General features: G+C 41.3%; 2 protein-coding genes across 2 annotated transcripts; both read left to right on the top strand.

The window, feature by feature from the left end:
- Positions 1 to 17,857: 17,857 nt before the first annotated feature.
- Positions 17,858 to 20,813, top strand: LOC147627551 (uncharacterized). The gene is made up of 6 exons (XM_086814247.1): positions 17,858 to 17,932; positions 18,193 to 18,507; positions 18,658 to 18,732; positions 18,781 to 19,689; positions 19,911 to 20,027; positions 20,367 to 20,813. The coding sequence occupies exons 1-6, from the start codon at positions 17,858 to 17,860 to the stop codon at positions 20,811 to 20,813; spliced, it is 1,938 nt and encodes a 645-aa protein (XP_086670373.1).
- A 10,565-nt stretch (positions 20,814 to 31,378) lies between these two features.
- On the top strand, positions 31,379 to 56,699 carry LOC147627550 (uncharacterized). The gene is made up of 2 exons (XM_086814467.1): positions 31,379 to 31,777; positions 56,156 to 56,699. The coding sequence occupies exons 1-2, from the start codon at positions 31,509 to 31,511 to the stop codon at positions 56,442 to 56,444; spliced, it is 558 nt and encodes a 185-aa protein (XP_086670593.1). The 5' UTR covers positions 31,379 to 31,508; the 3' UTR covers positions 56,445 to 56,699.
- The last annotated feature ends 15,390 nt before the right edge of the window (positions 56,700 to 72,089 follow it).

Here is a 72,089-nt window from a genome sequence, read left to right as displayed (position 1 = left end):
GGTGTACTTATGGCATCATTGGCAACCAGAACGCTCACCACCTGTTCACTCAGGGGCCTTTTCCATAGTTCCTAACTCATAGTAACCGGCAATATATTCACATAATAGAATGGAATCTCCATGGAAGATCAACAAGATCAACCATCAGATCCATATAAAAGATCAACCATCAGATCAACCATCAGATCCATATAAAAGAGCCATGGACTCATCCGTTGAGGACCAGCAAGGTCAATCAACCAGATCCATGCCCGGTTTCAGAAAACAACTCTTATTCCTTGTTCCAATATCTTCCATGACGCACGTGTGGGTATCTTCGGCGACCCAGAGCCCGAGCACCGTATGGTCAGCACCCTCTAGGATCCTTCGCAGGTGACCTAGCGCTTCACTCATAGGCCGCTTCCTTGGTCCCTCATCCACCGTACCGAAAGCTCACCATTTAAATCGAACCGAGGCTGGTCAAGACCTCGACCGACCTTGCTACGCGAGACGTCCTCCATTGACTCTCCGTCCCAGCAGTTGCAACTTTATCAGTTAGGTCTCCATGACTTTAATCCACAAGATGATCAAAATGCTTCCCCAGCATTCTTGACATAAAACAATCATTTACAAACAGTCACAAAATACAGTTTCTATATCGAACTCTCGTCTTTCCACATTATCCTTCCTCAGTCCACATTACTTATTCCACATTCCATTCAATGTGTACTCATTCTCATCCATTCCCTCATATCGACGACACATTAATTCACATACACATTCACATTCATTATTCTACATACACATCCATGTTCGTACATCCACATCATACGTCCAATCCCATATCCGCATGTATACATCCACATCCACATTCTCATTCACATCCATACATCTACATCTTCTCATTCACATCCATACATCTACATCTACATCTTCTCATTCACATCCATACATCTACATCTACATGCATACATCCACATCTCCATGTATACATCCACATCCACATTCACATTCACATCCATACATCTACATCTACATGCAAACATCCACATCTCCATGTATACATCCACATCTACATTCTCATTCACATCCATACATCTACATCTACATGCATACATCCACATCTACCTCTACATCTACATGCATACATCCACATCTCCATGTATACATCCACATCTACATTCTCATTCACATCCATACATCTACATCTACATGCATACATCCACATTTCCATGTATACATCCACATTTACATTCTCATTCACATCCATACATCTACATCTACATGCATACATCCACATTTCCATGTATACATTCACATCCACATTCACATCCATACATCTACATTTACATGCATACATCCACATCTCCATGTATACATCCATATCTACTTTCTCATTCACATCCATACATCTATATCTACATGCATACATCCATATTTCCATGTATACATCCACATCTACATTCTCATTCACATCCATACATCTACATCTACATGCATACATCCACATTTCCATGTATACATCCACATCTATATTCTCATTCACATCCATACATCTACATCTACATGCATACATCTACATTTCCATGTATACATCCACATCCACATCCACATTCACATCCATACATCTACATTTACATGCATACATCCACATCTCCATGTATACATCCATATCTACTTTCTCATTCACATCCATACATCTACATCTACATGCATACATCCATATCTCCATGCATACATCCATACATACTCATCCATATCCACATTCACATCTACATGCATACATCCATATCTACATGTATACATCCATATCTACATGTATACATCCATACATACTCATCCACATCCACATTCACATCTACATGCATACATCCATACATACACATCCACATTCACATCTATACATCCACATCCACATTCATACATCCATACATACCCATCCACTTTCACATCCATACATCCATACTCATGCATCCACATCTACATGCATACATCCATACATACACATCCATATTCACATTCGTACATCCACATCCACATCCACATTTCACATCCATACATCCACATCCACATTCATACATCCACATTTACATGCATACATCCACATTCACATTCATACATCCACATTTACATGCATACATCCATACATACACATCCACATTAACATCCATGCATCCACATCCACATTCATACATCCATACATACCCATCCACATTCACATCCATACATCCATACTCATGCATCCACATCCACATCCATATTCTCAACCTATCACAACCCATATACATCTTATCCCATCACATACACTTCTTACCTCATCCCATACACATCTTATCACTTCTTAACTCATCTTATCACATCCTAACTCATCTCATATGCATCTTATCACATCTTATCATTTCCCATATCTATTTATAGAATACAAGAGAATTCTCATATTTGATATAAGATTTCTTTACGCATCTATTTATGCATAAATTTCGTTTAAGGATGACTAATATTTTCGAATAAAATCAATCTTTTATGCATCTTCCTATGCATAAATTTATTTTAAATGAGAATGACACTTTGAATTAAAATTCAATCTTTTATGCATCTTCCTATGCATAAATTCAATTTAGATGAGAAAGATACTTTTGAATTAAAAATCAATCTTTTATGCATCTTCCTATGCATAAATTCAATTTAGTAGGAATTACACTTTTAGAATAAAATATTCATCTTTTATGCATACCTCTATGCATGAAATTCAATTATGCTAAAAGTAACACTTTTATAATAAAATAATCATCTTTTATGCATACCTCTATGCATGAATTTCAATTATGCTAAAAATAACACTTTTATAATAAAATAATCATCTTTTATGCATACCTCTATGTATGAATTTCAATTATGCTAAAAATAACACTTTTATAATAAAATAATCATCTTTTATGCATGCCTCTATGCATGAATTTCAATTATGCTAAAAATAACACTTTTATAATAAAATAATCATCTTTTATGCATGCCTCTATGCATGAATTTCAATTATACTAAAAATAACACTTTTATAATAAAATAATCATCTTTTATGCATACCTCTATGCATGTCATTCAATTATGCTAAAAATAACACTTTTATAATAAAATAATCATCTTTTATGCATACCTCTATGCATGAAATTCAATTATGCTAAAAATAACACTTTTATAATAAAATAATCATCTTTTATGCATACCTTTATGCATGAATTTCAATTATGCTAAAAATAACACTTTTATAATAAAATAGTCATCTTTTATGCATACCTCTATGCATGTCATTCAATTATGCTAAAAATAACACTTTTATAATAAAATAATCATCTTTTATGCATACCTCTATGCATGAATTTCAATTACGCTAAAAATAACACTTTTATAATAAAATAATCATCTTTTATGTATACCTCTATGCATGAAATTCAATTATGCTAAAAATAACACTTTTATAATAAAATAATCATCTTTTATGCATACCTCTATGCATGAAATTCAATTATGCTAAAAATAACACTTTTATAATAAAATAATCATCTTTTATGCTACCTCTATGCATGTCATTCAATTATGCTAAAAATAACACTTTTATAATAAAATAATCATTACTAAAAAAACTTGACATTAATCAATTAACCATTCACCTAGGATAGAGAATGGTTGGTTTTGTTAAAGAAGAGAGGGGAATGCCTTTTTGTAATGAGGCATAACATTCTTAGAGAAGACATAAAGCATAAAAACCATTTAAATCATAAAAAGAGAATCACCAACTTACTAAAGACCTTGATAGCTTTCCTTTGGCTTGATGGTTTGAGGGTTCAACTCTTGTTTGAACAAGAGTGGCCACCAATCTTTGGAAGAGGAAAATGTCAAGAACTAATGAATTATTAATTAAATTCATAGTTCTTGGCTTGGGTGGAGTAGAGTAACAATGCATTAAACATTATTGTTTTTCAACAAAGGGGAGGCTTCTATTTATAGGAAAAATTGGGCTCCTAACTAAACAAACTGATTCTAGAATTTTCCAAATTAGTTTGGTCAATTTTTTACCATCTTTAGGTCAGTTGAGCTAACTTTTTACAACTAGACTTGAATTAGGAGAGAGGAGAGATAAAATATCTCATTATTTATGAGCTTAAAACTCATTCAAGCATGTGAAATATGCACCTCCTTTAATGGACTCCCCTTTCTTACATATGTGTCAAAATGGAATCATTATACCCACAATATCTCATATTTTTAATATCACTCATAGTTTTTTACTAATAAACCTTGTACATTTTCAACTCTTCATCTTATGTGAGCATTTACTCATTTTTGGATACCTAAAATATCTCATATTTTTGATATTACTCATAGTTTTTTACTAATAAACCTTGTACATTTTCAACTCTTCATCTTATGTGAGCATTTACTCATTTTTGGATACCCAAATATCTCATATTTTTGATATTACTCATAGTTTCTTATTAATAAACCTTGTACATAGTCAACTCTTCATCTTATGTGAGCATTTACTCATTTTTGGATATCATCTTTTACAAAATTGGATTTATCTCCTCCCCACACATGGATTGATCTTATTGGCCCATAGGAATCTTAATTGGACCATAATCCAAAAATTTCTGAAAATCTAGACCCTTAGGCTAAGGTCCTTTATACCCATTTCCAATTAATTCCAATTGCACATTGGAAAGTTCTTTTTGAATTTCTGTTTCAGGGGAACTTATTTTAATAAGATGAGATATTTTTCTATCCAAAAATATTTAAAATCTGAATATTCTCTCTCTAGAATATTTTCTCTCTCTATGTCAAAACAGGTAGAGACAAGATCTCTTATATTTCTGAAGAGGGGATTGATTACAAGGGAAGATGCTGGATATCTTGAGAGGCTGGGGAGGAATCTTGCATCAAGCACTTACTTCCCTAGCATGCACACAAACCTTGAAGCTTAATGGAACTTGAAATAAACATGCATTCTCATTCACTACTCAAGCAATGCCTTGCCCATGAATAAGCTACAAGCTATGGAGAAGCTTAAGCTTGAATCCATTACCACACAAAGCCTAATAGAGAATCCACAAGCATCAACAAAGAAGCATGCACACTAGAGAATAGAGATGAGAAGAGAGAAAAACATCATCTCATTGCATTGAATTAGAAGAGCATTGCTCATACAATAGTGTAGATGGGGAGAGAGAAGAGCTTGCACCTCTATGAACAAGAGGTAGAGCTAGTCTCAAGAGAGCTCAAGCATGAGTTTAGCCCAATGTGTCCATAAGCTCTCAAATGAGCCGCTATTTATACTAAAACTCCTAAAACTCCCAAAACTTCCCATGTGGGATTATTCCCAAGCCCACTCCCACACTCACCTACAACTTGGAACTCTTTACAAGAGCCCTAAATAAGAATGTCAAGTCTCTTGTTTTCCTGCTTCCATCTTTGTGTTACATCCTTGCCTTGATCACCACGCGTCATGCAACATTCCCCCCTTCCTATTTTGCGCACGTCCTCGAGCGTGTAGATGCCAAGGAAGAGTAGAATCTCCAGTGTGTATCTGCAAGCAAAATGATAGGTGGTTTGTGTGTTTTTTTTTCTTTTTTTTAAAAAGCAAAAAGTACTGACAGACAATAACGAAACAAGAAATTTTACTAAATAAGACATGGCAATAAACGTCCAATTAGCTAGAGGAAGGAAACATTGAAGCAATGTAGAGATTGAATAGGTTAGTTCAAGTCTTAATAATTACTACCTCTAGCTAACTAAAGTAAAGAATGTTTTATGCCAAATGTATTGTTCTTTTCCTAGAAGACAAAAGACAACAGTTAATCGAGGGACTATCAAGTAGTATACTGAGCCTATGCTAAGTCAAAGATGTCGGTTCAACATTAATAAATCTAACATAATTATGTAGTGGCAGACTCTTGATATTGCTTAGTGTTAAGGTTTAATATTTTAAGCACAACGGCGACCATCCTGGATTAGACAAGCATTTCTCTTGGTGCCTTTCTGTCCTTCTTTCTTTTCTTTTTTTTTTTTTTTTGGGACAGGGCTCTCTTCAAGAGTATGTTTGCGCACCCGCGGTATGGCTATTCCTTGCTACACAAGGCATTGGTCTGGGAAGGTATAGACCTCCCTCGCCTACCATGAATAACAAGGCAATAGGCCACAAACATATACACTTTTCTTTTATTTTTGTCATGCCAATTTTTGTTATGGAAGGTTTATTAGATTGTCCCTAAGCAATGTCCTAGTAAGGGCAAGATGTCCACTGACGGTCCTATGATTATTTTAGTCTCTTTGTCCTAGGTCTGGAACTCTACCTTTAGCACAAAACACTAATTACTTTGTATTGCTAAACGGGTAAAAACAATTACAATCAAACTTACACTATCAAGTCTAAAGCTACTAAAATGCTATCCCTACTCTAGACCAAAGGAGATGCATATTGCCATGCTTAGTAAAGTGAAATTTATAAACAATCAAGCAACAAGAAAAATACAGAAAACCCTAGAGATTGGCATGAGTTCACCTATTTTTGTTAAAGCGCTGGTTGGTGAAGAATTGTTTGCACTTGATTGTATGACTGTCAGTTGCGGTACTGAAGCGGAAGATGTAGTTTGGTGCTTGTATCTGTTTTATTCCAACAAAACAAACTAAACAGAAAGAAAATTAAAAAGATAAAAAATAAAAAACATTGGTGCTAAACACCGGATTTGGCCGCCCGAGGGGAAAAACCCAATGGGAAAAAGTGCCCTAGCTTCTAGTTCTTATTAAGAGAGTACAAGTGCTAGTCTTGCACTGGGGTTGGATGTATGTCTGTATTCTCAGGTGGGTGGACATCAATAGCTTCAAGATGTAATGATAACCCAGAACGTAATCCTACCCATGGAGAATATGGCAAGGGAAGAAGTGCATCTTCACTAATATATGGTATGGGCACAGTAGGAAGGCTAAAGAGGCACCTATGGTTTTGAAACCGTTCTAAAGACTCTCACATTGAGCCAAAACTGACATGAAGATTCATGGGGAAGAAGAACCTGCAAAATGGGAGGGGTTAGCAAACAAAGGGTGTCTTCGCGCCAAGTTTGAGCTCTTTCCTCTTCCGGGAGTCTTTGTTGGTTGGGTCCACGTTGTGACATCATTATTGCCCAGAGATTATGTCGTTGAGGTGTGACCCCCATGATTTGCTGCATCATACCAGTGCCATAGAGACGGAAGTATGTGCGACATTGCCAACATATATGGGAAGCATTCCCCAATACCATACGAGCACAGTCGCGGCAGTGTGGAAACGGATGATGTTGCTGGTAGTATAACTCCACAAATTGTCTTCCACAGCAATCCTCACCCACTGGGGCATAAAAATATTGGGAGTGCATCTGAAAAGGTGCAATGCTGTAGCTCCCTTGATGGTCAGGGTGAGTGCTATCTAGGTCCAAAGATGGACTGCATGTGTCCAGCCAAGTCTCCATTTGGTTATTCTACACAACACATAAGGAAGAGTTCAGATTTTTTTATTAATGCAAGTTGAACGAAGAATACTAGTATGTACAGGCATGACAGAAATATAGCTAATAGATTCGATAGATGAATTGCCAAAAAGTATCTTTTGTGGCATGACAGCTCTTTCAAGAATGAGTTTGTTTTGGATGTAACATTATGCAAATTGTTTTTGGGGTGTTGACGTATGGCACAGGTTCCTTTTTGTTGGACTCTTTTTGGTACCCCTTTCAGAGTACTTGCAAGAGATTGAAGTTTAGTTAGAGGTGAGATTTTAGCGATAGGCATAAGAAATGCATTGGGACAAATAGGAGGAGGTGTGAATGGAGATGTTTGAACACTTCTGAGCTTTGGCAACCATATGGCAGCTGTGTTCTTGCCATCCCATTGGGCTTTCAAAATTTTCTTGGGTCTTCAGAGTGCCCAACTCTAACACCTATGCCTGTAGACTTATGGCTGGTAATGTAATTTGATTAGGGAAAGAGTAGAATACCGACGACATTCCAAATAGTTGGAGTTGTAGGAAGAACGCTCTTTCCTTGATAGTCAGGGAGTCTACTTGTGTAGGAGCCTGATTGAAAGTTGTCGGCTTTGTAAGACAAACTTTGACATTGCTTGTGTTTTGAGGAATAGACTCTGAACTTGATTCGGTTGCAATATCCTCCTTTTGATGTGTTGCCTCTGAGATAGAAGTGAGTAAAGGTACCCACTTGCCTTTTTCTTCCCATGTCAGTTTGGAGTATCCCTTCCTGTTCGAGACCTTCGAGACCTTCTGATGATGTCCGATTGACGCGTCAGCTTGTGTTTCCACTTGGACTCTTTCAGGCTTGGTAAGGCATGGTTTCCAGTATTGATTTGGTTTCTGTAAGTGAGGTGGTATTGACTGCTTTTGTTCTTGAGTAGATTCAGGAACATAATTATGTTTTGCTGTAGTAGTCCTTGCATTCTTTTTTGGTAGCCACAAGGTAGTAGCACCCTCGTAGTAGCCTTGTGCTTGCAGAACCTTCTTTGGGATCCACCGTTGTTGAGTGGTCTTGTTGGAGGTGGAACTATTGGTTTTGGTGAACCTCCTCTTTAGCTTTGTATTCCTTGGATGTTCCTTGGCAGCATTGGGTCTTGGCTTGCGAGCTGCTTTAGGTAACCAGATTTGAATTCTAAGTGCTTCCCCCCTTCCGTAGCCTTGTGCATATAAGAGAGATGTTGGCACATGCCATCCTTGTGTATTGTCATTGTCATTATTCACCCAAATCATTGGTTCTTTTGAGGTTGCCTCTATCACAGTGGTGATGGCCTCCACCTTTTGAAAAGATGGGAGTGCCGAAGCACTTGATCCTGTAAGGTGAGTAGAATTTACCAATAAGGTGTATTGTCGTGAGTTCCAGTCTATACCGCATCTGGTGGTTCTAATCCATGATCTGCCTAGAACAACATCCACCATTGCTTGGCTCTTGTTAGCAACATAAAAGGTCACGTGCATCGATTGATCCTGAATGGACATATTAATACCGCACTTGCCTAGGGCTGGGGTTTCATCACCAGAGAAACTCTGGAAGTTCAATGATGCATTGGTGAGCAAAGGTTGGCCTAATGATGTCCACGCTTCATAAGACAAAACATTGCAATCGGCTCCCGAATCTATAAGTGTAGACACTGCAAAGATTGCTCTTTGAGTAGGGATCCTTACATCAATATGAAAGGGATCTACAAAGTCTTCATCATCATTCAAGTGGATGGCCATGATAGCTGCCTTGCGGCGCTCTCGTGCTAGTGCTACTCTAGCCTTAGCTTCTTCTTTTGCTTGACTTTGTAACAAAGCTTGAGCTTTTTTACGTGTCTGACTAGCATGTATGCTGTTAGAGGTTCTTCATAGCGCTTCAAGCGGCTACCATTGATGAAGTTAGTCATTGGCTCTCCATCTAAGGTTTCCAACCTTACTGCACCACTCGCACTAAGTTTGTTGATCACAAATGGACCAAGTCCTCGCATTTTCAGCTTGCGTTTTTGTTTCTTCAATGTGTAAAGCAACACTAGATCACCTCTCCTGAAGCGACCTTTCTTCACATGCGTATCATGCCAACGCTTTTGGCGTTGTTTTTCAGCATACATGCCAATGACTGCCAATAGCCTGTCTTCATCTAGCCTCTCCAATTCATCGATTCGTGTAGAGAATTCATGATCCGTCCACTCAAGTTGTTTTGCAACTCGAAGTGTAGGTACAATAAATTCTATCGGAAGGATAGCATCCAATCCAAAAACTAGATAGAAAGGTGTCGTGCCTATGGACGTTTTGTAAGCAATTCGGTAAGCCCATAGAACTGAGTGAAGTTTTTGTTCCCAATCTGTTCTATGTCCCTCAACAATCTTTGTAAGCACAGTGCAAAGAGTCTTGTTTGTGCTCTCAGCTTGACCATTTGCTTGTGGGTGATAAGGCGCTGACCTCTTATGGATGACCATAAAGTCTTCCAAAAGAAAGGTAATGACTTCATTGATAAAATGCACACCTTGGTCACTCACAATCTCAATAGGTAAACCGTAGCGTGTAAACACATGTTCGTATAATGGGGGTTAAGCAGGAAGAGTCAGAATCAAGTAATAGGAAGCCTCATTGTGATATTTGTGACATTGATGGTCATAAAACAACTAATTGTTGGTACAATCCTAATTTTAGGAGACCCATTCCGAAGCACATTCAGTAAAGGATTCAGTAAAATTTGGCACAAGCAAGTGGAGTATTTCCGAATGCTGCAGGACAGTGAGGACATTTAATAATTCGGGTTGGCGTGGACAACAACAGCAATGGGAGGCCACCTTTTTTAATCAAAATAGGTCATACAGAGGCATTTTTAATCAGGGTTACCGACCCCGATATGGCGGTTATCCAAATTTCAGGCCTAGGGGAGGAAATTGGCAGCAAACAGAGGAGGGATGGCAACAATCCCCAAATTGGAGTCAGCCAAATTGGAATCCGTAGGCATGGGATCAACCGTCACCAACAAATACGCAGTTACCACAGTTACCTGCACCATCTGTACAGTAGGGGGAGGCAGAGAAACACCTCATAGTAATTTCATTGATGTTGAAGTTTCGGAAGATTAAGAGACAAATCAAGTGTCAGCGGAGTGTTCTCTGGAATGTGATTGTTCGCAACAATGTAAGTCCAGTGAGCCTGAGCCTTAAACCACCGTTGGATTGGAAAGCACAGAACGAAGTTCGAGATGAGGTAGCGGATGAAGTGGACCAGTCCAAAAAGGAAGAAATGACATCTGGACAGAAGCAAAAGCAACTCAAGATAGTGGGGAATTCAGAATTAGCATCAGGGGCATTGTTTGAGGATTTACTGAATACTCTTATGCAGTTTACATTGGATTAGTTGCTTTCATTGGTTTCGATTTTTAGGGACAGACTTTATTCATAACAAGAAAGTCAACCATTCCTGACATTTCGAGTGCATTAAAGGAGAGTGTTGGGACTTATCAGATTAGTCCAGATGATGTGGATTTTACTATCCCAACTATGAAGCTCGAATTTGATGGTCGTATGTTTTCTGATGTTCTATTAGATGGGGGATCTGGTGTGAATATTTTGTCTAAAGCTGAATTTTCAAGGATGGCGGATGATAAGCTTGAGCCTGCACCATTCCAAGTGCGGATGGCGGATCAGCAGGCCATTTCAAGCAAATTTTGTTGTTTTGAAGATACAGGATGCAGGGAATGCTTATTTAATGCTATTAGGGAGACCGTGGTTAAAGTCCGCAAAGCTTAAACAGGATTGGGAAAGGAATGAAGTGATTTTGAAGAAAGGTAAACATTCTGTAAGGATTCCAATGAATGCAAAGAGGAAATTGTCAATGTCAGTAAAGCCAATGATGGCTCAGACAATTAATTTGGCTGATGAAGTTGAAGATGATGAAGAAGCATGTTTTGTGGAGGCAAATCCTACTGTCGTTCTAGTATTTGAAGTTGATGTGGAAAGGATTGTGGAAAAGTGTGTTTTTTAGGAGGATTCTGCAAAGTTTGACAGGAAATCTGTTAAGTCAGGTGAAGTGGATACAGGTCAAGGATCAATTCAGGAATTAGGAGTCAGTTCTGTCTCCTCCAAGATGAAAGAGGATTTGGAGTATTTAGATGATGAAGTGCCACCCAAAGAGGCAATAACCAGAGCTGAGTTTCTATATGACAAGTTGATGGAAAAGGTGTCAAAATCCTCTTATTAAGATCTCTATCTTGAAAAACACATAACCGATTATTGAAGTACAAGCATTCACCTCTAACGTGAATCCTCCATGAATTTTCTTTACTTCTAGGGTTGCCTTTACTTTTGTGGTTAAGTAATATGATAAAAGGGATAAAGAACTTATCTAATCCAATCTCTTCCTTAATCTCAATGTGCAAGTAAGGAGGCCTTCCTACCTAATATATGATAAAAGGGATAAAAGAACTTATCTAATCCAATCTCTTCCTTAATCTCAATGTGCAAGTAAGGAGGCCTTCCTACCTAATATATCTGTGACCGCATTCTCCTTGTCTAACCTATACATACTTGATTTTAAAACCAAACTCTCAAAGTATTTGTATTTATCTTCCTTGCGTGATGTTAACATCATTCTAGTTGAAAATCTGCTTTAAAATTTTATGATCTGTAACCCAAGAAGACAAGTGACTCTATGTCATCACTCGCGAGACATCACTGTTCCTCTCGTGAGATCTTAGCCATAGCACCAGCGGATTAGTCAAGCAACCCCTCAGCTTATCAAAGTTACTTTGGCACATCGCAGACCATTAGAATGGAATGTCCTTCTTGAGAAGTGCCATCAAAGGAGAAACAATCTTGGCATATGAACATCAGATACCATATTATCAATCCCAAGAATCATTTGACTTCCTATATCGTCTTTGGTTCTGGCCAATCGATAGTCGCTTTTGCACCTTGGCGGGATTAGCTAATATACTATCTCTTGACATTGTGATCCCGGATATTCAATTTGATGGTAAAGAAGGTACATGCACCCTTCTTAGAGAAAAGTCTGTGCTTCTGGAGGATTTCCAGGACTTTGAAGAGACACATACTTCACATGCAATCGGTTACATTCTTCGAGCAAACTAGAATTTTATCAATGAAGACCGAGATGAAATCATGCGGATGTTCTCTGAAGGTTTCTTTTCTTTTTCTTTTTGCATTGAACAATCATAGCTAGTAGGGGAATTATTTAATCCCAATAGCATTATCGTGAACTCGTAATGTGCATACCATGTATTAAAATCTATCTTAGGAATATTATAATATGATAACATCCTAAGTTTAAGTCAATCTTTATAAATATCCGGCCTTTATGCGATCAATCTAACAGCACATTCTAGGAGTAAGATGCCGATTCTTAACAGTAAGCCAATTTAACCCTGAATAATAAACAATCTGATAGTCCCATCATTCTTCTTCTAAAAGAGAACGAGCACCACATAGTAAGGGGATACAAATGGGCCAAACAAAGCTCTCCTCAAACAGTTATCTCGATTATTCCTCGAGCTCGGTTGCTTTCGGAATGACCATCTTATAAGCTCAAGATCCACTATTGTTGGGCTCCATGAATGAACTCTTTCTCATGATCCACCTCACGAGTCGAGGGTATTGTAGTTAAATCTACGTCATAGTATATACTCACTTAACCAACATGGTTCCCTTGCAACTCTTTATCTACAGGATGGCTTGCTTCTGCTGGAGTCCCTTCAATAACTTTTTGTGCCTTTACAGGTTGCGGGGTGGGAGTTCAAACTACTCCAGTTCCTTTCATCTTGTTCACATGAAGATCCATGAAGGAAGTGGTGCCTTTGTGATAATATTTGGCTAGGTTCCCATCCAAGAAAAACTGAATTACATCTGTCTTTTGGCACGTAACTTCCACTAGCCAATTCCACTTACATTGGTCTGCCTTGCTTCTGGTCGATTACTAATTTATGCAACATCCAAGTGAAATGAATGAATGAATGAGTGTTTCTCGAATCAACAAAAAGCTTAAAATTCTTACCTCAAAAATCGGATGGGGTGTAACTTAGTGAGAATCATTGGTTCTGACCCTGGTGCTCCACTCTATTGAACGAATTCTACCTCTTTCTTCTTCCTCTGAGGTTAGCTATTATAATGGCATTAGAAGTTGCTGGGCTAGAACTTGCCTCCTTTGACTTGTCAAGCAAGTTCTATGGTGGAGATCCTTGCATAATTGATTTAGACTGGATTCTGAAGTAGACAGAGTTGGAAAGGTAACATTAATCGGTGCATTGGGACAACCATTCATTTAAAACACTTCATACTCATTTAAAACACTTCATACTCCTTCTTGAGGTAAAACTACAAATCCAAAGGCATTCTAGTGAAAAAATCATGTCCACTATGCCCACTCGCTTTTCATACTTGGCTCCGATCTTGTCCCCTATTTCTCTTTGAATTTGGCATACTAGAATTAGATGGAGCTCTCTTTGGGAGGGGGCAAAAAGTGATTTTACTACACGGTCTCCTTAGACAGAAATACATGCATAAAATCCTCAGCCACCACCATCGTATTTTGATGAGGAGGATATATGGTCCACATATGGCAATTTTGTTGACCCACTCTGCTCGAATGCGTTGACACAGAAGGTTCGGCATTGTTTGCATTCATGGGGGATGAGTCTTCTTTTGGTGACTTGTACGAGTGTCTGATGACACTCTAGCCGCCATGATTATGTTCTTCTTAATACTGTAGACTACATGGGCGCACGGATCTAGATGATGATGATGTATCTTATATAAACTCATACACATGATGATCTATTACACACACACATACCATGATATTGATGTATCACACACACGTGCACATGATGATACATACACATATATTTGCGCATGATGATATGGACACTGATGTTGACGTATGTGATAGCGATGTGTGTGAGCTAGATCATGTGGGCATGATCTCGAGGGAGAAGGGATGATGGCATCAAGCATTACGAGTGTTCATATATCTAGGCCTACCTTCTCATCATCCAATACATGACTTGGATCTGGAACATACTTCTTCTTTCTTCAAATGAGCTCGCATGAAAATACATTGTGGATCTTCAAGTATGGAGGAGGGAATAAAAGTTCACAAGCTCAATCTCCAACTTTCCTCGTATTCATGCACAGTCTATAACTTAATCTCCAACTTTCCTCATATTTGTGTAGGGTTTACAATATCTGGGCCAAAACTTCTTGTACTTTTCCCCAAGGAGAGGGAACTTCTCTGGTTGGGTCATATACCAAGGAAGACCATATCACCTTCATCAAATTCTCTAGTAGTCTACTTGAGATCAACACACTACTTTTTTCTATCTTGAGTAGCTTTGATATTCTTTTTTATAGTCCGCATTGAATGATCCACTTTATCTATTTGCTTCAAGACTTCCAGTCTCACCAATGGGTCGAACCAAATCAATGGTGTTGCACAATCTACTATGAGATGCATCGCAAAAAAATTCTACTGAATGTAGAGAATTCATCCATGTTTTGGGTTCCCATCCATGGAATGCTCGAAGAATGTCTTTGATTACCCTTTCTGCCTAATCATCGGTTTCTAGATAGTACCAAAATCTAGAGAGCTACAGCTTCAAAGCATTTATTCCAAGAGCGGGACCTGAATTCAGCACCCCGATCACTAACTATCCTTCTAAAGTAAAGTCTGAATATATCCTTTGGAAAGACGTTTAGCAAACACCAAGAGTAGTATAAGTCTTTTTCAATAGAATCGAATGAGCAACCTTCGTCAAAGCGATCTACCACACGGCTAAGATGGAATCATGTCCTACATGGACTGAAGAAAAATCTAATGATGGAATCCATGCTTATGTATTCTAATTGTATATGTGAAATAGGATGCACGTTTCTTGGCGTTTTTGTCATTTCACCTTTGGAAGGCTAAAAGAAATGCTTCTTTGTAGTAGCCACCATGACGGACTTCACTTAGCCGGGGCGTGTCACGAGCTTTCTTTAGAATCCTCTTATTAAGATCTTTATCTTGAAAAACACATGATCGATTATTGAAGTATAAGCATCCACCTCTAACGTGAATCTATGAATTTTCTTTACTTCTAGGGTTGCCTTACTTTTGCGCGGCCAAGCAATATGATAATAGGGATAAAGAACTTATCTAATCTAATCTCTTCCTTAATCTCAATGTGCAAGTAAAGAGGCCTTCCTGCCTAATATATCTATGACCGCATTCTCCTTGTCTAACCTATACTTGATTTTAAAACCAAACTCTCGAAGTGTTTGTATTTATCTTCTTTGGTGCATGATGTTAATTAACATCATTCTGGTTGAAAATATACTTTAAAATTTTATGATCTCTAACCCAAGAAGACAAGCAACTCTACGTCATCACACGCGAGACATCACTGTTTCTCTCGTGAGATCTTAGCTATAGCACTAGCGGCGGCAGATTAGTCAGCCCTCAGCTTATCAAAGTTACTTTAGCACATCGCAGACCATTAGAATGGAATGTCCTTCTTGAGAAGGGCCATCAAAGGAGAAACAATCTTGGCATATGAACATCGGATACCATCTTTTATCAATCCCAAGAATCATTTGACTTCTTGTATCGTCTTTGGTTCTGGCCAATCGATAGCCGCTTTTGCACCTTGGCGGGATTAGCTAATATACTATCTCTTGACATTATGATCCCGGATATTCAATTTGATGGTAAAGAAGGTACACACACCCTTCTTAGAGAAAAGTATGTGCTTCTGGAGGCTTTCCAGGACTTTGAAGAGACACATACTTCACATGATGCGATCGGCTACATTCTTCGGAGCAAACTAGAATTTCAATGAAGACCGAGATAAAATCATGCGGATGTTATCTGAAGGTTTTTTTTCTTCTTCTTTTTTTTGCATTCAACAATTATAGCTAGTAGGGGAATTATTTAATCGCAACAGCATTATCGTGAACTCGTAATGTGCATACCATGTATTAAAATCTATCTTAGGAATATTATGATATGATAACATCCTAAGTTTTAGTCAATCTTTATAAATATCCGGCCAGAGGATTTGACGGAGTGTATGATGCGCAAGCCAAGATGTGACAATTCCAAGCGACACTGGAGGGAAGAGCCATGCAGTGGTTGAGCAATTTCATTGGAGGTTATTTTGGAGATTATTTGGCATTAAAGAATGCATTTTTGAACAGGTTCAGAAAGGAGAAAACTCTGAATGATGTTCTTGCAAAGATTAAAACAATTAAGCAGAGGAAAACATTTGTGGAGGGTTACACTCAGAAGTTCAATCAGTACTTGAGAAGGTCGATGGATGAAATATTGGTCGGATACTATATTAAGTGTTTGAGAAAGGAACTGCGGGATGCAGTAGCAGGTGTGGATGTCAGAGCAGGTTTGGATGGTTTGATAGAAAATGCCACAAGAGCAAAGAAGCACTTTGGAGTAATCAATCCGAGTCCTTCAAAGCGGGGTTCTCGGGAATCTAAGAAGCAAAAGAATGGGAGGAAGAAGAAGAGATCCTCAGATGACAGTAGTGATGATGATTCTGATTCAGACACAAAGATTCAGATTCTGAGTCAGAGACAAGTAGTGGTTCAGATTCTGATTCTGATTTCGATTCAGATTCGAGTTAAGACAAGGGGGGGATAAGAAACGGAAGCATAAGAAGAAGGATAAGGAAAAGTCCAAAGGAAGTTTGGTTGAAAAGATGGTGGAGAAAAAGTTGAAAGAAATGGGAGTTAAGCAGGAGTCAGAATCAAGTAGCAAGAAGCCTCATTGTGATATTTGTGACATTGATGGTCATAAAACAACCAATTGTTGGTACAATCCTAATTTTAGGGGACCAATGCGGAGCGCATTCAGCAAAGGATTTAGCAAAATCTGGCATAAGCAAGTGGAGTATTTTCAAATGCTGCAGGACAGCAGAGGACATTTAATAATTCGGGTTGGCGTGGACAACAGCAGCAGTGGAGGCCACCTTTTTTAATCAAAATAGGTCATACAGAGGCAATTTTAATCAGGGTTACTGACCCTGATATGGCGGTTATCCAAATTTCAGGCCTTGGGGAGGAAATTGGCAGCACAACAGAGCAGGGATGGCAGCAACCCCCAAATTGGAGTAAGCCAAATTAGAATCCACAGGCATGGGATCAACAGTCACCAAATACGCAGTTACAACAGTTACCTGCACCATCTGTACAGCAGGGGAAGGCAGAGAAAACACCTCATGGTAATTTCATTGATGTTGAAGTTTCGGAAGATCAGGAGACAAATCAAGTGTCAGCGGAGTGTTCTCTGGAGTGTGATTGTTCACAACAATGTAAGTCCAGTGAGCCTGAGGCAATGGAAGTTACACGTTCAAAGGCAAGGCTTAAACCACCGTTGGATTGGGAAGCACAGAAGGAAGTTCGAGATGAGGTAGCGAATGAAGTGGAGCAGTCCAAAAAGGAAGAAATGACATCTGGACAAAAGCAAAAGCAGCTCAAGATGATGGGGAATTCATAATTAGCATCAGGGGGCATTGTTTGAGGAACTACTGAATACTCCTATGCAGTTTACATTGGATCAATTGCTTTCATTGGTTTCGATTTTTAGGGACAGACTTTATTTAGTAAATAAGTAAGTCAACCATTCCTGACATTCCGAGTGCATTAAAGGAGAGTGTTGGGATTTATCAGATTAGTCTAGATGATGTGGATTTTACTATCCCAACTGTGAAGCTGGAATTTGATGGTCGTATGTTTTTTGATGTTCTGTTAGATGGGGGATCCGGTGTGAATATTTTGTCTGAAGCTGAATTTTCAAGTATGGCAGATGTTAAGCTTGAGCTTGCACCATTCCAAGTGCGGATGGCAGATCAGCGGATGGCATATCAGCGGAGAGTACAGCCAATTGGGACATTGCGAGGTCAAATCCTCAAGGTGCATGGATTGCCATTTCAAGCAAATTTTGTTGTTTTGAAGATGCAAGATGCAGGGAATGCTTATTCAATGGTATTAGGGAGACCGTGGTTTAAGTCCACAAAGCTTAAATAGGATTGGGAAAGGAATGAAGTGATTTTGAAGAAAGGTAAACATTCTGTAAGGATTCCAATGACTGCAAAGAGGAAATTGTCAACGTCAGTAAAGCCAATGATGGCTCAGACAATTAATTTGGCTGATGAAGTTGAAGATGATGAAGAAGCATATTTTATGGAGGCAAATCCTACTGTCTTTCCAGTATTTGAAGTTGATGTGGAAAGGATTGTGGAAAAGTAAGTTTTTCAGGAGGATCCTGCAAAGTCCGATAGGAAGTCATCTGTTAAGTTAGGTGAAGTGGATACAGGTCAGGGATCAATTCAAGAATTAGGAGTCAGTTCTGTCTCCAAGATGAAAGAGGATTTGGAGTATTTAGATGATGAAGTGCCACCCAAAGAGGCAATAACCAGAGCTGAGTTTCTATATGACAAGTTGATGGAAAAGGTGTCAAGAGTGAAAGAAGATGATTTGCAGCAGTTGAATCTAGGATCTGAAGTTAACCCAAAAGTGGTCAAAGTCAGTGTCAATTTGGATGAGAGGTTTAAGGAGGATCTTAAGAGGTTATTGCAAGAGTTCATTGATGTGTTTGCCTGGGATTATTCAGATTTGAAGGGCATGAATCCGGAAGTGTATAAACACCAGATCAATCTGAAGGAAGATGCAGTGCCGGTGATTCAGCAACGTTATAGAATGAATCCAAATTATGCAAAGCAGGTGAAGGAAGAGTTGGATAAGCTTTTGCAAGTTGGTTTCATTATACCAATAGATCAGGCAGAATGGTTGTCACCAATAGTTGTCGTACCAAAGAAGTCTGGCAAAATTCAGGTGTGTGTGGATTACAAAAAATTGAATGCAGCAACAACTGTTGCTGATCCATTTCCATTGTCGTTTATGGATTCAATCTTGGATGATGTCGCAGGTCATGAAATGTATAGTTTTCTTGATGGTTTTTTAGGATATAATCAGATCCGGATGGCGGAGGAAGATGTTGCTAAAACCGCATTTATAACAGAATGGGGTGCATTTGCATATACAGTGATGAGTTTTGGATTGAAGAATGGGCCACCATCGTTTTCCAAAGCAGCTTTCAAAACTTTTGACCCGTATTTTGACGAAAGTTTGACGGAATTCATGCAGATTTTCATGGATGATTTTTTTGTATTTGGCAAGAAGGCAAAACACTTGGAGTATCTTAGGAAATGTTTGGAAAGGTGTCGGCTCTGAATCCATACAAATGTGCAATTGCGGTACAAAGAGGGAAGCTGTTAGGTCACATCATCTCTGAAGAAGGTATGTCAATTGACTCTGACAAAATTAGTGTAATTCAAAAAGCAGTAGCACTTGACAATTTGAAGGCAGTATCAAGATTTATGGGGCAGATAAAGTGGCACAATAGGTACTTGAGGTATCTTGTAGATGTCAGTGCACCTTTGACTCATTTGACAAAGAAGGATGTTGAGTTTGTATGGGGAGACGCTCAGGAGAAGGCATTTCAGGTTATGAAGAAGATGCTTGTTGTTTCTCCTATCATTCAACCACCAAATTGGCAGTTGTGGATGCGTCGGATATGGCGGTCGGAGTTGTTTTGATGCAGGAAAAGATCCGCGGGTGGTTTCGATGACCAGTGTATTATGCAAGTCGGATGTTGAAACCGACTGAAAAGAATTACATAGTTACTGAGTGGGAAGCTTTAGAAATGATTTTTGCATTGGAGAAATTTTGGCATTACTTGCTTGGGAACAAATTAATTTCTCATGTTGATCACCAATCGCTAATTTTCTTAGTGAAGAAGCCAAAGCTGGAAGGCAGATTGGCAAGATGGATGCTTTTGCCAGGAATTTGACTATACGGTGTTGCATACACTAGGGAACAAGCATGCAATAGCGGATTACCTTAGTAGGTTGGAAAAGATGCAGGAAATGCCTGCGGAATTGTTTCATGTACAGGGACAAGAGTTTGACAATTGGTATGATCAAATGTTCCAGTTTTTGACAGATGGAGTTTTGCCTTCTAGTATGTCAACAGATCAGAAGAAGAAATTTGCATTGAGAAGCAGACCATTTTTTATTATTGCTAGTGCACGATACCAAAAGGGACCACATCAGATCATCAGGAGCTGTGTACCGGATGAGGAGCAGAGAGCTGTTTTGCAGGAGGCATATTTTGGAGCAGCTGGAGGACATTTTTCAGGAGAGATTACAGGATGGAAAATAATGCAAGCCGGTTTGTGGTGGCCATTGTTGCTCAAGGATGCACATCAGTTTGCGAGAGAGTGTCTGTAATGTCAGAAGATTGGGCAGCCAACCTCAATGGATAGGATGCAGGACCACCCCGTTTTGCCACTTGAACCATTTCAAAAATGGGGGGGCTGGATTTTGTTGGACCCATCAAGCCAAAGGCAAGGAGAATTGGTGCACGATATATTCTGGTGGCAATGGATTACGCCACAAAGTGGGTGGAAGCATGACCTTTAAGAGATAATAAAGCGGCTAGTGTGGCCAAGTTTTTGTACAAACACATTATGACAAGGTTTGGATGCCCCATATCGCTGGTGTCAGATCAGGGTGTGCATTTCTTGAATTCAATCATTGAAGAATTGATAACTAAGCATATGATTTTGCATAAGAAATCCACTCTGTATCATCCGCAAGCAAATGGGCTGGCAGAGAGTACAAACAAGGTGCTTGTGAGAATTTTGAAGAAGATTGTTGCAGAAAATCGATCCGATTGGGATCACAAGTTGGATTCGGCACTATGGTCATTCCAGACAGCATATAAAGTCATCACTGGGATGACACCTTTCAAGCTGGTTTATGGTATAGAAGCTGTTGTTCCAATGGAATATGTGGTTCCTAGTTTGTAGCTAGCAGTTCAACATAGATTGAGCCCTGAGGATTCAATTTTGCATAGGCAAAGGAAGTTGCTGAGACTAGAGGAGGATCGGGTCCGGAGTGCTTATGCAGTGGAGATAGCTCAAAATAGAAGATAGGCATGGTTGTCAAGACAGGTGAAGTTTAAAATTTTCAAGAAAGATGAATCGGTGATGTTATATAATTCCAAGTTGGGGCCGCATCCGGGTAAGTTAAAATTGAGATACGAGTTGGGGCAAGGCACCTTCAGGTTGAGAGATGTGTTTTGGAACTCCGGTAGTGAAACCGGTAAATGGCTTTAGGCTGAAAAAGTTTTATGGGAAGGTTCCAAAGATTCCTCATTGGATGGTAAAAAAGGCTGAGAAGTATCAGTCAAATGGATTGAGGTTGTTCCATATGTTTCAAGGGAAGTCCAGGCGGATTTCTTGGATTGTAAAGAAAGCAGTGGTGGGGCTAGCTGGTCGGATAGTTGCAGCGGATTCCGGAAGGTGTGTGGCAAGCGAATTGCAGAGCGGAATGATACACCTCACGAGTCGAGGGTGTTGTAGTTAAATCTATGTCACAGTAATACTCACTGTTTGGGGTAGACCTCAGGCGGATTATTTATCAAGCTCTATGTATGGATTTTTGGTATTTTTGGAAGTCGGTTAGTTTTGGGATCTTGGTAGAGAGTCATGGGAAGTCTATATAGCTAGAGCCGTTTTGTTTAGTGATACACATATAGGGTTCTTGGTAGATTTTGTGTGTTGCTATGGCGGAATCTGTAATGGCAACGTAGTTGATAGATTTTATGTTTCATTTATCCTAGTCATTTTCATTCTGTATTTCGTGTTTTGAGAGTAGTGTAAGTGCAGCTGTGCTGTTTGAAACATGTGTGTAGAGTTGTTGTAGTGAATTTTTAGAGTAAGATGAAATTGTGTTGGTTTGTCAGAGTGAGTGTCATTGTGAAGTGTCAAACCTAGAAATGGAGAAATATTGCTCTGCTCAGGCAACAATAAACACTCACTAAACCAACATGGTTCCCTTGCAACTCTTTATCTACAGGATGGCTTGCTTCTGCTGGAGTCCCTTCAATAACTTTACTACCTTTACAAGTTGCGGGGTGGGTGTTCAAACTACTCCAGTTCCTTTCATCTTGTTCACATGAAGATCCATGAAGGAAATGGTGCCTTTGTGATAACATTTGGCTAGGTTCCCATCCAAGAAAAACTGAATTACATCCGTCTTTTGGCACGCAACTTCCATTAGCCAATTCCACTCGCATTGGTCTGCTTCTAGTCGGTTACTAATTTATGCAACATCCAAGAGAAATGAATGAATGAACGAGCGTTTCTCGAATCAACAAAAAGCTTAAAACTCTTACCTCGGAAATCGGATGGGGTGTAACTTAGTGAGAATCGTTGGTTCCGACCCTGGTGCTCCACTCTATTGAACAAATTCTACCTCTTCCTTCTTCCTCTGGAATTAGCTGTTATAATGGCATTAGAAGTTGTTGAGACTGGGCTAGAACTTGTCTCCTTTGACTTGTCAAGCAAGTTCTATGGTGGAGGTCCTTGCATAATTGATTTAGACTGGATTCTGAAGTAGAAAGAGTTGGAAAGGTAACATCCAATCAGTGCATTGGGACAACCATTCATCAAATGTCCCAGTAGTTGCTCGCATCTAAAACACTTCATAATCCTTTCTGAGCTAAAACTGCAAATCCAAAGGCATTCTAGCGAAAGAATCATGTCCACTGTGCCCACTCGCTTTTCATGCTTGGCTCCGATCTTGTCCCCTATTTCTCTTTGAATTTGGCATACTAGAATTAGATGGAGCTCTCTTTGGGAGAAGAAAAAAGGGCTTTTTTAAACTACACGGTCTCCTTAGATAGAAATACATGCATAAAATCCTCAGCCACCACCATCGTATTTTGATGAGGAGTATATATGGTCCACATACAGCAACTTCGTTGACCCACTCTGCTCGAATGCGTTGACATAGAAGGTTCAGCATTGTTTGCATTCATGGGATGAGTCTTCCTTTGGTGACTTGTACGAGTGTCTAACACTCTTAAGCCGCCATGACTATGTTCTTCTTAATACTGTAGACTACATCGGCGCACGGATCTAGATGATGATGATGTATCTTATATAAACTCATATATACATGATGAACTATTACACACACACATACCATGATATTGATGTACCGACACACACACGTGCATATGATGATACATACACATATATTTGTGCATGATGATATGGACACTGATGCTGACGTATGTGTGTGATAGCGATGTGTGTGAGCTAGATCATGTGGGCATGATCTCGAGGGGGCAGGGATGATGGCATCAAGCATTACGAGTGTTCTTATATCTAGGCCTACCTTCTCATCATCATTCTTGAGGGGGCAGGGATGATGGCATCAAGCATTACGAGTGTTCTTATATCTAGGCCTACCTTCTCATCATCATCCAATACATGACTTGGATCTGAAACATACTTCTTGTTTCTTCAAATGAGCTCGCATGAAAATACATTGTGGATCTTCAAGTATGGAGGAGGGAATAAAAGTTCACAAGCTCAATCTCCAACTTTCCTCATATTCATGCACAGACTATAACTTAATCTCCAACTTTCCTCATATTTGTGTAGGGTTTACAATATCTGGGCCAAAACTTCTTGTACTTTTCCCTAAGGAGAGGGAACTTCTCTGGTTGGGTCGTATACCAAGGAAGACCATATCACCTTCATCGAATTCTCTAGTAGTCTACTTGAGATCAACACGCTACTTTTTTCTATCTTGAGTAGCTTTGATATCCTTTTTTATAGTCTGCATTGAACGATCCACTTTAGCTATTTGCTTCAAGACTTCCACTCTCACTAGTGGGTCGAACCAAATCAATGGTGTTGCACAATCTACTATGAGATACATCGCAAAAAAGTTCTACCGAATGTAGAGAATTCATCCATGTTTTGGGTTCCCATCCATGGAATGCTCGAAGAATGTCTTTGATTACCCTCTCTGCCTAATCATCGGTTTCTAGATAGTACCAGAATCTAGAGAGCTACAGCTTCAAAGCATTTATTCCAAGAGCGGGACCTGAATTCAACACCCCGATCACTAACTATCCTTGTAAAGTAAAGTTTGAATATATCCTTTGGAAAGACTTTTAGCAAACACTAAGAGCAGTATAAGTCTTTTTCAATAGAATTGAATGAGCAACCTTCGTCAAGCGATCTACCACACGGCTAAGATGGAATCATGTCCTGCATCGACGACTGAAGAAAAATCTAATGATGGAATCCATGCTTATGTATTCTAATTGTATATGTGAAATAGGATGCACGTTTCTTGGCATTTTTGTCATTTCATCTTTGCAAGGCTAAAAGAAATGCTTCTTTGTAGTAGCCACCATGACGGTCTTCACTTAGCCAAGGCGTCTCACGAGCTTTCTTTAGAATCCTCTTATTAAGATCTTTATCTTGAAAAACACATAACCGATTATTGAAGTACAAGCATCCACCTCTAATGTGAATCCATGAATTTTCTTTACTTCTAGGGTTGCCTTTACTTTTGCGGTTAAGCAATATGATAATAGGGATAAAGAACTTATCTAATCCAATCTCTTCCTTAATCTCAACGTGCAAGTAAGGAGGCCTTCCTGCCTAATATATCTGTTGTGTCTAACCTATACTTGATTTTAAAACCAATCTCTTCCTTAATCTCAACGTGCAAGTAAGGAGGCCTTCCTGCCTAATATATCTGTTGTGTCTAACCTATACTTGATTTTAAAACCAAACTCTCGAAGTGTTTGTATTTATCTTCTTTGCGTGATGTTAACATCATTCTGGTTGAAAATCTGCTTTAAAATTTTATGATCTGTAACCCAAGAAGACAAGCGACTCTATGTCATCACTCGTGAGACATCACTGTTCCTCTCATGAGATCTTAGCTATAGCACCACCGGATTAGTCAAGCAACCCCTCAGCTTATCAAAGTTACTTTGGCACATCGCGGACCATTAGAATGGAATGTCCTTGAGAAGCGCCGTCAAAGGAGAAACAATCTTGGCATATGAACATTGGATACCATCTTATCAATCCCAAGAATCATTTGACTTCCTGTATCGTCTTTGGTTCTGGCCAATCGATAGCCGCTTTTGCACCTTGGTGGGATCAGCTAATATACTATCTCTTGACATTATCATCCCGGATATTCAATTTGATGGTAAAGAAGGTACACGCACCCTTTTTAGAGAAAAGTCTGTGCTTCTGGAGGCTTTCCAGGACTTTGAAGAGACACATACTTCACATGCGATCATCTACATTCTTCGAGCAAACTAGAATTTCATCAATGAAGACGGAGATAAAATCATGCAGATGTTCTCTGAAGGTTTCTTTTCTTTTTCTTTTTGCATTCAACAATTATAGCTAGTAGGGGAATTATTTAATCGCATTATCGTGAACTTGTAATGTGCATACCATGTATTAAAATCTATCTTAGGAATATTATGATATGATAACATCCTAAGTTTAAGTCAATCTTTATAAATATCCGGCCTTTATGCCATCAATCTAACAGCACATTCTAGGAGTAAGATGCCAATTCTTAACAATAAGCTGATTTAACCCTGAATAAACAATCTCATAGTCCCATCATTCTTCTTCTGAAAGAGAATGAGCACCACATAGCAAGGGGTTACAAATGGGCCAAACAAACCTCTCCTCAAACAGCTATCTCGATTATTCCCCGAGCTTGGTTGCTTTCGGAATGGCCATCTTATAAGCTCAAGATTCACTATTGTTGGGCTCCAAGAATGAACTCTTTCTCATGATCCACCTCTCACGAGTCGAGGGTATTGTAGTTAAATTTACGTCACAGTATATACTCACTTAACCAACATGGTTCCCTTACAACTCTTTATCTACAGGATGGCTTGCTTCTGCTGGAGTCCCTTCAATAACTTTACTGGTTGCGGGGTACTCCAGTTCCTTTCATCTTGTTCACATGAAGATCCATGAAGGAAATGGTGCCTTTGTGATAACATTTGGCTAGGTTCCCATCCAAGAAAAACTGAATTACATCCATCTTTTGCAAGCAACTTCCACTAGCCAATTCCACTCGCATTGGTCTGCTTTTGGTCGATTACTAATTTATGCAACATCAAGTGAAATGAATGAATGAATGAGCGTTTCTCGAATCAACAAAAAGCTTAAAATTCTTACCTCGAAAATCTGATGGGGTGTAACTTATAGTGAGAATCGTTGGTTCCGACCCTGGTGCTCCACTCTATTGAACAAATTCTACCTCTTCCTTCTTCCTTTGGAATTAGCTGTTATAATGGCATTAGAAGTTGCTGAGACTGGGCTAGAACTTGTCTCCTTTGACTTGTCAAGCAAGTTCTATGGTGGAGGTCCTTGCATAATTGATTTAGACTGGATTCTAAAGTAGAAAGAGTTAGAAAGGTAACATCAATCGGTGCATTGGGACAACCATTCATCAAATGATTATTATTTTATTGTAAAAGTGTTACTTTTATCATAATTGATGCATAGAGGTATGCATAAAAGATTATTATTTTTTTATAAAAGTGTTACTTTTTATCATATTTGATTTTATGCATAAATTAGATGTATAAGAGAATTTTTTTTATTCTAAAAGTGTAATTCCTACTAAATTGGATTTATGCATGGAAAGATGCATAAAGAATTTATTTTAATCCAAAAGTGTCATTCTCATTTAAAATGAATTTATGCATAGGAAGATGCATAAAAGATTGATTTTTAATTCAAAAGTGTCACTCTCATTTAAAATGAATTTATGCATAAGAAGATGCATAAAAGATTGATTTTTATTTTGAAAGTGTTATTCTCCTTAAAATGGAATTTATGCATAAATAGATGCGTAAAGAAATCTTATATCAAATATAAGAATTCTCTTAAAATAGATATTAGGATGTGATAAGATGCATATGAGAAGTGATAGGATGTGATAAGATGCGTATGGGAAGTGATAGGATGTGATAAGAGGTGTGTGAGATGTGATAGGATGTGATAAGATGTGTATGAGATCTGATAGGATGTGCTAAGATGAGTTAGGATGTGATAAGATGTGTATGGGATGAGGTAAGAAGTGTATCTGATGGGATAAGATGTATATGGGTTGTGATAGGGCGAGAATGGATGTGATGTGGATGTATGAATGTGGATGTGGATGTGGATGTATGAATGTGGATGTGTATGTATGAATGTGAATGTGAATGTGGATGGGATGTGGATGTGTGAATGTGAATGTGAATGTGGATGGGATGTGGATGTATGAATGTGGATGTGTATGTATGGATGTGAATATGGATATGGATGTGGATGTGGATGTGGATGTATGAATGTGGATGCGTATGTATGAATGTGAATGTGAATGTGGAATAAGTAATGTGGATCGAGGAGGGATACTGTGGAAAGATGAGAGTTCGATATTAATGTGGAAAGACGAGAGTTCGATATAGAAACTGTATTTTGTGAGCTGTTTGTAAATGACTATTTTATGTCAAGAATGCTGGGGAAGCATTTTGATCGTCTTGTGGATTAAGGTCATGGAGACCTAACTGATAAAGTTACAACTACTGACGGAGAGTCAATGGAGGACGTTTCGCGTAGCAAGGTCGACCGAGGTCTTGACCAACCTCGGTTCAATTTAAATGGTGAGCTTCCGGTACGGTGGATGGGGGACCAAGGAAGCGGCCTATGAGTGAAGCGCTAGGTCACCTGCGAAGGATCCTAGAGGGTGCTGACCATACAGTGCTCGGGCTCTGGGTCGTCGAAGATACCCACACGTGCGTCGTGGAAGATATTGGAACAAGGAGGGGAGGTCAATAGAGTCTCTGGGGGCATTGCTGGACGTAGGGTAGTTCTACCATCTTCATATACCGGGGGGTTTAGATATATGCATCAATTGTACCAAGATTCAATGGTAATTATTAGGAAGATGGGTAAACCTGACCTGTTTATTACCTTCACTTGCAATCGTAAGTGGGATGAAATAACCAATGCCTTATTGCCTGGTCAGGTTCCCCAAGGTTGACCTGACTTGACAGCTCGGGTCTTTTATGAGAAACATAAGGACATGATGCACTTATTGGTGAAAAAGAAATATTTGGAAAGGTGTTGGTATTTGTTTCTGTTACCGAATTTCTAAAAAAAGGCTTGCCACATGCACATATATTATTGATATTAGAAAATGGAAGTAAACCGATTGAGATTGCACACTATGATATGTTGGTATGTGCTGAAATTCATGATAAGGTGATGTTTCCTGGGTTGCACACCATAATTAATCATTGTAATATCCATGGACCATGTGGGGAACTAAATATACACTCTCCTTGCATGGTGAATGGGAGGTGCAAGCATCGGTACCCTCGGAATTCTTTCGAGACTACTAGTGTTGATGATAATGGATATCCAACTTACATGCAGAGAGACGATGGTAGTTTTATACAGGTAAAGGATCAAAGGGTGGATAGTCGATGGGTTGTTCCATATCACCCTTTTCTATCTATGAGGTACAAAGCCCATATTAACATTGAAGTATGCTCTACTATTACTGCCGTAAAGTATTTGTATAGTATGTCTACAAAGAACATGATAGAGCTACTATAGAGTTGCACGACTCACACACGGGGTTATTGATGAGGTTAGTCAATATTTGGATGCGCGGTACGTGTCTACGTCAGAGGCATGTTGGCGCATATACCAATATGATTTACATGATGAAAAGCCTAATATACAAAGGTTGCATTTCCATCTCCCAATGCACAACAATGTGATATTCAATGATCAGGATGATTTGCGTGATGTGATTAGTTGTGACAGAAACCAAAGAACATCTTTGACTGAATGGTTTAAAGCTAATCAATTATATACGGATGCAAGTAGCCTGCTATATGTTGATTTCCCTTGCAAGTGGGTGTGGAATTCAGCTTTGCGCTCATGGATTAAAAGGAAAAGGGGAAATGTAATCGGACGTATATATAATGTTACAAGAAGTGCAGATGAGCAATATTACTTATGCATGTTACTTACTGTGTGCAAAGGTTATAAGCCTTTTGAGGATTTATGAACGGTGAATGGACATTTGTATCCTGTTTAAAGGCTGCATGTGAAGCTAGAGGAATGCTAGAAAGTGATGAGGAGTGGTATATGTGTCTCCAAGAAGCTGCATTTCAAAAAATAGGATTTCAGGTGCGTCGATTGTTTGTCATTCTAATGGGTTTTTTGTGAGCCTATAACCCTTGGACACCTTTGGAATAAATTCTCCACTAAGCTTTCAGATGATTTTTTCCATTCCTCTTAAAACAATATGGAAAGCGGTTGCATGATTTTGAAGGGTTGCCTGTTCCCAATAGATTAAGTGTTGCCAGTGTCAACAATGGTTTGCTGATGGAAGAGATGATGTTTGATTTTGTTCAGTAGGCTGATTTGTTCGTTTCCATGGAAAGGAGTCTAAATAGTTATCAATCAAGATCATTTGACACTATCCTTGAGGCTGTTTCTTTGAACTAGGGTGGTGTTTTTTTCCTTGATGGACCAGGTGGATCAAGCAAAACCTATCTTTATAATGCCTTACTGCCACGATTACATGGAGAGAATCAAGTTGCATTGGCATGTACATCATCTGGAATAGCTGCATTGTTACTTTCAAATGGTCGTACAATGCACTCATGTTTTAAAATTCCATTGGTGCTCAATGTTTCTAGCATATGTGGAATTAAAGCTAACAACCCATTAGCGGAGGTGTTGAAGCTTACAAGGTTAATTATTTGGGATGAGGCTCCAATGATGTATCGGTACCTATATGAAGCACTGGACAAGACATTGAAAGACATTATGCAGAGTGATATAGTGTTTGGTGGGAAAGTTCGCATATGAAGCACTGGACAGGACATTGAAAGACATTAGAGATGTTATTCATATAGCAATAACATCTCTAATTATCGAACTGTTAGAGAGCACCGATGTTTTACGGTATATATAGAAACATGTTTTTTTATGTAGGTTTTGTGTTTTGTTTGATAAATTTATATTGCTATTAAAATATTTTTTACAATAAGGAATATCTTTATTTTTTAGAACCCAAATTATTGTTGGGTTTGTATGGTCAAGACCCTTACAAACGAGAGCTTTAGGCTTCTTGGAATTTACAATATGAGATTACAAAAGATTGCGGATCAACTTCATGTACATGTAATGTTTGTGGACTATGAAAAGCCTGATAGGTTAGATTTTCGAGTCATAGGTACTGGACAATACATAATTTTTCGGTTTGCTGTCTACAAGCCTGTTCAAACCCCATTCGCCCCTCAAATATTGATCTACTAAATGAGTTCTGTAAGGTTTTGTTGTTTTCCTTCTTTTTTTCCATGAAAAGTTTATCTTGCACTAGCTAATATTTTTTTGCTAGGTATGGAGGCAAGGATTATAGGCTTCCAAGGAGAGATAATCCAGTTGTCCGAAGATTGTTTTAAAGCTTTGTTCAGGTGTGTTGAGATTGTCAACATTATTTTGGATCGAAATGCTGGCTGTTTATTTACGCCAAGTTTAGTACTTTATTCAATGAAATTAAGTGCTTTAGGAGTATATATATGGCAAGCATGGTGTGTTTATATATAGGTTGGCAAGTTAAGGACCATGGGACCCATCATGGGCTTCAAATATAAGGCTTATCCCTACTTACCCTTCGAATATGAGTGTTTTTTTTTTCAATTGTTTGGAATTAGAAAGTAAAAAAAAAACACACCCGTGTGTGCCATCGCTTTCGCAATGAGGGCTTGAACCCGTGATCTTGGGACTCTAGAACAACACCTCTCTCTACTTCAGTGATTTGTGATCGACAAATAAGAATACTCTTGCCCGTGAGGGACGGGTCAAAGCCACTCGTTCTCTTCAAGCCCTGAATCTTCATTCGAGAATATTCTACTAGTAGTGGAAGCTTGTGACGACAGAGGTTGGACGGCATTGCATTATTAGGACGACTTGCGTGGTCCAATTATTTCTTACTGTTAACACATCTCACGGTGGGTGCCCTCAAATTAAGTAAGAGCAGAAATTGTCTCCAAGCAGCATGCACGCGCTCGTTGGCCCTCTCATTCTTGCTGCTCCCTCACTTCATGCTGAGGGTGGTGTCGGTGCAAAAGGGCCTCATCCCTTCCTCGGCTCGCTGGATCAGCGAATCACCCTTGCCCCCGGTCCCGACTATGCCAATCTCGCACTTGCACTTCAGAGCAGCCAAGGGGTAAAACCAGGCGTTCAAGCGAACCTGGATGAGTTCGATAAGCCCTCTTCGTTCTCTCCGATGCAAGGCCAAAAGCTTAGCGACTTCGCTTTTCTAAGGTAAACTCCAGCTCTCTTCTCATGCCATCCGTTAAAGATAATAAGTTGATAACTGCCACGATTAAAGGGGGTGGCAAAAACAGACACACAAACTCTGTCCCATCTTCCTTACCTAGCATCGAGGGATACGGCACCTGATACTCCTGCGTGCGGATGGGAGGACGCTGTCTCATGGCCTCAGTGACAAACAGGAAGAGATAAGGGCAGCCCTGCCGGACCAAGCAAGAGATTAGAAATTTGTCGCCTCTGGCTACTGGCTACTGGCTTGTAGACCACAACATGTCCTCCTTGATTTAGGACAACCCTAATACTGCATGCATCACACTCCACATCGAAAGTCCAAAATTATCAAAACCGGTCCACTTATGATAGCTTCCTTGAGGTGGAAGAACACATCCCTCTCATTCGCTGTCCATTCGAACACTGCCTTCTTCTTTGTTAGCTCATGCAAATGCGAGGCAATCCAAGCAAAATGCCTAACGAAATGCCGGTAGTATGAGCATAGACCAAGAAAGCTTCGTACTTCATGTACATATGTTAACTCTAGCCAATTTCGAATGGCATCATCTGGGGGGATCCGTTCTCACGCCATCTTTAGATACAATGTGCCCCAAATAGTGTACCTCCGAAAGAAAGAACTCACTCTTTTTGGCTTTTAATAAAGTGCTCGTGCTTACAAAGCTCTCTAAAAACTATGGCCAAATGAGCCCTATGTTTCTATTCATACTTGGAGAATACCAATATATCATCAAAGAACACACCTTCTCAGAAAATGCAATCCATAATTCTGTTGAATGTTGTTGGTGCATTTGTGAGACCAAACGGCATAACAAAATGCTCATAAAGTGCAAATGCTATCTGGAACGCTGTCTTATACACATCTTGTGGCACTACACACACCTGGTGATACCCACTCTTAAAATCTATGCAACTAAAGCATGTCGATCCATCAAGCTTATCAAGAATGTCATCTATGCGTGGAATTGGAAAACGTTCTTGATAGTAAGGTTGTTCAATGCTTGGTAATTAACACATACGTAATGATACGTCCTTCTTTCGTACAAGGAGTACGGGAGAGCAAAATTGTGAAGAGCTTGGCTGAACCAAACCCTTTTCTAAGAGCTCATTTACTTGTTTCATAATCTCTTTTTATTGCATGACACTCACGCGGCATGCGAATCTATCAAGTGATGAACTACTAGGTACTCTTATTAATGCGACGATCCTTGGGTCTTGGAGGAGCTAGCTCCCTTGGCAATGCATTGGCAAAACAATCATTAAATTCAGCAAGAAAACTCAGCCTCTCTTGAGTAAGATATCAACATGCACATCACTATGTTCAGCATTATCACGAACAAAAGCGAAGTACACGGAAAGACTCTTTTTCATTGCTTTATTAATATGTACGTGAGATACAATGGGGATAGAGTCTCCCTCCTTGCCGGCATCAATAACATGCATGCGGCCCTTATGCATAAAAAGTGATTCTATTTGTCTTGTAATCCTTGTGGGGATCAAGACGATGGTGCCACTGCTTGCCTAGCAATACATTATAACCATTGAGAGGAGAAGGTAGCTCCCCTCGCAATGCATTGGCAAAGTAATCTTAAATTCAGCAAGAAAATTCAGCCTCTCTTGAGTAAGATATCCACATGCATATCACTAAGTTCAGCATTATCATGAACAAAAACCAAGTACATGGAAAGAACCTTTTTCATCGCTTTATTAATATGTATGTGAGATACAATGGGAATAGAGTCTTCCTCCTTGCCGGCATCAATAACATGTACGCGACCCTTACGCAGAAAAGTGATTCTATTTGTCATGTAATCCTTGCGTGAATAAAGATGATGGTGCCATGGCTTGTCTAGCAATACATCACCATTGAGAGTGGGCAACCAAAAAGTTTTTATGATTCAAATAGCCTTGAATGCGTACAAGCAACGTGCACCTCTTTGCTCACAAAAGCGGCTTCCGCTTCAATTTGGGGTCGCAAGCTTCCTACCTCGATGCCCAAAGAGGCGATCATTTGCATGGAGATAAATTTATCTGTTGCACAATCGTCAAACATGAAGAGAGCAGGTTTGGCATCGTTGCCGTCAATTGGTTATCTGGCATCGTTGCCACCCAAATACAAATCTTGCTCCTTGGGCTATTGGGCATCGTTGCCACCCAAACTAGAGCATGTTCAAGTAACCGTTATATAAGCATAATAATGATCAATTCTAGTCCAATATATATACAATGAAGAGGGCTAGAGGTACAATCCCTCCCTCTTGAATCTGTCTTGATCGCAAGACGTCTATATGCCTGTACTTCAAATATATGTGAACCAACCGCTTCCTCATAAGCTCGAAGTATATCTAGATAGTCCTAGAAGTACTCCTTTGGCATCCATTTCGCGTCCAATAGCGAATAACTCTCAAATTCCAAGAGGAACTTTCTGACCATTGTCTTTCCTCTTTTTCTCATAGAATAAAACACAATTTGTTATGGTTCTTCCACCACTGGTGGATCCTTCAAAACAAGCTCCTCTGCGGCAAAACAAGCTCCTCTACGGGTAACCTGTACATGGTTTCAATAAATTGTCATGGAAGGCATTATGTGTCCTCCAATGATCCGAAAGGTCCAACCGATAACATGCATAGTTAATCTTCTTGGTATCTGGTAATGGTTCATATACTATCATTTCCATTTGTAGATTTTGGTAAATTCAAAGATAAAATCCATAGTAATACTCTCCCATAGAACTTTAAATGGGTGCAATTTTCCTGCCAGCTTTTGTCAGTCAAACTTTACCTCCAAGCATTTTTGAACATGAAACTTAATGTTCTTTCTGCTACGCCAATAGTAGTATCTTCTCCCAAGCTTGAGTTGTAGTCACTTTTGGCTTCAAGTTCGTTGTTACACATAAACGGATTTACTTCATACAAGAATCTTCCTTGATGACAAGAAACGTCACAAAATTTCCATTCTACAATTTGTTCCAATACAATCCTTGAATTCCTAATCCAAGACTTTCATAGACCACAACATGGCCCTCATAGTACATGTTTGCTCCAATGCAAGCTCATCATGTTGAACCACAACATGGCCCTCATAGTACATGTCTGCTCCAATGCAAGCTCATCATGTTGAACGACAAAAAGGTCTAGAATATCCAACACCGGTCCCTTGCTAACGTAGAGTTTCAATGTGTCAAAAGGATTCTGTTTCAACTTTGGTCCTCCACAAAGATCCCATGGCTTTCTTTGTTAAAACTTGCATTAGTCTAGTATCCACTACAGACCTCTTGACGATATTCTTGCCATGATGTCAATCTGATGATCTTCCGGTCTCTTTGTCTTCTTGCTTGACCTGAAGAGGCTGCATCTAAGATAGCAGGCCTAGGAATGGCCTCCCTGTTTCCTCCACGGGAAGCAGACATGGTGACTCTAGATTCTTCTGCAATGTTGACTCTTTTGGCGCAAAGATATGCTTTGTCAGCTTCATCTCCTTCGGCTTCGGTGGCTGGATCATTGATGAAATCTTCAAACATTTGAGCCCTTCTTTGGTCCTGTTCTCTCTTGGTTCTCCAAGCAAAAAAAATTCTTCGTCTTTGAGAAGTCGTTCGAATTGCTGAAAGTCATGGTATTGTTTTGATGACATGGCCGCGGTCTCATGAGTAATGGATCGGTGACCCTGGTTCCATCCCGAAGTCCTAAATTGGCCTCATAATTGTTCGCTTCATTAGGCCCTTGGTTTCCCTCATCTCTCAGCATGGCTTTGTCACCCCAAGAAAGTTTCTTCAAGAGAAAGTTATAGAGAGAGGAGGAGAGAGAAAAGGGGTTAGGGAACTTTGCACAGTACACCACACTGAGCGGGGAACAGGCCCGGTCCCCTTACAGGAACAATCCATGGGTACGTTGGCTAGGATCAATGTAACAATGAATACAAAAGCAAACAAATATGTTGAAGTAGAATCCAAGTCGATGTTGATGTCGAGGTACGAGATCTCTGATGCCGAGCACACCACGGGGATGACCAATGGTGATGTCTGGAAACTTGTACAAACATATGACCAACCTATGTAGGCGTGCATGCTGCCATAGGCGGCTGTTTACAGCTCTGTCCAGCCCTGTGGGTCAGTGCTTCAGTCAAAAACAGCATGTAAGAAGGATGCTTTTCAGCCTGGGAGCCTTAGATATCAACGATCAGCACATGTGTGCTTTCCTTGCAAGCGGTCAGCCTTGAAAACCTGCTAGGAGAAGGCGAAGGTTCTGGCGGAGGCAGGCACTGTGCACAGGTGCAGGCTGCATAGAAAGAGGGCGCTTTTCAAAAGCTTGATGATGGTAGTGATAACGATGAAGATGGTCTATGATGCTACAAGAGAGGTTCAAGATTTTTTATACTTGAAGAGGGCTCTGCTTTTTGCCAAAAGCTTAACCAAGCTTTTGCCAAAATCTTATGGTTCCTGTCTAGTGTCCAGGCATGTGTTCCATCATGTGAAAAAGAGCTAGGAGGGCCAAATAGTTACAATGGCAAATGTCTAGACATACTTAAGATGCATGAAGAGAAAGGACCAGTTACATGCGTAATGGTATGTGCTTCAAATGCGGTAGCCAAGACCATGTGTATGGCAATTGTCTAGACGTACTTAAGATGCATGAAGAGAAAGCACAAGTAAATGTGATTCTTGATGTACAAAGGAATACGGGGCTGTGCGTGGAAAACATAAAAGTATGCAAAGCTTGAGGAAAAATGAATGACGAACTAGCCTTGTTCGTACTTAAGATGCATGAGGAGAAAGCACAAGTAAATGTGATTCTTGATGTACAAGGGAATACAGGGCCGTGTGTGGAAAGCAAAAAAGCATGCAAAGCATGAGGCAAAATGAAGGACCAACTAGCCCTCTTCTTACTTGATTGCTCTACAGATATTTTTCATATTCACACGGATGGCTGCAGCCTGAATGTGCCTAAGCTTGGAATGCCTATGAGTGCATGCTCCACATTTGAACGCAAAGATGTACATGTAACGCATGTGATAGCCTAATTATGCATGCATGTACAGGATTACATGGACCATGGAACTTTTTGGTTGCACCATTATTGGGTGTTGATCTACGCTGCAAAAATGAATTATGGGATAGAGAAGATCACTTTGATGCACAGTGGCTATCAGTATGTCATAGATGTGGGACTCCTAGAAATGCAAGTTGATGCATAATGTTATCTAGATTAAAGTGGTATCTTTTCTACCATGTATGTTAATATGTATGTATGGATCGAGGATTAAGAGAGCTTTTGCAAATATGTAGGTGGTATTTAAAGGATACTTTAGATGGAGAATATTTGGATCATGGCGTCCCTTTTAATAAACACCCCAGTCCTAATCCTAGGCCTGTCGGGACATAATAACGTGGATAAGCTCTGCTAGGAATAAATCATCATACTCACTTAACCATTCTGGTTCTTTAGCCTTTAACTTTGTGTCTACCGGATTCATTTTGACAACATAAATGAGCTGCTTCTTTCTAATTTCTTTCAGTAACCTAGAAGCTTTTACTAATTAAAGATCTGGGGATCCAAAAATTCCAGTTCCTTGAACTTTGTTCCCGTGAAGGTCACGAAAGGAAATGGTTCCATTGTGACAGTGAATGTCAGCTTGATTTTTGTGGAGCCAATCCATTCCAAGGATTCCGTCGAAAACTCCCAAAGGTAAGACTTTGAACTGGCAGCAGTCAGTTACATTCCCATCATCTAGATTAAACTGAATACGATCTGTCTCATGGTGAGTGAAAAGAATCTTTCCACTGACCGATTCAACTTGCATAGGTTTTCCTAATTTCGAAGTAGAATTTGATATAGATGTGGCTCCTCCAGAGGATCGCTCGCTGAAGCTCTCACGCTCCCCCCCCTGCTCGCACTACTGCCTGCGCACACTCCCCCCTTCTCGCCCACGCGTCTGCTCCCCCCGCTTGCCCTCACGCAAGCTCCCCCCCCTCCGCCCGGCTTTCTTGCGTGCCCCAGCGCGCTCGCTCCCTGCTCCTCACCTTCGCGCCCCCCCTCCCTTCATCAGCGCCCCGCCCCCCCTCCGCCAGCCGTCGCCCTCTCTTCCCCCCCACCCCCCCCTCTGCACGCCCCTCCCCCCCCCCCCCCCCCCCCCCCGAGCGGGTTTTTTTTTCTGTCCTCGCCACCTTATCCCCCCTCCCCTTCTTTCTGTGTTTTTTTTCGTCCCCTGGGGGTTTTTTGCCTTCCGCCTTCCCCCTTCCCCCTCCGCCCTTTGTGTGCAGCTTGGTTCTTGCAGGACTCTCCGCATTCACTCCGCCTTCGACATAGCTTCAGGCTCTGATGGAGGCTCCTCCCGCCCCACCTCAGAGGGACTCTCCCGCAGCCCCCTCGCCCGCCCCTGAGGATACCCCCATCAGGCTTTCTCTTTCGCCAGAAGAGGAAGCGAGCCTCGCCGCAGAGGTGGAACGCCTCCAGGCACATTCCACCATCTGCCGTATAGTCGGCACTCGCCCCAGCAGAGGGGAGATCCGGGATCTTCTCTAGGCCCGCCTTCTTGCAGATGTGGGCAAGATCCTGGACGTTCAACTACTGGGCCGTGGACACTACCAGATCGAGTTCGAGACAGAGCCCAGAGCGTGGCCAAGGTCCTTGCCATGAGTCCCCTTGACGTCAGGGGCGCTCGGGCATTCTTCAGACCTTGGCAGCATGGCTTTGACCCAGCAGCGGTCGAGCAGGGAGAGCGCCTTTTTCATGTTACAGTTTGCTTCCCTGGGCTCCGCCGTGAGTACCTCCCGCTCCTTTCTAGGCTAGGAGCATTGGTGGGTTCGGTGCTTGAGGCTGGCCCCACAGCAGCTTCAGTGGTGGCCAGAGCAGCTGGACTACCTTCGGTCAGAGTTTTGGTTCCCGACATCTCCCTTCCGAAGGTCATTCAGCTACCTAGGATAGGGGGGGGATGAATTGATCAGAGAGTGGAGTTTTCGAGGCTCCCGAACCAGTGCTTTATTTGCAGGCAGGTCGGCCACCTGGCCAAGGCCTGCCCTCGCAGGAGACCCAGACCTTCACCGCAGCAGCAGGCCCCTGATGGCCCGCCCACAGATGCGGCTCGGTAGGCACCCTCCGGGACACCTGCTCAGCCCACAGAGACCTCGGAGTGGCAGCCTGGTCAGGGGCGCCGTCGGGGGGGACAGCCCCAACAGCACGCCCAGAGACCGATGCAGCAGCAGCCACAGTCTCAGCATCACTGGGTTCCCGTGAGGAACAGCTTTGCTCCCCTACAGGAGGAGACCCCAGCGCCGACTGAGGACCAGGAGATGCCAGCACCCCCTCCTTCGCCCCCACCCCCGCCTCTCCCGCCCCCCCCCTCCCGCCTCGCTTCCACCGTCGCCTCCTCCCGTCCCCGCTCCGGTTTTGGCAGCGGCTCCTTCTCCACCCCCTCCTCCCCTCCCCGCTCGCCTCAGCTCCCCGGGAGGCCCTGGCAGTTCCCTGGCGCTCACCTGCAATCCGGCGGACACTGAGCACCAACCTTGCTCGAGCACCGCAGAGGAGACTTACCATGCCGATTCGGGCTTCACGGATATCCTCTATCCGCAGTCGGCTGAGTCGTCTCGCGCTTGATTCAGGGGTGGCCTTCTCATTCCCTCTCTGTGGCCCTATCGACCGGGAGTGGACTATGGATCTCGCTCTTAGCACTTTGAAGACTCAGGCAGTTGAGTTTTCCCACCATGTGAGCGATCTAGAGGTGACAGATGTGATAGTGTCACGTGCACACCATTCAGGTGTACAGTGACATGGCATCATTAGCATCATCAGGAGTCATCAGGTATTTTACTGGCATTTATGCAATTTTATAGGCATTTTACAGGCATTTATGGGGCAGCCGACAGCAGTTGTGGACATGGCATCTGGCCGACAGCACTTATGCTGGCCGACCAGCAGCATTCTTGCATATATATGCAGGCGCCTCTCCATTCAGCAATTCAGGTTCATCATTCAGCATTCAGCCTCAGTCTCTCAGCGTTTCTACTCCAGAAGGGCTGAGAACATCATCGCATATCAGTTCAGCAGCATATAGCAGGGTGTTCTCCAACGCATCTCCTCCAGGAAGCTTTGGGAGCAGCATATTCAGCCAACGCATCAGCATACAGCATTCAGTCCAGCATATTCAGCAAACGCATCTATCTCCTCAGCGTTTCCTTCCCAAGAAACAGGAGAGCATCTGCGTTTCATTATCAGGACAGCAGTTCATTCATCATATCAGTATATTCAGCATATAGGCAGCATATTCAGCAGTATAGATCCATTTGGATCTCATTGTAAACCGCATTCATCATCTAATATAGCTGTGCATTGCATTGACACATATCTGTCTACCTCTTAAACATCATTAAGTGCAGTTTAGTTAGACTAAGGTTGTGATTACTACGGTCTTAAGCTCTCACATGTCACATTGGTATCAGAGCGTTACAGGGTAACCAGCCTTAGAGCATGTTCATTCCATCAGTCATTCAGTCAGACATCATTTTTATCGCTTCCGCACAGTTAAACCCAGTTCTCAAAATTTTGCAGGCCACCCTTAGGGATTTTCCCTTAGGTATGCATCAGTAACCCATCCATCTGCATTCTTGCACAGCATATAGGGTTGCACATGGCTTGCATAGCAGACATCTTAGCAGTCATGTTAGTAGTCATCTTAGCAGTCAGACTTGCATCTGCAAGGCATACATGCTGCCCATGAACTCTCTGGGGAAGACTGACATCGATAATCAAAGGAGGACATAAGTTTTGGGCTTCAACTGGCAGCAGCAGGGGGTTTCTCTTCCACAGAAGACGGAAGTTTGCTCCAACATCGCCTCAGGAGGTTCAGAGCTTCAGGTATGACGGAGATGGTAGGTGAAAGGTTTCCACAGGTAGGTCAGGGGTGACTCAGGTATTCCCAGGCAGTTTTAGCAGCATTTGCCATTGAGTTCCCACAGTGCATGGAGTCTTGGCTCAAAGGATTTCGCTCCTGCAGACGACCTCAGTCCCGGCACCAGCAGAAGACAGAAGGGGGCAGTGGTTCGGAGGAGAAGGATCACAGAGGAGTCGAAGGTTGCCAGGTATACCACCCAGCAATAGTTTAGCAGCGGGGAATGTCACGTGCACACCATTTAGGTGTACAGTGACATGGCATCATTTTAGCATCATTAGCATCATCAGGAGTCATCAGGTATTTTACTGGCATTTATGCAATTTTATAGGCATTTTACAGGCATTTATGGGGTAGCCGACAGCAGTTGTGGACATGGCATTTGGCCGACAGCACTTATGCTGGCCGACCAGCAGCATTCTTGCATATATATGCAGGCGCCTCTCCATTCAGCAATTCAGGTTCATCATTCAGCATTCAGCCTCAGTCCCTCAGCGTTTCTACTCCTGAAGGGCTGAGAACATCATCGCATATCAGTTCAGCAGCATACAGCAGGGTGTTCTCCAACGCATCTCCTCCAGGAAGCTTTGGGAGCAGCATATTCAGCCAACGCATCAGCATACAGCATTCAGTCCAGCATATTCAGCAAACGCATCTATCTCCTCAGCGTTTCCTTCCCAAGAAACAGGAGAGCATCTGCGTTTCATTATCAGGACAGCAGTTCATTCATCATATCAGTATATTCAGCATATAGGCAGCATATTCAGCAGTATAGATCCATTTGGATCTCATTGTAAACCGCATTCATCATCTAATATAGCTGTGCATTGCATTGACACATATTTGTCTATCTCTTAAACATCATTAAGTGCAGTTTAGTTAGACTAAGGTTGTGATTACTACGGTCTTAAGCTCTCACATGTCACATTGGTATCAGAGCGTTACAGGGTAACCAGCCTTAGAGCATGTTCATTCCATCAGTCATTCAGTCAGACATCATTTTTATCGCTTCCGCACAGTTAAACCCAGTTCTCAAAATTTTGCAGGCCACCCTTAGGGATTTTCCCTTAGGTATGCATCAATAACCCATCCATCTGCATTCTTGCACAGCATATAGGGTTGCACATGGCTTGCATAGCAGACATCTTAGCAGTCATCTTAGCAGTCAGACTTGCATCTGCAAGGCATACATGTTGCCCATGAACTCTCTGGGGAAGACTGACATCGATCATCAAAGGAGGACATAAGTTTTGGGCTTCAACTGGCAGCAGCAGGGGGTTTCTCTTCCACAGAAGACGGAAGTTTGCTCCAACATCGCCTCAGGAGGTTCAGAGCTTCAGGTATGACGGAGATGGTAGGTGAAAGGTTTCCACAGGTAGGTCAGGGGTGACTCAGGTATTCCCAGGCAGTTTTAGCAGCATTTGCCATTGAGTTCCCACAGTGCATGGAGTCTTGGCTCAAAGGATTTCGCTCCTGCAGACGACCTCAGTCCCGGCAGCAGAAGACAGAAGGGGGCAGTGGTTCGGAGGAGAAGGATCACAGAGGAGTCGAAGGTTGCCAGGTATACCACCCAGCAATAGTTTAGCAGCGGGGAATGTCACGTGCACACCATTCAGGCGTACAGTGACATGGCATCATTTTAGCATCATTAGCATCATCAGGAGTCATCAGGTATTTTACTGGCATTTATGCAATTTTATAGGCATTTTACAGGCATTTATGGGGCAGCCGACAGCAGTTGTGGACATGGCATCTGGCCGACAGCACTTATGCTGGCCGACCAGCAGCATTCTTGCATATATATGCAGGCGCCTCTCCATTCAGCAATTCAGGTTCATCATTCAGCATTCAGCCTCAGTCCCTCAGCGTTTCTACTCCAGAAGGGCTGAGAACATCATCGCATATCAGTTCAGCAGCATACAGCAGGATGTTCTCCAACGCATCTCCTCCAGGAAGCTTTGGGAGCAGCATATTCAGCCAACGCATCAGCATACAGCATTCAGTCCAGCATATTCAGCAAACGCATCTATCTCCTCAGCGTTTCCTTCCCAAGAAACAGGAGAGCATCTGCGTTTCATTATCAGGACAGCAGTTCATTCATCATATCAGTATATTCAGCATATAGGCAGCATATTCAGCAGTATAGATCCATTTGGATCTCATTGTAAACCGCATTCATCATCTAATATAGCTGCATTGCATTGACACATATCTGTCTATCTCTTAAACATCATTAAGTGCAGTTTAGTTAGACTAAGGTTGTGATTACTACGGTCTTAAGCTCTCACATGTCACAGATAGGCCGACTATGGGAGTTGGCTCATTTTTTCTTTGATCCCGGGAGTGTTGATGCCTCCGGGATTCGACATTTGGTGGTTCGCATAGTGGCAGACTTAGCACGCGACCCTGGATATGTATGCATACACGAGATTGCTTTGTTTGGGCGGGAGGCAGTCGCCATGGGACATAGCCACTGGCGCCTAGTCCGAGATTCCTGCAGCACACCGGGTGGGCAGATTCGTAGCCGCTCGGATGGGGACTATTCTCCATCCAAGCCGCTTGCGAAGGCCCGCCGTACGGCTGAGACAGCATCCACCTCAGCAGGTCATCCATGAGGATCATCTCATGGAATGTACAGGGCCTTGGCTGTGCACACTATATACGTTACCGTGGTTGCTTGAGGCAGGAGCTTCAGAGATACCTGGTTGGGGGCAGTATTGACATTTTGATGATGCAGGAGCACCATTTGGGTGAGAGCAGGATCCGAAGATACGGTTCGATGATGCCTGGTAGATGGGACACCTTTTGGTCTGCAGGGTTTGGCCCCTTGGGTGGGCAGGGAGGAGTATGTATGGTCATTACGGATGTATGGCGGCAGGCCATTGTGGATCGTGGGATCTTGCCGGCAAGGAGGGACTAATCTATCACGGATTGATTGCTTCTATGTGGGCGACAGGTTAGGGGAGCGAGGGGGCTCCGTTGGCATTCTCGCTGGCACCTCTTTTTCAGACCATGCGCCAGTTATTTTGACACTTGAGGAGAGGACACGGGAGACCAGCTTGCAGTTCAAGATCCCAGAGAGGATACTTACAGATCCTAGTCTCGCTGAGGACATTGAGAGGATATGGCATGATAGCCAGAGCTCTGACCACGATGCAGCAGGCCAGTGTGCCCAGGGACTCATCGAGCTCAGCTCTTTTTTGCACGCTGCAGCCTTGACACGGTTGGGAGAGACATGTGAGCGGGAGCGGCGGTTGAGACGTAGCCTTGCTTCGCTTCAGTGCCTTCAGGAGCAGCAGCCTACATGTGAGTGGGTGGTGACCCAGCTGAGCCAGGCACGCCAGGAGGTTAGAGAGGCAGAGGAGCAGAGGCATGAGTTTTACTATCACTGCTAGGCCTCTCAGTGGACGCAGCTTGGTGATAAGAGTGACTGGGGGAGTTTTTTGAGATTACTGGACCTCGCCATGCTCGAGCAGGAGTCCGCCAGCTCAGGAGGCAGGACGGATCGGTAGCCACTGAGCCCGAGGAGATCAGAGCCATTGCCACTGAGTTCTATAGAGACATGCTTTCAGCGGAGCCAGCCCCACTGAGGCTCGGGATGCTTGCAGACAGACTGTGTGGGCCCATGTGCAGAGGAGGGTCACAGATCGTATGCGTACAGTTCTGGGTGAGCCTCTTTCAGAGGTTGAGCTTACTGAGGCCTTGAGAGTGCTTCCGCGCCACAGTTGCCCTGGGGAGGATGGATTCACGCCTGCCTTTTTTATGCGCTATTGGGACCTTTTGGGGCCAGGCCTCCGCAGGGGCTTTCAGTACGTTTTGGACACTAGGGTGATGCCAGAGAGCTTTTCAGAGGGCTTGATCTTTCTTATCCCCAAGGGGGAGGGAGTATCAGATGATATTCGGAATTGGAGACCTATTACGATCCTCAATACTGTCTACAAGGTCTTAGCAAAGGCCTTGAGTTTGAGGATCCAGCCCTTCCTGGGGGAGTTGATTCATGCTACCCAGACAGGATTCGTCAAGGAGCGTAGTATCCTTGACAACATTTTCACCTTCTGGGAGGCGACGGCCCGAGCTAGATTTCTCGGTGAGGACCTGGTCGTGATGCTTCTCGATTTTGAGAAGGCATACGATCGAGTCGATTGGAGTTTCTTAGAGGGCACGATGCTTCGCTTGGGCTTTGAGCCAGTTTGGATTCGAGGAGTGGCGGCTCTATATTCCACAGCTCGTAGCCAGGTGCTGATGGCAGGCGGACGGGGGCCGAGTTTTGAGTTGACCAGATCAGTCCGTCAGGGGTGTCCTCTCGCCCCGTTTCTTTTTCTCTTCTTTGCTAAGGCTATGAGCATGTATCTGACGGCAGAGGAGGTTGGTTTGAGAGGACTCTAGCTCCTAGTCCGGGGGGAGGACCTGCTCGATGCTGAGTTTGTTGATGACACGGGTTTATTTTTGCATGGCCAGGAGGCCAATCTCTAGAGGGCAGAGCAGTCGCTCAGGTTTTTAGTGCAGCTTCGGGAGCATTGATCAATTGGCGCAAGACAGTGGCCTTTTGGATCAGTAGCGCTCCCACTCCGGCATGGAGCCTAGACCTGGGCTTTCGATGGATTCCTCCTGGCACAGCAATGCGGTATTTGGGATGCCAGATTGGACTAGATTTGTCACCTGAGCAGCAGATTGCCCCGCTTCTTCTGAGCATTCGGAGGAAGCTTTTGTATTGGAGTACAGCTCGGCTATCCTTGGCTGGGAGGGTGGTGGTGGCGAATCAGGTGCTTTTAGCGACCATGTGGTACATCACATCTTGCTGGATCTTCTCGAGCTCTTACATCAGCCAGGTACAGAGGCTGATCAAGAACTTTCTTTGGTCTGGGTGGGACGGTCAGTCAGCCCGGGCTAAGGTCGCTTGGGCAGTTATTACACTTCCGCTGGCCCAGGGGAGCTTGGGCATTATAGATCCAGTTGATCTGAGTAGAGCCTTATTGGGGAAGCTTATTGTTTGGGGCCTGCTTCCAGGCGCTGAGCCTTGGAAAGAGCTGCTTTTGCAGCGGTTGCAGCTCGGGCTCCTCCAGCAGGGGGCACTTGGGCACCGAAGATACGATGGATCTTCATAGAGATGAGGAGGACAGGCCTCAGTAGAGGATGGGAGGACAGATTTGCCTTGAGTATCCTGCGAGCTTGGGAGTTGCTGAGACCGGGACTCTCTGAGACCTCCTTCTTGTGATGAGGAGCAGGCCAGACAGCCGCTCATCTGGAGCCCAGCGGTTCGCACAGAGCAGGGTCATATGCTGGGTTCTCGGCCTCGTCTTGCTTGGGGACCATTGGCGGCAGGCCCAGCACGTAGTTTTGGAGACTAGCAGGCCTTTTGCAGTCCCCCAGAGGAGATCCAGGTGGAGAGGCTGAGTCACTTCAGAGGGGGACTGATTATGAGGGATGACATTCAGGAGGCACTCACAGAGGAGTGGTTCACGCCTCTCGAGCCAGTGGTCCCACGGTGGATGGGAGCCTTTACACAGTTGGAGATCCTGATTGCTGTCAAAGCTTGCACTGAGGATGGTAGATGCCTCTACTATGAGATCAGGATGAGGGCAGACTTTAGACAGTGGAGGTGGAGTCGCCTTTGGTTGCAGAGTGCATTTTTCAGAGGATACGGGTAGTGGCCGCTGCTTCTCGGAAGTAGCATATTGACCCAGACCTTGCAGATGTGGACTCTGATTGGCGCATATGGGCTTATGCAGCGCGCCCTTTGGCCCGACTCGTGTGGGACCCTGGCGAGTACAAGTGGCATGATCCTTATGCATCCCCCGAGGCCACAGAGATCACCTTTTTCCAGTATACTGTTCGATTGGGACGACATATTTTGACGGCGAGGAGGATGGTCTTTCCAGCTGCATCGGAGCATTGGCGGCTACATGGACTCTCACAGGAGTTCCTGGAGGATTTTTGGACCAGGCTTTGGGCTAGTCGACAAGCACGCAGGATCTCGACTTTCCAGTGGCTGGTCGCCCACAGGGGCTCTGCAGTTGGCACCTGGCTTGTCTACAGCGGTCTTCCGGCGGCCTGCGTCCGATGCGGCCACCCTATGGAGACACAGAGACATTGCCTATGGGACTGTCCCCAGGCGCAGCAGATTTGGCTGCGGATGCTGCGCTATCATGACCCTGTGAAAATGGAACAGCACAAGTGTGGGCATGGTGGTTGCTGAGCAAAAATATTAAATGATTCACGTTTGGGGTGCCCGGACAGAGAGAATGATGTATGGATATCTCTAGGTGTTAAGGGGGGAACTAGAACATTAATATTTTAATGTTTTATTTATGGTTGCCCCTAGGCCTTAGTGGCCCCTAGGGAACTTTAATGTTTATTAAAGTTGGGGCCCTAGGGCATTTTTGGAGAGAGGCCACTCCACTTTTGGAGTTGCATGCCTCTCTCATCTCTCTCTCTCTCTCTAGCTTTTTGGGAGGCGTGTAACCTACGTGCAAGCTCATGCGTGGAGGAAAAGAGAAGGGGACTGGTCGACTGTTTTTGGGCCGTGTGTGAGAAGACCAAGCTGTTCTACAGGCCGTACAGAGTTGTACGACAGCAAGTACAGCTGTACGGACTGCTGCAAGTACAGGGTACGGCTCCTGCCACATTTAACAGAATGATGGACATGATTTTTTGGCCTCATAGAGCGTTTGTGGACACATTCTTTGATGATATGATTGTGCATTCACAAATTGAGGAAGAGCATAGAAGGCATTTGGCCATTGTGTTTGTAGAACGCAGGAACCATAGGCTGGTTATTAATGGCAAGAAGAGTTGAGTTCTTTTTGCAAGAGATACATTTCTTGGGGCATATTGTGTCTAAGCATGGAGTCCGTATGGATCCAGCGAAGGTGGAAGCCATTCTTAATTGGCCAGATTTGAGGACCGTGCATGATGTACGTAGCTTTCTAGGATTGTGTTCCTATTACAGGCGATACATACGGTATTTTGCTGAAATTGCTTCGCCCCTTCATGCCTTAACAAAGAAGGCAACTCCGTTTAGATGGGCTGATCGGGAAATTACAGCCTTCAAAAAGCTTAAAGAAAAGCTTACTTCGGATCCAGTATTGGTATTACCGGACCTCCGAAAGGCTTTTGTTGTCCAGTGTGATGCATGTGGAAGTAGCATTGGGGCAGTTCTCATGCAGGAGGGACATGTGATAGCCTATGAGAGTAGAATATTGCAAGATGCCGAGAAGCATTTACAGGTTTATGAGAAAGAGATGTTGGCTGTAATCCATGCTCTTTCTACATGGAAACACTATTTGCTTGGGACTGATTTCACTGTGCAGACAGATCATCAGACCTTGCGCTATTTCCTCACGCAAACTAAGCTTTCAGAGAAGCATATGCATTGGGCAAACCTTTTGTCTATGTTTCACTTCCAGATTGTGCATGTGGAAGGCAAAAAGAATGTAGTGGCAGATGCTTTGTCAGACAGATCATCAGACCTTGCGTTATTTCCTCACCCACGCAAACTAAGCTTTCAGAGAAGCATATGCGTTGGGCAAACTTTTTGTCTATGTTTCACTTCCAGATTGTGCATGCGGAAGGCAAAAAGGATGTAGTGGCAGATGCTTTGTCACGCAAGCCACAGGTCTCAGCAGTTTCACTTACTTATCATCATGAGCTTGATGAAATGAAAGAGCAGTATGCCCATGATGAGGACTTTGAAAGGTTGTATGATCAGATGTCTGAGGGTCAGCGGCATGAGCACTATACTCTCATAGATGGGTTTTTATTGATGCATGGCAGACTGTGTGTTACCAGGACATTGCGCCTCAAGGTTATGATTGAAAGTCATGCTCCACCGTATGCAGGTCATAGAGGTATTGACGCCACGGTAAAAGCAGTGGAGACTTTCTTTTATTGGCCAACCTTGAGAAGAGATGTTGATGCCTTTGTTAGGCAATGCATCGTATGTCAGAAGGTAAAGTTTGACCATCAAAAGACACCAGGGTTACTACAACCTTTACCTATTCCAGATAGACCTTGGGAGAGCATTGCCATGGATTTTATTTATATTTGATCCTCCACGGACACAAACGGGCAATGATGGCATTTGGACTATCATATGCAGGTTCAGTAAGTAGGCTCATTTCATTCCCGTGCGTAAGACGATCAAAGTGGATCATATGGTGAAGTTGTTCATGGCGAACATCTTCAAGTATCATGGCTTGTCTACGTCTATCATTAGTGACCGTGATCCACGGATGACGAGTTTGTTCTGGAGAGGGTTTTATGACAACATGGGTACAACTCTCAAGTTTTCATCGTCATTTCATCCACAAACAGATGGTCAGTCGGAAGAGGCTAACTCTACAGTGTTAGATCTTCTCAAGTGTTATGTGTCAGAGCACAAGCAACAATGGGAAAAGTATCTTTCTTTGGTAGAGTTTGCATATAACAACACTATCCATACCTCGACAGGCAAGGCGCCTTTTGAGATTCGGGAAGGAGGGAAGAAGGTACCACCTATTTTGCACACAAAGGATAAGATCTTTGAGGCTGATCAGTACGTGGAGAGTATGGATGAAGCTTATCGGAGAGTTAAGTTGGCACTCCAGAAAACTCAGCAGAAGCAAAAGAAAGCCGCACGTGCTTTAGAGTTTGCATTGGGTGATTGGGTTCTTTTGCGCTTTGAAAAGGCTAGACTCAAGAAGATGAAGGGTAAAGAGCGCTTATTTCCTAAGTTGAGCATGCGTTATTATGGGCCTTTTCAGGTATTGGAAAAGATTGGTGAGGTAGCCTATCATTTGAAGCTACCAGATCACTGGAAGATTCACAATGCTTTTCACGTGAGTCTCCTTAGACCTTTCCGTGGGGATGTGCCTGAGGATGTATCAGATGAGGCTTAGCCGGAAGTTGAGGAATTTGATGAGGTTCTTATTCCAGAGCAGATACTGGCACATAAGGAAAGAAAGGTACGAGGTAAAGTTTCCCGTCGCTATCTTGTGAAGTTCAAGAACTATTCACCGATGGATGCGAAGTGGATGGAGGAAGGTGACTTAACAGATTCACCTCAGGTTTTGTAGCTTTATCTCGATGCCTTTGAGTTAGAACCGACTCTTGTTGTGGCTCATTCAGGTTCAGCAGAGCATGGGTCTGGAGCATTACCTGATGCTTAAGAGGGGGGTAGCACCTCCACTCCCTTGATACAGACAGGCTCAGATGTCATCTAGAGGTCGCTTGGTGCAGTTTTTATCTCACCCGAAGGTACTGATGGCTGACAGTACATCTGTTTATGGGACTTCCATGATATATGTGTACTAGTCACATGGGATGTTGTGGTTGTGTATGGTTCACAGTGGTATACAACTGGGACTACTACTACGCCATTGTTTTGCAGTGAATGTTGATACATGTGCATGGCTTAGAGAGATTGGGACGCTGATCTTGCCATATTGTATATTTCACTTTGGATATTTTGCTGTATCACCAAAATGCAATCGAGGTCGCTTGCCATTTTTCAAGAGGGGGGTATGTCATGACCCTGTGAAAATGGAACAGCACAAGTGTGGGCATGGTGGTTGCTGAGCAAAAATATTAAATGATTCACATTTGGGGTGCCCGGACAGAGAGAATGATGTATGGACATCTCCAGGTGTGAAGGGGGGAACTAGAACATTAATATTTTAATGTTTTATTTATGGTTACCCCTAGGCCTTAGTGGCCCCTAGGGAACTTTAATGTTTATTAAAGTTGGGGTCCTAGGACATTTTTGGAGAGAGGCCACTCCACTTTTGGAGTTGCATGCCTCTCTCATCTCTCTCTCTCTAGCTTTTTGGGAGGCGTGTAACCTACGTGCAAGCTCATGCGTGGAGGAAAAGAGAAGAGGGCTGGTCGACTGTTTTTGGGCTGTGTGTGAGAAGACCAAGCTGTTCTACAGGCCGTACAGAGTTGTACGACAGCAAGTACAACTGTACGGACTGCTGCAAGTACAGGGTATGGCTCTGCTGGTACAGGCGGCGCTGACAGAGGCTGACAGCAGGTAGAGGCTATGCTGCAGGTTCTGGCGGCGACTGCTGCAGGTACAATCGTACGGACAGCAGGTACAGGTGGCTGTACGACTGTTGACAGGCGGCTGGTTGCAGGTACAGAACTGTACCATCTGGTACAGTCGGGTACAGCAGGTGAACAGGCTGATTCAGGCGTGCGCAGCACAGTCCGTACAGTTCTGTACGGACAGATTCAGTCGTGAGCTGAAGACCTGTATGGACAGGTGCAGAGTGTCAAGAACTGTACTCTCCAGTAGGTAGAGGTGGCAGCAGCTGCATGCGTAGAGACTGCACAGACAGTTGCAGGTAGTGCTGTATCAGAGCTTATTTGGTGCATCAGACAGGTGGTTGCAAGAAGTGCAGAACCACGGGCTGATTTGGTAAGCTCTGAACTTGTTCATCTGTCTTTCTTTCCATTGGCTTATGTCTGCTGCAGAGTTGTGCTATCTGGCCCCTTGTGAGAGGAGGGTTATGGCAGATTGAAAGGGTGGAAACAGAGATTGGACAGTGAATGTATGTTTGTGCTGAGTTGTGGAACCATGTACATGGGATATGCCAGATGTATGCTCAAGGCTGCCCTGCTGAATGGTCTTGGCTGATCAGAGGGAAACACAGAGTGTTGCTTTTGTGGGACACAGATCTGTGTGTGAATCCTCTGTGCTAAGAGGTATTGTGGGCTGCCAGATTGGACATACAAGTGTATTTCTCTTGGCTAGTTTTATTGTACTCAGCTGCAAGGGGCGCCAAGCTTTGGGGCCAACAGGTGTCGTTTTCATTTCAGATTTGGGACACTCTAGCTCCAATCAAATTTGTTTTTATATCTGGACTACAAGTGGAAGGGTGACTGCTAGTCTACCGCACTTTGGTTTCTACCAGAGGCCGGTTTCATGCGCATTCTGGCCCCCCTCTCTCCAGAGGGTATGTATATGTGGGGTGCCGTTGCTTGGTCGACTTTGTCAGGGCTTGCTATGGGCTATGAGACGGAGCAGGACAGCCAGGCCATCAGATTCATTAGGGGCCAACCTCGCCTGGTTCCTTCACTGGATTTCTCGTCCGCCGGCTGGACACAGGAGAGGGATCTACGATGGGAGCTCCTCAGCAGCCTCACCATATGGTTCACCTGGAGAGCCCGGTGTTTCAGGGCCTTTGAGGGGAGACTGGAGCCACCAGCAGAGACTGTTCGGGGGATTTGGTAGGAGTTGATCCACACTCTGCGAGAGGATAGTATGACTGCATCCGGGGCGACTCGGATGAGGCGATCTTGCGACGCCAGGCCTTCCACACCACTTGGCGCAGCTGCCCCTTCTATACCCTACACGCGGGCTCCCCCCGCTGGCACTACAGGCCACCTGTTTGGCTTTTCCCCCCTCCTATTGTATGATATAGCCCCTCAGTCTGTGTACTGATATTTGTATTTCTCTGCACCTAGGGAGAGTCTCCCTAGCTGCCTTGCTTGGATCTCTGCTCTATTTTCTCATGAGCAGGAGGGGATCTTTTGTAGCCTTACGGGCGTTTTTATATAACTAATGAAAGGATCTTTTTTGGAAAAAAAAAAAAGGTTTCCCTAATTTCTGTTCTAAGACTAGCTTACGCAAGCATCCTGGGGAAATAAATGTCAATAACTCATGAGTGTTCCTAAGGTCACTTATATAGCAATAACTTGGCTATTATTGGGCCTTGCTTCAATTATAAGCTTTCTTGCTTTATTTATAAGCTTTTAGCCATTATTGGTCCTAGGCTATTAATTATAAGTTCTTAGCGAATCTAAACCTCATCTTGCTAGTGTCCTTAGCCCACGTGTGAACCCTCCAAGTCCCCACACCCCAGCTAACCTCTTAACCCTAATCTTTGGTTAGTACACATCACGAGTCCTAACCCTTGGCTTGTCGGGACGTAACAAAGAAAGAGTATGTCAAAGATTTGGACATTGCCTTTACTCAGGTGTGGACAGCTATTGAAAGGTCTCAAGACAAACATAAGAGGGCTGTCAACAAGCATAGAAAGCAATTAGACATCAAAGAGATACTCTGGAAGAGACGTGGCAAAGAGAGGTCGTACTCTAAGCTGTCTACAAGATATTATGGGCCTTTTTATGTGATCAAGCAGATCAAGGAAGTGTCTTTCAAGCTTGTGCCTAATCATTGTTGGTGCATACACAATGCTTTTCATGTGAGTCTCCTACGCACGCATGTTTAGCCGGATCCCAACGAGCCCGTCATTGAGGATCCACGAGAAGTGGAAGAACTCGAGGAGATTTTACAACGGGAACAGATTGTTTCACAAGGAACGTAAGCTTATTGTTGGTAAGCTATCCAGACGTTACCTTGTTAAATTCAAGAACTATCTTCCCATTGATGCTAAATGGGTAGATGAAAAGTACTTTTAAGGATTATCTGCAGCTTCTTCAAGCATATTAGGAAACTTTTCAGTTGCAAACAACCGTTGGATGTCACCATTTGGCCATCCAAATGGTCCACCCTTGCATTTTAGCCTCGTGCTCTAGTTTGGTGCCGCCTGTCTGGGGTCAGTGGATCCTTATTTGGATTGACAATACGGCTTTGTGGTGGGGGCTCGTCTGTGCCCAGAAACGCTTGCAGGATTTACTAACTTCATGTGAACGGAGATTGTCCATGACAATGGTGCATTGCAATGCTGCATACATGCGTGCTTGCCTAGAAACTGTTTTTGTGTGCTATTTTACATGCCTGTTGCTTTGGTGCCCAATTCCGGGTAGGGGACGCCCACTCGTGAACCCTGTGTGAAACTGTTTGCTGACATGTATCTCTTTTTGGGAGCCACCCTTTGCCCACCGTCATTAAAGGCTTAATGCCATGTGTCATAATAAGCTTGGACCCTCTCTATCTCATTGTTGGGAAACATGCTTATTCTCTCTCCCCCCCTCCTACAAAGCGGACTTTCTCCATAGATCTTGAAAGGGACTGATTTTCAGCACCAAGCTTGCTTTCCCTTGCTCCTGCCTACTGCCATACCTTGTTGCACACACCTGAACTGCTGTATCTGTTTTATGCATGATTGCCTGCCTCCTGGAGCTAATCGCAGGTGCCCAAAGCTGTCGAGTGTAACACAGCTACTGCTGGCTGAGCTGTACCTGTTGTACCAGCTGCCACGTCATCTTTAGAGTCTGCAAAAACTGTATGTACAGCCAAACCAGCTTTATACATGGCTGTACCTTCTGCTGAAAGGGATCGACCAGCTTCTGTCCGTGAACACTGCCCAAGGCGAGTACCTGCTGGAGAAAAACATTTCATGCAAAGAATTCCGCTGCAAATAACTTTTAAATGCAAGGTAAGATACTGTGAACCCTTACGAGGATGTGAAACACCCATGAAAGCTCCTGGTAAACTCTTGTGAACCCTACAGGGGTGTGAGAAACTTTTTAACCTTTAAAGTAGAGTCGACAGGAAAAGAGACTGCAAGATTACGTATAAAGTTACAGCTGCTTTGTACCAGGTTCAGCTGTTTTGTAACTGTTTCAGTGTAGTTTTATTTAGGTCTGAGAAGTTTTACAACCGAAGTTGAGTAGTGTTCTGACTAGAGTTTGACTTGAATTGACCAGATTTGACTAGTGTTTGACTTGAGTTGACAATAATGGATGGACGTTCTATCGACAAACGTGTACATAATGATGTATCACATGAGGATGGACATTGATGTATCACACATGTACATAATGATACACATAGAGGGATTTGTACATGAGGATGGACATTGATGTATCACACATGTACATAATGATACACATAGAGGGATTTGTACATGAGGATTTGATGCATGGTTTGGATCGTGTCCATACACACATCGATACGGTGGATGACAGTATCGGTTCACACTTAATTCTTGCACGATGCCGATCATGAGATATGTTTCTTTGGCTTTCATGATTGTCGACACGATCCTATTTTCTTTGGATCCAGGACATTCGTTTTTGGGTGCATCATATACCACTTGAGATGCATGGTAGATGATTATGTGGTACGATATATTTAGATGCACTTGCGATACACCTTGGCCTTGGCCTACACTATGGTTCTTTTGTGCGAGGACCATTTGACAGTTTTTCCTTGGATTGGAGCTTTTCTTTTGACTCAGGAGCTACTATTACATCGGCTTCGGGAGTCCATGATGTATACCATGCCTATCCATTTGATCTCGGAGGATACACGGCTAGCTGCGTCATGGATAGTGGGTTCTTATCTTTTCTATGTGATCCAGATCGTCATGGAGCCATTGTCTTGGAGTTCACATACTCGGATTTCCTTCTGATCCAAGTGGGAGCATAGTTAGTCTCATCATCGATATTGGTTCTCTACATTTTTCATTTGACCCAAGTAATTGAAGAGCCATTATCTTGAATTTTGCTTGGCTTGGATTTCCTTTCGATATAGGTGGTCGTATTCTTAGCCTGGTCTTCAACAGCATATCACCTTCCTTTCCGTTTGATTCCAGGGATCGTGCAACTTCTTTTCATGTGATTCCAGGGGTTGTGCGACTTTGGTGTCGACATTGCACGACTCGTGTTTTTGGCATCCATTTGCTTTGACAATGACACCCAATTATGGTCGACTTTTGGCTTTTTGTACAAGTCTATTATTGTACATGTTCTGTTTGTGCACAACCACCCTTTGATTTTTGGACGAAATTATTATAGGAGAGGATGGTTTGTACTGAAGCAACAACTTTGGGTGCACATGCACATGGGCATGGTTCTAGGCAAATGGGCTTATACATGTGGGATTAGGGCACATGTGGCCTTGGGACTATAAAAGGCACATGGCCTATGTTCTTTGTACTTTTTGATTAGCCTCTTGATATTTTTTTGATCATTTAGACATATACTTTCTTGGAGCTCATGAGTGTTTCAATGTTGAGGTGACAACTAAGAGTAGACCCTTGGCTTTCATGGGAGCTGGATTAACACATTCCCAAATCTCACTTTGTTTAGATCTCTTCAGGACAGGAGAAGTGAATTAAAGGCATGCTACGTATGGAAGAAATCACACAGGGAGGTGGAAGAGAGAACCAACAAAATACATGGATGGCACAAAATACATGTTTTTTCATGCCCCATCAGATTGTCGGAAAAAGGAAAGGGGGAGACTCCTAATATGCGGTGTTATTGAGGGGGAGGGGGGGGGATCCTGCGTAAGGGTTGCCGATTCATCATGGAAGGGGACCACGACGAGGCATATACCACATATCCTAGCAAAGCTAGACAACGTATGAGCATGAGATTTACTCAAATTTGATTTCTTGCATGGACGGGTGCAATGTTTTTTGCTGCAGCAGTACGTACCGACAGGTAGGTTGCATCAGCCCAAGTTGTTTTTTTCTTCTTTTTCCAAATTGCAGCATGAAAGTCAGGACAACTGCTTTTATATCTCTTGAAGCCCTATTGTACTTGTTGAGCAGATCTCTTACATTTGCTTGATTTTCTTCAACCCAGTTTAGGGCTTCTGCTGCTATTTTGGTTGGGTAACTACGTCGTGCCAGACTTAATTTTCTGGGAAATTTTTCACCCGGACAAGGGCAATAAGGATCAGAGTGGCGTGGGTGACAAGGAAAGAATTCTCGATGGTCTGGTAGGCGTCAGAGATAACAAAAGTAACTCCGATATAGTGGCAAGCTCCAGCATGGGCAGTTCTCCAGAAGAAGGAACCTCCAGACGCACAGGTTTTGGCAAGGCCTCAAAACGGGGCAGTAAGGGGAAAGGATTAAGAGGAAAGGCATTCTGATGCAGAGCCGACGTTTGTGAGTTTGATATACATTATGATCTGTGTCGTCATTGTTGTAACGTAGTTTTAAACACCAGCAGAGTCTTAGGCCAGGTACTCTTCCTTTAGGTTGGCCTCATCTTTTTCTTTGAAAATCGTGTGGTGCTCTGTGCACGAGGCAATTTGATTTAACACTAAGCTGCTATATCAAACGGTTGGATGTTTTCTCCTCAATGTGAATCAATCAGCAGCGCATGACAACTATTCTCATGACAATTCTTGTTAATGAACTTCTTTCTTTATTTGGTTGAAATTAAGATGGTGCATATGAACATTAAGGGTAACAACCTTAAATATGCTTTTGTGAGGGTGCATCAAAGAATTTGAAGTTGACTTATTTGTTCTATTTTCAAATCAACCATGCATGTTGTTTAGGTGCATATGAGAGAGAGAGAGAAAGAGAGAACTACATCTGACTAACAAGGAATGGACAAATCATTTAGGAAATAGGTTTGTGCATTAAGTTGATTAAAGAAGGTTGGATTCTTTTCATTAAAAAGGGTCATGTCAGCACACCTTTTTTCATGAAAAGTGGACGCGTGTGTGCGTGCGTGGGTGGGTGGGGGTGTGCGACTCCTATCAGCTTTTGGTGTATCTTAAGAAGCATCAACTCCAAGTGTCAATGAGAGTTGGTGCTTTGTGTTGCACTCTTTGCACATGAGACACAACCCCCCTTACCATGACATATGTATGCAACGATTGATTGGTGATCTATGTTTGCAAGGAACGTCTCTAAATGCACCATGGTTTGGCACTTAGAGTTTGACTTTCAACGAGCTCATAGTACGGATGTGTGCATGTTACATAATATCTCCCATTCTTTTAGCAAATAGTTGAAATCTACATAAAACATGATGTGCTCTTTTTTCTACAAAGATTGTATGTACTTGTTTTCTTCTCTCCCAATAGAAAAGGTGCTGAGGGAATGCACACATGTATTCAAGGAATGTAGCCAAGGTCAAATACACAAAGTCTCAAGGGCACTACATCGTGAAAATTAAGGTTATAATAATGCACATCAAGTACAAAGTAAGATTGTAATTATAACATAGTAGGACATGTTTGGGCTTATAAAATATAATTTGAGTCTCGTGTATGTACAAAACCCAAGTGTGTGATAGAGGTGGAGCACTCTTACTTCAGAATAAAAGGAGATCCATAAATGGGTGCTTAGCTTTAGTTAGGGTTTTTTATGTTGTAATGTTCAATCCTTGATATCGTAAGTCATGTGAAGATTATGTGCTTTGTTCTTAATAGACCATTTGATCTAAGTACTTACCAACAAATAAAACAAATGATTTATTTTACCCAAATCTATTGCCTAGTGGAGATTGGAGTAGGTAGGGATTTTGCTTCATGTAAATTAACACACACATTCAAAAGAATTTGTTATAAAACCTTTGTTCTATCTTGAATGTGTGTGTGTGTGTGTGTGTAGAGAGAGAGAGAGAGAGAGAGAGAGAGAGAGAGAGAGTGGATGGCCAAGGGTTCTCACAAGGGTGGTGAAGGTATAGGGTGTGGACAAAGCAAGGCTCTTTGGAAATCTAGCTAAAGGCACTATGAGCCATGGTTGGTGGGCTTTGATGATGCAACTAAGAATATGCAACTTGAGGGGCTTTGTGCATTGTTATGACACTTGACCATGATTTTTTTGGACTTCTCATCACAAATGTATAAAACGATACTAATTTTTCTCTCACCTTATTAAGTTACACATGTGAGCAATGAGTGTCTAAGAGACCAATTTTTCTCTCGCGTTATCTAGTTACACATGTGAGCAATGAGTGTCTAAGATAGAAATTTAGCAAAAAAAAAGATGATATCAACATGGTTAAAGGGTCTCCATTTTGCATTTTCATATTTGTTATCTTTTTTGTGGATAAACATGATGATTCTTGTATTAATGTTATATGAGATACCTCCTTCCAAAAAGTTATGCAGAATTCAACTAGAAGATTTTTTCATCCTTAATTAAAAATATCATTTTTGAAATAAAGCTGAGATATGATTGAAATGAAGCTTAATTAAAAACACCAGTTTTGAAATAAAAATGAGATATGGTACAAATCACCATGGAAGGTTGCATCAAAGCTTTGCATCCATGATGCCTAAGTGGTTTAGCCTTTGACCAAGAGGATGGAAATAGCCTTCCATAAGCCAAATGTAAGCCAAGAGAGTCAAAATGATCAATGTAATGAGAAGGTAATGAATAGGTACAATATGCAAAGAGCACATGCCTATTATAGTCCCAAGTACATGTGTCCTAAATCCCACGTGTAAATGTGTCCTAAACTCCATGTGCCTAGATCTAATTAGTAAAGTTGTTGCTTCATTACAAACCATCCCATCCTGAAATGATTTCGTCCTAGAAATCAAAAGGGTGGTTGTGCACAACATACACATACAAAAGGCTATATACAAAAGCCAAAATCATGACTAAGTGTCAATGTCATGGAGGACCCAAATATCAATCATATAAGTTGTATGACCCCATAGTCAAATGGAAAGAATAATAGACTCTTGTCACAATGATGAAGCTAACCATGTGGCCTATGCTCGTGTGTATCCTGTGACTCGCATGCGAAGTATCACTAACCTCGTGTGTGCTAATGGATGCATCACTAATCGAATGTTGACCCACGAGATCATCTAATGCCAAACTATGATCCCTAGGCAGATAGGTAGGCTTAAGTGTATCAACACTCGTAATGCTCGATGCCATTCTCGAGATCATGCTCACATGATCTAGCTCACACACATCACTATGATAGACACATTATCATGTGCATATGTGTCCATGTCATCTTGTGCATATGTATGACTATGGTCATATGCATGTATATCATCATGTGCATGTGTGTGTGACACATCAATATCATCATATGTATGTGTGATACATCATCATGTGTATATGTGTGTGATACCTCATCATGTGTATGAATATACAATATATCATCATCATCACATCTAGATTCGTGTCAATGTAATACACCATTATCATCATCATCTAGATTCATGTTGATGTAATCTACACCATTAGAAATATAATCATGGCTTGTCAAAAGTGTAGGACACTCGTACAAGTCATCAAAAGAAGCCTGGTCCCATGTGAACAATGCCAAACCATCTGTGTAGAGGTAGAGTCAATGAAGTCATCGTGCGTGGACTATCTGGACCATTTGGCATATATATCCTCCTCATCAACAGAATGCCTCAAATGACTAGGCAACAAATCCACAAGTTTGAACACCAACAATGGCATGAGTGGCATATGCCGTCTTGTCATAGCATGAAGTTAGTAAATGAGGGTATAGAGGTCTAAGCCTCGAAGTACCGAAGGTATGTGTGAATGTGACAAAAGATATATGAACCATGATATAAAATGGCAACTCAAAATATCGATCGTAGAGTCATGAACTGAGCGACCCTCCTAAGATTAGAACATGTCTCGATGATGATGAACGGTATGTAGTGTGTCAATCATAAGAAGGATTGACACGGAATAACCCATAGTCCACCCCACACACCACACTCAAAACGCGTGAAACCACCACCCAATCATAAAACATGTAAACAAAGTCTACAAAAGCCCCAAGGTGTGCCCACAATGCACAAGGCATGTGAAAAGGGCTAACAATACAAAGGGAACTCGCACCGAGTGTGAACAAGCCCAAACAATGTGCCAATGTCTAACACACTTGTGGAGGACCTGCAAGATAGATTAAGGTGTTTGTTGCTTGTGTTGTGCTGGGAAATGATCTCCCACTATTTGTGAACCTACAGCAATCTAGATCTTGCATTTGCTACTACTCACGGGTTTTAGTCTATTGTACGCTGCTACTGTCGGACAGGTTTGATCTTGGGCGTGCAGGTTGGATGCTTGCACAAGTTTGTGTAATACGCAGGTTCGCTCGACTGTATGTTGGCATCTCTGTCTAGCTATGGATGGACCCAAGACACCAACTGTCACCTATCATTCACTGCGCATCCATCTGTGTTGTCTTTCTTTCAAATTTCTGTTATCACTTGTGCTATGTGTAGGTATCTAGATCAGTTTGCGAATTTGCTTTCCATGTTGTTTTATGCTTTGCCTTTACCTCTCCAAACTGTTATTTACTAACTCTTGTATGCCGGTATAGAACCCTGAGCATTGGTTGTGCACTTGTGCAAGCGATTCACACATGCCTACCTCATACCATTATGACCACCCTAAAGATTCAATCTCTACTAAGGGATCCAGTGTTAAAACAACTACACAAATGGATGAAATCTGAGCCTAGATAGCTTTACCTAGACACACCTATGATGCATGCCAAGAATCAATCTCTAAAAAAGTAGCTTTCTTCATTTCTAAGTACTATTACTAGTAAAGCCTATTAGTATTTAGAAATTGTCGAACTTTACCTTATCTAAGGCATGTAATCATTCCTACCTCTTCATCATTTAAAAGTTCAATCATACAAGATTAAATGTTGGTAAGATAACCCCCCCCCTCCCCCCCCCCTCTCTCTCTCTCTCTCTCTCTCTCTCTCTCTCTACTCCACTCCACTCCACTCCACTCTTACACATATGATGAAGGATGGGAGAATCATAAGGGTGGTGAGCTCTCTCATGCCTAATTATACAATAGATAGCCATCAATTAGGCTAAACTTGACATTAATAACATTGAAATTATACAATAGATAGCCATCAATTACACTAAACTTGACATACAAATAGCCACAATTAGGCTAAACTTGATATTAATAACATTGAAATTAGCCCTAATCATTACTCAAGAACAACAAGATATTACTTTTAATTATCTAGATGGCATGAAACTCAAGATAATTTCCATTGCTAATATTCATCATTTCCTACTTCACCACCATCATCAATGCATCCATGAATTTACACCATTCAATTGATCAAAAGCAAGATAATAGAATTGAAATACTTCAATAGACTTCCAAAGAGAAGAAAAATCATACGTAAATTACAAAAAGAGAGAATCGTAAGCACCACAACTTGAAGAAGCCACCAGAATGCGGAAGCCTGGGAATTGAGGAAGAGGTTGATGTAGATTACAACCACTTCAAAGACCACCAAGAAATCTTTGCATGGATTCAAGTTCCTCCCAAATTTTGTAGCTTGATTAAGAGCTTCATGTCCTCACTCAATTAAGCTTTGATTCAACTTGTTAAAGGTGACTTTTTGATAGTTTATGGGGGGCACTAATCACTTGCTAATTGGCCATGATTGTAAGAAATTTTTAGGGATAACAATTGGGCAAAAGGGCTAGCATGGTGCTAGCTATACACACGGCACACTTGAAGCTTCAAGAGAAGGGAAATTCAGTGCTGGTTTTTGGCTTCTTTAGGGCTATCCAAATTGTTCGCAAACATGAGTATAAGCTTCCAATCAAGCTAGGGTTTGATTAGCTGGGCATAAGCTATTGATTTGGCAAGGCATAATTATTCACACAACTTTTTGATATGTATATTCACACAACTTTTTGATTTGTAGATTGAAAGCCACTGACATGACATTTAATTAATACAACCTTAGAAGTTAGTCCTCCACCCCCTCCCTCTCCTCCTCCTCTCTTTTCCTCCCCTCTACTAGTAGAATACCCCTTCGAGGCTTTTTATAGAGAATTGTGAGACCTTAGATAGAAAAGATATGAGTAAATGCATGCAAATAGAAAGGGCAAGGGGGGTTCATCATTTCATTGACTTTTTCAAGCATTAATCATTACATACTAAATAAATTGTGAGACCTTAAATAGAAAGAATATGGGTGAATTGTATGCAAATAGAAAGGGCAAGGAGGGTCATGATTGCATTGACTTTTTTAAGCATTAATCATTATATACTAAAATGAAACCTTAGAAAAACACTCTTATTCTTGAAATACTCATGTAATGTATTTAATGGAAATGCAAAAAAAAAAATAGTGCCCTATTACATACTAACTTAAGAGATGCATATATAGTAATAGGAGAGAGTGCCAAGCTCGTATGATGAGCTTAAATGCACAGCTGGGTAGCCTCTTTGGTTAGATATGCTACACACAAAGTGCATAGCTTAGCTCCCAATACAAGCTACGGGTGTGATTCTAGCAAGAGAGAAGCTTTTCAAAATTACCATTTTTTTTCTAACAACAAAAAACACACGACGGTTGGCAATTTCTATTTTTCTCCACCTTGCCTTAAGCATGCAACTTGTTAATTAAGGCTTATTTACACCAATTTTTAGTGATTTTAATGTCTAGCCATGGGGTTCCATCCACACCATTAAGTTATGTGACAGGTGTCACCTCCTTACACACCATGCCTTAAAGGTATTTATCCTATTAATTTTAATGTAAAAAATTTCACCAATTGACAACAACTTTAACACCACCTTAGCTAAGATTTAATGATTTTTCTCCATAAAAATTCCTAAGATGCATGAGACATAAATTGTTTTCCAAAATTTGAGTCCTACAATAGAGTTAGTCACCTAAATTTATCGAAAATACCATTCCCAATGGTAAGGATCATGTGTACAGGTAGGGATCCCATTTTTGAGATGAAGAGAAATTTATAGATTTTCTTTGATAAGAAAATTTTCAATCAAATAAAGCATGTTTGTAATTTTCTAAGAGCTCAAAGTGATTTATTAGTATTATTAATGATTGTATCTCAAAGTGATTTATTAGTATTATTAATGATTGTATCTCAAAGTGATTTATTAGTATTATTAATGATTATATCTTACTAGAAACCATGGCATGCCTAAAGTAACAGTTTACTGATATAGGGTTATCACAATCCTCAAGCTACTAGATTTCAATAGAAAATTTTCACTCAAGAGTTGAGTACACACATTTTACGATACATGGAATGTCATTATTTATGTGCAAACTCTGATCCAGCTTGTCTGTTCATAAGAGAAACTATCAAGGTCAGCTTCTTTCCAAAGAACATGATCCACAAGTATTTAATTACATAACTTGATCAAGGATTATGTGTATTCAACAATTATCAATCTCTAGCTCACATTTAAGAAAGTAGACCTTCCTATAGACATTGAATAGTTGAGAGGGTGGGTGAAGGTCACCTTACAAGCTCCCCCACTAAAAGAAATTAAGCTGTCCTCAGCTTGCAAAGGAGGGAAGTTTTGACAGATTTTATCGAGTCGCTCCTAAGTAGCATCTTCTATTGGTGGGTAGAACTTCCATTGTACTAGGATAAGCCTATTCCTTAGGGGGTTTTCTCAAATATATGAAATTTTCTCTCGTTTCGTGGGAAATTTGGTATGGACTTTAAGTTTGATAAGTTTGTCATCTAAAATATGAGCTGAGCATCTAGAACATATCTCTTTAGCAAACTAACATAAAACATGTTGTGGATTCGAAGATGGGAATGTAACATAAGTTCATAAGCACAATTGTTCTCTAGCTTTCCTGACTATGGCATATGGTCCACAATATCTATTAGCTACCTTCCAAAATTTACCCAAGGTTAAAGAGCTTTTTTTGGGTTGGACTAAGGAATACCATATCTCCTTCTTCAAAGGTGCTATGATAGATCTTTTTAAATCAGCATAGTTTTTCTAATGATCTTTTTAAATCAGCATAGTTTTTCTAATGATCTTGAGTTGCTTTTAAGTTTTGAATAGATAAGATTCATTTGAATTTCCATTTCATGTAACATTTATTTGGTAGTTTCAACTCTAATTAAGGGGTTAGACCAAGAAAATTATGCAATACATTATTGTCCATACAAAGCCTTGAATGGTGACATACCCAAGCTTCTATGGAATGAAGCATTGTAAGAAAATTCTATCAAATGAAGATGATTTATCCATTTGCAGGGCTCTTGGCTACAATAAGCTCAAAGCATGTCTTCTATTACTTGATTTACCCTCTTAGTTTTGTCCATCCAACTTAGGGTGAGGTGATATGCTTAGCTCATATCCAAAGACAAGGGTGTAATACATTCTTGTCCATACAAAGCCTTGAATGATGACATACCCAAGCTTCTATGGAATGAAGCATTGTAAAATAATTCTATTAAATGAAGATGATTTATCCATTTGCGACGTTCTTGGCTACAATAAGCTTAAAGCATGTCTTCTATTACTTGATTTACCCTCAGTTTTTTCCATCCAACTTAGGGTGATATGCTGAGCTCATATCCAAACGAGTTCCTATAGACTTGAATAGAGCGGTCTAGAATCTAGAGGTGAATTCAGAGTCTCTGTCATTGATTATCATATGAGGGATACCATGGATTTTGACAATTTCATTGAGAAATATCTTGGCTATATCGGCAGCTATATAGGTTTTCTTTATGGGAACAGGGTGACCTACCTTAGTCAACCTATCTATGACCATAATAGCATCATACCCTCCCTAAACCTTAGGAATTCCTGTGACGAAATCTATACTTATATATTCCCACTTCATTTGAGGCACATCTAAGGATTGAAGGGCTCTAGGTAGCTTGATTCTCTCTGCTTTGACTTTTTGAAGCACTCCAGGTAGCTTTATTCTCTCTGCTTTGACTTTTTGACAATTAAATATTTCATGACATAATTTAGGACATTCTTTTTCTCTAGCTAAAAGAAACTTCTTCTTACAAAAGTGTAGGTTTTGTGATATCCTGGATGAGCTGCCATAGGTCCATCATGAGTTTCCTCAAGAATCTGTCTTTTAGGTCCTGAGCTATCTAGCACATAGCTTTATGTTCAAATAAAGATTTCCTTTCTCCAAGATAATTTCATTTGCTCTTGGCTTTTCCTCTCTTTGTTGGAGTTTCTAAAGAATAGGCCTGAAAATTTGATCTTTAATAGACCTTGTTTAGTGTGGTTAGGAATTGAGTTATACAGACCTTGTTTAGTTTGGTCAAGAATTGAGTTACACATCATGGAAATAGCAACAACAAAAGATTTCTTACTAAGTGCATTAGTGCTGCTACTTTTTCTTTTCCTAGTTTGAATTTAATTTCCAAACCATATTCATATAGAATTTTTATCCACCATCACTAAGTGTTGGAACTAGTACTTATGTCTAGGTTTAGTTCTTTCATTATTTCTACTCCCAAGTTAAAAATTAAACTAAATGACTACTTTTCACCAAATTATAATACAAAATTTTCACGAAATAATAAACGCATTACCAAAAATCACATTAGCACGAGATTTGAGACACTTAAAAACAATTGTATGAAAAACCCATGGATTAAGAGGTCAAGCTTTTACCTTACAATTTATTGGTCCTAACTCTTAATAACTCAATAAAATTATTATCTAAGTTCAGTTAGTTTAAGAATTATGTCTCAAACTATCTCACCTATCTCAAATAGAGAGTTTAACCTACCTAACTAGTAATTTCATGTGCACGATTTGAGATTTAACTCTATGTGTTAGCTTGGGATGATTGAGATTTGTCTTAACTATCTCAATACAAATAGAGATTTTAACCAACCCCACAATAATTTTGTGTGCATGATCTAAGATTTAACTTTATGTCTTAGCTTGATTACATAATTCTATTTACGAAGGATAACTAAGCTTTATGTATGATAGGATAAACAAGACCTAACTTTTACTTATGATACAACCCTAGGGTAAAGAAATTAATATAAAATTGAATCTAGAATTCTTGGTTTTAGTTCAAGCAAACCTTTGTTGAATTGTAATTCTTGTTGATGACCTAAGGGGTGCTCATGCCTAAATTTTGTTCATTTCATTGTTCTACTCCCAAAGATCTACATTAGAAAATTGAGTAACAGTGAACACACACGCTCCATTCACTTCCTTCACTAATCTTAGTTAGATCCAAAACTCATTTACTCATTTCAACTACATACATGACTAGCATAAGATTGGGAAAAAAAGGTATATACACTTGAACTTATAAAACTAAGAGACCATATCTAACACTCACTTATGTCCACCATCTACCATTATTTAAAAACTCAATTTCAAACATAACCGAAAGCAATCCTTAAATTATTTTAATTTTAAATAGAACTAGATCACAATTATCTCAAACTCAACAAGATTGAATTACCCAAATACTACTTTAGGCTTAAACTATGATTTAAACAACCAAGACCAGCTAAGTCATGTACTTGCATATACTCACAAATGCCTACCTCATGGGTTAAGTCTACCATTATGATTGCCCTAAAGATTCAATATCTTAGGGATCCAATATTTTACCTTTTAAATAACTACACGAAGGGATGAAATTTGAGCCTAGATAGCTTTACCTAGACACACCTATGATGCCTTTCTTTATTTCTAAGTACTACTTCCTAGCATTAGTACTTAGAAATTATCTAACTTTATCTTATCTAAATCATGTACCTCTTTATCATAAATTCAACATTCAAGAGTTCAATCATACAAGAATTAAGTACCATTACTAGTAAAGCCTAGCATTAGTACTTAGAAAATGTCTAACTTTATCATTTAAGAGTTCACTCATACAAGAATTAAGTACCATTACTCTAGTAAAGCCTAGCATTAGTACTTCAAAAATGTCTAACTTTATCTTATCTAAAGCATGTACCTCTTCATCATAAATTCAACATTTTAGAGTTCAATCATACAAGAATTAAATGATGGTAAGACCTCTCTCTCTCTCTCTCTCTCTCTCTCTCTCTCTCTTATACACATATGATGAAGGATAGGAGAATCATAAGGGTCATGGGCTCCCTTATGCTTGATTATACGATCGGTAGCCATCAATTAGGCTGAACTTGACATTAATACCACTGAAATTAACCCTAATCATTACTCAAGATTGACAAGAGATTATTTTTAATCATCTAGATGGCATGAAAGTCAAGACAATTTCCATTGCTAATATTTATCATTTCCTAATTCACCATCATCAATGCATCCATAAATTTACACCATTCAATTGATCCAAAGTAAATAATAGAATAAAATTACTTAATTAGACTTCCAAAGAGAAGAAAAATCATATGTAAATTTTTTTTAAAAAGAGAGGTCTAGACGATTGCACATATTTTTCGTGATTGTTAGGCATGTTACATGTGGGTGAGTGGAGAGCGTATTTTAAGTGATCTATTGTGGGTCTTATTTTCACATGTGATTGCACCTTATGAGTTGTGGGGCTTGTGTTGAGCATTGGTTGTGGTGTTTTTCACACCCTTGTGCACTTTGGGTAGTGTTCACACATGACCATGGGTTATTATTCTTACTACTTTTACCCGTCAGTTGGGTACCATGGTACGACTTCGCATCATCATCGTCGTCGTGAAATCGTTTTGATAGTATTTCTGTTTATGATAGGAAAGCCGCTCATGCACTATTATCGTGGCTCTATGATCGATATTTTGAGTTGCCATTTTGTGTCATGGTTCACATATCTTTTGTCAATTTCACACATACATTTGGTACTTCAAGGCTTAGACCTCTATACCCTCATTTATAGACTTGCTACTATGATGAGACAACATACTCATGCCATTATTGGATGTTTGAGCTTGCACGTTTGTTGCCTAGTCATATGAGGCTTTATTTTGATGAGGAGGATATATGGTCCAAATGGTCCACATACGGTCACTTTGTTGAGTCGTTGCTCGATTACTTTGACACAGATGGTTTGGCATTGTTCGCATGGGATGAGTCTTCTTTTGGTGACTTGTACGAGTGTCCCACACTCTTAAGCTACCATGATTATGTTCTTGATAGTGTAGATTACATCAACACAGATCTAGATGATGATTATGTATCTTATACTCATACACATGATGATCTATTACACACACATATGATGATATTGATGTATCACACACACATGCACATGATGATACACATATGATGACAATGATGTGTTTGCGTATGATGATATGGACACATATGCACATGATGTTGATGCATGTGAGCTAGATCATGTGTTCATGATCTCGAGTAAGGATGGCATCGAGCATTACGAGTGTTCATATATCTAGGCCTACCTTCTCATCATCTAATATATGACTTAGATCTAGAGCATACTTCTTATTTCTTCCATAAACTCACATGAAATACATTGTGGATTTTTAAGTATGGAGGGAATAAAAGTTCATAAGCTTAATCTCCAACTTTCCTCGTATTCATGTACAGTTTATTACTTAATCTCCAACTTTCCTTATATTTATGTATGGTTCATAATATTTGGGTAAAAACTTCTTGTACTTTTCCCCAAGGAGAGGGAACTTCTCTTTTTGGGTCATATACCAAGAAAGAACATATCACCTTCATCAAATTCTCTAGTAGTCTACTTGAGATCAACATACTACTTTTTTCTATCTTGAGCAGATTTGATATCCTTTTTTATAGTCTGCATTTAATGATCCACTTTATCTATTCTTCAACACTTCCACTCTCACCAGTGGGTTGAATGAAATCAATGGTGTTGCATAATCCTGTTTGTAAAGTGCCTTAAATGGACCCATCCCTACTATGAGATGCACTACAAGAAAATTCTACCGAATGTAGAGAATTCATCCATGGTTTGGGTTCCCATCCGTGGAATGCTCGAAGAATATCTTTGATTACCCTCTTTGCCTAATCATCGGTTTCTAGATAGTACTAGAATCTAGAGAGCTACAACTTGAAAGTATTTATTCCAAAAGTGGGACGCGAACTTAGCACCTCGATCACTAACTATACTTCTAAAGTAAAGTCTGAATATATCCTTTGGAAATACTTTAGCAAACATCAAGAGTAGAATAAGTCTTTTTCAATAGAATCAAATCAACGACTTTTGTCAAGTGATTTACGAACGACGATGATGACTAAGATGGAATCATGTCCTGCATCATCTGAAGAAAAATCTAATAATTAAATCCATGCTTATGTATTCTAATTGTATATATGAAATAGTATGCAAGTTTCTTGGCATTTTTATCATTTCATATTTGCTTCACATAGCCGTCTAGGGCGTGTCATGAGCTTTCTTTAGAATCCTCTTATTAAGATCTCTATCTTCAAAAACACATAACCGATTATTGAAGTACAAGCATCCACCTCTAACGTGAATCCATGAATTTTCTTTACTTCTAGGGTTCCCTTATTTTCTTGGTTAAGAAATATGATAATAGGGATAAAAAAACTTGTCTAATCTAATCTTCTCCTTAATCTCAAGGTGCAAGTAAGGAGACCTTCCTACTTAACATATCTATGACCACATTCTCCTTGTCTAATCTATACTTGATTTTAAAACCAACTTTTTGAAGTGTTTGTATTTATCTTCTTTGCCTAATGTTAATAGCATCATTCTGGTTGAAAATCTACTTTGAGCTTTTATGATCTGTAACCTGAGAAGACAAGCAACTCTAGGTCAGCACTTGTGCGACAACACTATTGCTCTCACGAGATCTTAATTTCCAAGATTCATAAGCTATGGAGTGTCATTCATGCATTAGGATTCCTCCAACATTGAATCCACTATTATCAGAGGCTTTCCCAATTCTGGTATAACTATAGCACCACCGGATTAGTCAAGTAACCCTTCATCTTATCAAAGGTACTTTGGCACATTGCGGACCATTAGAATGGAATGTCCTTCTTGAGAAGTGCCATTAAAGGAGAAACAATCTTGGCATATGAACATCCGATACCATCCTATCAATCCTAAGAATCATTTGACTTCCTTTATCGTCTTTGGTTTTGGCCAATCAAAACCTTAGTGGGATCAGCTAATATTACTATCTCTTGACATTGTGATCCTGGATATTTAATTCGATCGGTAACAAAGGTACACTTACCCTTCTTAGAGAAAAGTTTGTGCTTTTTGAGGCTTTCCAGGACTTTACACACATACTTCTCATGTGATCGGCTACATTCTTGGAGCAAACTAGAATTTTATCAATGAAGACCAAGATAAAATCATCCCGATGTTATCTGAAGGTTTTGTTTTTTGCATTAAACAATTAAAGCTAGTAGGGACATTATTTAATCCAAATAGCATTATCGTGAACTCGTAATGTGCATACCATGTACTAAAATCTATCTTAGGAATATTATGATATGATAATATCCTAAGTTTAAGCCAATCTTTACAAATATCTATCCTTTATGTGATTAATCTAACAGTATATTCTAGGAGCAAGATACTGATTCTTAACGGCGGTAAGTAGATTTAACCCTCAATAAACAATCTCATAGTCCCATCATTCTTCTTCTGAAAAAGAACTAGCACCTCATAGGCTCAACTAGCAATCGAGATCCTGTATCTTGTAAAAAGGAATATAATGCCCCAGAGTCGTACACATCAATCTGTGAACACTAAGATCTCGTTGAAGCAATGGTGATGAGAACTATCCCTCTCATAATAGACAAACAGCTAACTAAGGATCATGCAAAGGTAATGTTCTCTGCCACAACCGCACATCCTGATTTATAGGGTGTGCCATGATCTATTTAATATCCTAAGTACACACGTACGTCCGATCATTCAGTAGCACTTAATAATTAGAGACTCTTAAATTATCGGGCCGAGGTGACTTAATCGACGCAATGAGCCAAGGGAAGAAGGTGCTTGAAGATAAGGCTCTCATCTAATCCTCTAGAGATAGCTCAGGGATTCCAGATAGGTCTCGCCATCTGTATAGCATGCAGTCTGCAAATGAGGGTATAACGGTCCTAAGCCTTGAAGTACCAAATTTATGTGTGAAATTGATGAAAGATATGTGAACCATGACACAAAATAGCAACTCAAAATATTGATCGTAGAGCCATGATAATAGTGTATGAGCGGCTCTCCAATGATCCGATCATAAACAAAAATACTATCAAAACAATGTCGCGCAATGATGATATGAAGTCATACCGTGGTGCCCAACTAAAGGGTAAAAGTAGTAAGAATAATAACCCATGGTCATGTGTGAACACTACCCAAAGTGCACAAGCGTGTGAAAAATGCCACAACCAATGCTCAACACAAGGCCCACAACCATAAGGTGCAATCACGTGTGAATAAGACTCACAATAGATCACTTAAAATATGCTCTCCAATCACCCACATGTAACATGAATGCTTGACAATAACTAAAAATATGTGCAATCTTCTAGACCTCAAATCCTCTCCAAATGTGCGTATACACAATTTGCATGAAAACAACCTCTTTCGATGCTACTATAGAGAAGGTGTGAATGCAAGATAATGGGTTGGGCAAGTGACCATAGAGTGTGGAATGAAAGAAGGCTTGAGTGGACAAAGTGTGGGAATCAAATCCTTGTCAAGAGCGCGAATGGATCCAAATCCTAGAATAGGTGCCTCCTTTCTTTTCTTCCCCTTTTTCTTTTGCTCAAAACTTTCTTGTCATGCCACTGAGCTCTAAGAGGACCTGGCGGTGCCTATTCTAGCTTAAACCAAACCTTACAGTATCTTATCTAGTTTTGCTTTTAGATAAAGCTGACAGATGCTGAGACCCTATCTATATGGAGTCCTTGAGCTATCTCTGGAGGATGACATGATAGCATGTAAGATTCCTCCCCCAACCCCTTTTTGATGTCTAGTATCTTTCCCTGTAATCAACCCTCTTCAGAAATATAAAGACCCTGTTGCTAACTATTTTAGCCTAGAGAGAGAAAAATTATTCTAGAGAGAGAAT

This window comes from Cibotium barometz, chromosome 20 (assembly GCF_041138505.1).
Source record: "Cibotium barometz isolate CiBa-2024 chromosome 20, ASM4113850v1, whole genome shotgun sequence".
In the NCBI taxonomy this organism is placed as follows: Eukaryota; Viridiplantae; Streptophyta; class Polypodiopsida; order Cyatheales; family Cibotiaceae; genus Cibotium; species Cibotium barometz.
This window is presented reverse-complemented; position numbering and strand designations above follow the sequence as displayed.

Coding starts and splice junctions, on each gene's coding strand:
- LOC147627551 (XM_086814247.1), top strand. CDS start 17,858: ATGGAAGTTACACGTTCAAAGGCAAGGCTTAAACCACCGTTGGATTGG. Junction 17,933..18,192: donor AGAAGGAAGTTCGAGATGAG/GTAGCGAATGAA, acceptor GGGATTTATCAG/ATTAGTCTAGATGATGTGGA. Junction 18,733..18,780: donor CAAATCCTACTGTCTTTCCA/GTATTTGAAGTT, acceptor TAAGTTTTTCAG/GAGGATCCTGCAAAGTCCGA.
- LOC147627550 (XM_086814467.1), top strand. CDS start 31,509: ATGCACGCGCTCGTTGGCCCTCTCATTCTTGCTGCTCCCTCACTTCAT. Junction 31,778..56,155: donor AGCGACTTCGCTTTTCTAAG/GTAAACTCCAGC, acceptor TCTTCAACCCAG/TTTAGGGCTTCTGCTGCTAT.